Genomic DNA, 72089 nt, shown 5'->3' on the forward strand with positions numbered 1-72089 from the left:
GCAGAGAATCAGGCTTCACGTCAGCCACCACTGCAACAGTCCATTGTCATAAATTTAGGCCCAGCACCCAGGCAGAGGAGAGAGGTCCCGTAACAGACAATCTGGCTTCATGTCAGCAGAGAATTAGTCTGCATGTCATAGCAGAGAATCAGGCTTCATGTCAGCCACCACTGCAACAGTCCATTGGCATATATTTAGGCCCAGCACCCAGGCAGAGGAGGGAGGTCCCGTAACAGAGAATCTGTCTTCATGTCAGCAGAGAATCAGTCTGCATGTCATAGCAGAGAATGAGGCTTCACGTCACCCACCACTGCAACAGTCCATTGGCATATATTTAGGCCTAGCACACAGGCAGAGCAGAGAGGTCCCGTAACAGACAATCTGGCTTCATGTCAGCAGAGAATCAGTCTGCATGTCATAGCAGAGAATCAGGCTTCACGTCAGCCACCACTGCAACAGTCCATTGGCATATATTTAGGCCTAGCACACAGGCAGAGCAGAGAGGTCCCGTAACAGACAATCTGGCTTCATGTCAGCAGAGAATCAGTCTGCATGTCATAGCAGAGAATGAGGCTTCACGTCAGCCACCACTGCAACAGTCCATTGGCATATATTTAGGCCTAGCACACAGGCAGAGCAGAGAGGTCCCGTAACAGAGAATCTGGCTTCATGTCAGCAGAGAATCAGTCTGCATGTCATAGCAGAGAATCAGGCTTCACGTCAGCCACCACTGCAACAGTCCATTGTCATAAATTTAGGCCCAGCACCCAGGCAGAGGAGAGAGGTCCCGTAACAGACAATCTGGCTTCATGTCAGCAGAGAATTAGTCTGCATGTCATAGCAGAGAATCAGGCTTCATGTCAGCCACCACTGCAACAGTCCATTGGCATATATTTAGGCCCAGCACCCAGGCAGAGGAGGGAGGTCCCGTAACAGAGAATCTGTCTTCATGTCAGCAGAGAATCAGTCTGCATGTCATAGCAGAGAATGAGGCTTCACGTCACCCACCACTGCAACAGTCCATTGGCATATATTTAGGCCTAGCACACAGGCAGAGCAGAGAGGTCCCGTAACAGACAATCTGGCTTCATGTCAGCAGAGAATCAGTCTGCATGTCATAGCAGAGAATCAGGCTTCACGTCAGCCACCACTGCAACAGTCCATTGGCATATATTTAGGCCTAGCACACAGGCAGAGCAGAGAGGTCCCGTAACAGACAATCTGGCTTCATGTCAGCAGAGAATCAGTCTGCATGTCATAGCAGAGAATGAGGCTTCACGTCAGCCACCACTGCAACAGTCCATTGGCATATATTTAGGCCCAGCACCCAGGCAGAGGAGGGAGGTCCCGTAACAGAGAATCTGTCTTCATGTCAGCAGAGAATCAGTCTGCATGTCATAGCAGAGAATGAGGCTTCACGTCACCCACCACTGCAACAGTCCATTGGCATATATTTAGGCCTAGCACACAGGCAGAGCAGAGAGGTCCCGTAACAGACAATCTGGCTTCATGTCAGCAGAGAATCAGTCTGCATGTCATAGCAGAGAATCAGGCTTCACGTCAGCCACCACTGCAACAGTCCATTGGCATATATTTAGGCCTAGCACACAGGCAGAGCAGAGAGGTCCCGTAACAGACAATCTGGCTTCATGTCAGCAGAGAATCAGTCTGCATGTCATAGCAGAGAATGAGGCTTCACGTCAGCCACCACTGCAACAGTCCATTGGCATATATTTAGGCCCAGCACCCAGGCAGAGGAGGGAGGTCCCGTAACAGAGAATCTGTCTTCATGTCAGCAGAGAATCAGTCTGCATGTCATAGCAGAGAATGAGGCTTCACGTCACCCACCACTGCAACAGTCCATTGGCATATATTTAGGCCTAGCACACAGGCAGAGCAGAGAGGTCCCGTAACAGACAATCTGGCTTCATGTCAGCAGAGAATCAGTCTGCATGTCATAGCAGAGAATCAGGCTTCACGTCAGCCACCACTGCAACAGTCCATTGTCATAAATTTAGGCCCAGCACCCAGGCAGAGGAGAGAGGTCCCGTAACAGACAATCTGGCTTCATGTCAGCAGAGAATTAGTCTGCATGTCATAGCAGAGAATCAGGCTTCATGTCAGCCACCACTGCAACAGTCCATTGGCATATATTTAGGCCCAGCACCCAGGCAGAGGAGGGAGGTCCCGTAACAGAGAATCTGTCTTCATGTCAGCAGAGAATCAGTCTGCATGTCATAGCAGAGAATGAGGCTTCACGTCAGCCACCACTGCAACAGTCCATTGGCATATATTTAGGCCTAGCACACAGGCAGAGGAGAGGTTCATTCAACTTTGGGTAGCCTTGCAATATAATGGTAAAATGAAAATAAAAATAGGATTGAATGAGGAAGTGCCCTGGAGTCCAATAATATATGGTTATGGGGAGGTAGTTAATGTCTAATCTGGACAAGGGACGGACAGGTCCTGTGGGATCCATGCCTGGTTCATTTTTATGAACGTCAGCTTGTCCACATTGGCTGTAGACAGGCGGCTGCGTTTGTCTGTAATGACGCCCCCTGCCGTGCTGAATACACGTTCAGACAAAACGCTGGCTGCCGGGCAGGCCAGCACCTCCAAGGCATAAAAGGCTAGCTCTGGCCACGTGGACAATTTAGAGACCCAGAAGTTGAATGGGGCCGAACCATCAGTCAGTACGTGGAGGGGTGTGCACACGTACTGTTCCACCATGTTAGTGAAATGTTGCCTCCTGCTAACACGTTGCGTATCAGGTGGTGGTGCAGTTAGCTGTGGCGTGTTGACAAAAGTTTTCCACATCTCTGCCATGCTAACCCTGCCCTCAGAGGAGCTGGCCGTGACACAGCTGCCTTGGCGACCTCTTGCTCCTCCTCTGCCTTGGCCTTGGGCTTCCACTTGTTCCCCTGTGACATTTGGGAATGTTCTCAGTAGCGCGTCTACCAACGTGCGCTTGTACTCGCGCATCTTCCTATCACGCTCCAGTGCAGGAAGTAAGGTGGGCACATTGTCTTTGTAGCGTGGATCCAGCAGGGTGGCAACCCAGTAGTCCGCACAGGTTAAAATGTGGGCAACTCTGCTGTCGTTGCGCAGGCACTGCAGCATGTAGTCGCTCATGTGTGCCAGGCTGCCCAGGGGTAAGGACAAGCTGTCCTCTGTGGGAGGCGTATCGTCATCGTCCTGCCTTTCCCCCCAGCCACGCACCAGTGATGGACCCGAGCTGCGTTGGGTGCCACCCCGCTGTGACCATGCTTCATCCTCATCCTCCTCCACCTCCTCCTCATCCTCGTCCTCCTCGTCCTCCAGTAGTGGGCCCTGGCTGGCCACATTTGTACCTGGCCTCTGCTGTTGCCAAAAACCTCCCTCTGAGTCACTTCGAAGAGACTGGCCTGAAAGTGCTAAAAATGACCCCTCTTCCTCCTCCTCCTCCTCCTCCTCCTGGGCCACCTCCTCTTCCATCATCGCCCTAAGTGTTTTCTCAAGGAGACATAGAAGTGGTATTGTAACGCTGATAACGGTGTCATCGCCACTGGCCATGTTGGTGGAGTACTCGAAACAGCGCAACAGGGCACACAGGTCTCGCATGGAGGCCCAGTCATTGGTGGTGAAGTGGTGCTGTTCTGTAGTGCGACTGACCCGTGCGTGCTGCAGCTGAAACTCCACTATGGCCTGCTGCTGCTCGCACAGTCTGTCCAGCATGTGCAAGGTGGAGTTCCACCTGGTGGGCACGTCGCATATGAGGCGGTGAGCGGGAAGGCCGAAGTTACGCTGTAGCGCAGACAGGCGAGCAGCAGCAGGATGTGAACGCCGGAAGCGCGAACAGACGGCCCGCACTTTATGCAGCAGCTCTGACATGTCGGGGTAGTTGTGAATGAACTTCTGCACCACCAAATTCAGCACATGCGCCAAGCAAGGGATGTGCGTCAAATTGGCTAGTCCCAGAGCTGCAACGAGATTTCGCCCATTATCACACACCACCAGGCCGGGCTTGAGGCTCACCGGCAGCAACCACTCGTCGGTCTGTTGTTCTATACCCCGCCACAACTCCTGTGCGGTGTGGGGCCTGTCCCCCAAACATATGAGTTTCAGAATGGCCTGCTGACGTTTACCCCGGGCTGTGCTGAAGTTGGTGGTGAAGGTGTGTGGCTGACTGGATGAGCAGGTGGAAGAAGAGGAGGAGGAAGCCGAGAAGGAGGAGGTGGCAACAGGAGGCAAAGAATGTTGCCCTGCGATCCTTGGCGGCGGAAGGACGTGCGCCAAACAGCTCTCCGCCTGGGGCCCAGCTGCCACTACATTTACCCAGTGTGCAGTTAGGGAGATATAGCGTCCCTGGCCGTGCTTACTGGTCCACGTATCTGTGGTTAGGTGGACCTTGCCACAGATGGCGTTGCGCAGTGCACACTTGATTTTATCGGATACTTGGTTGTGCAGGGAAGGCACGGCTCTCTTGGAGAAGTAGTGCCGGCTGGGAACAACATACTGTGGGACAGCAAGCGACATGAGCTGTTTGAAGCTGTCTGTGTCCACCAGCCTAAATGACAGCATTTCATAGGCCAGTAGTTTAGAAATGCTGGCATTCAGGGCCAGGGATCGAGGGTGGCTAGGTGGGAATTTACGCTTTCTATCAAATGTTTGTGAGATGGAGAGCTGAACGCTGGCGTGTGACATGGTTGAGACGCTTGGTGACGGAGGTGGTGGTGGTGGTGTTGGTGGTACATCCCCTGTTTGCTGGGCGGCAGGTGCCAACGTTCCTCCAGAGGCGGAGGAAGAGGCCGAGGCGGCAGCAGCAGAATAGGCCGAGGCGGCAGCAGCAGAAGAGGTAGCAGGGGGAGCCTGAGTGACTTCCTTGGTTTTAAGGTGTTTACTCCACTGCAGTTCATGCTTTGCATGCAGGTGCCTGGTCATGCAGGTTGTGCTCAGGTTCAGAACGTTAATGCCTCGCTTCAGGCTCTGATGGCACAGCGTGCAAACCACTCGGGTCTTGTCGTCAGCACATTGTTTGAAGAAGTGCCATGCCAGGGAACTCCTTGAAGCTGCCTTTGGGGTGCTCGGTCCCAGATGGCGGCGGTCAGTAGCAGGCGGAGTCTCTTGGCGGCGGGTGTTCTGCTTTTGCCCACTGCTCCCTCTTTTGCTACGCTGTTGGCTCGGTCTCACCACTGCCTCTTCCTCCGAACTGTGAAAGTCAGTGGCACGACCTTCATTCCATGTGGGGTCTAGGACCTCATCGTCCCCTGCATCGTCTTCCACCCAGTCTTGATCCCTGACCTCCTGTTCAGTCTGCACACTGCAGAAAGACGCAGCAGTTGGCACCTGTGTTTCGTCATCATCAGAGACATGCTGAGGTGGTATTCCCATGTCCTCATCATCAGGAAACATAAGTGGTTGTGCGTCAGTGCATTCTATGTCTTTCACCGCTGGGGAAGGGCTAGGTGGATGCCCTTGGGAAACCCTGCCAGCGGAGTCTTCAAACAGCATAAGAGACTGCTGCATAACTTGAGGCTGAGACAGTTTCCCTGGTATGCATGGGGGTGATGTGACAGACTGATGGGGTTGGTTTTCAGGCGCCATCTGTGCGCTTTCTGCAGAAGACTGGGTGGGAGATAATGTGAACGTGCTGGATCCACTGTCGGCCACCCAATTGACTAATGCCTGTACCTGCTCAGGCCTTACCATCCTTAGAACGGCATTGGGCCCCACCATATATCGCTGTAAATTCTGGCGGCTACTGGGACCTGAGGTAGTTGGTACACTAGGACGTGTGGATGTGGCAGAACGTCCACGTCCTCTCCCAGCACCAGAGGGTCCACTAACACCACCACGACCATGTCCACGTCCGCGTCCCTTACTAGATGTTTTTCTCATTGTTATGGTTCACCACAACAACAAATATATTATTTGGCCCAATGTATTGTATTCAAATTCAGCGGGATATAAATTTGAGGCCTAGTATTTAGGCGCTGGGTGACCGGTATGGATTTAGTGACAGAATTAGACTTGGAAATGCACAGAAGCGTGTGTGTGAAGTTATTCTGAATGACCCTATGTGCACCTTCAATATGATCTACCCTTTTAGGGATAGATTTCAAATAGCTCTGATATAGCAGAAACGACTAAATTATGAAATTGCTAAATTGGGAATTGTATTTCAACCCAGAACAAAAAATGTGCTTTGACGGACACTAAATAACTTTCCCAGCCACAACAGGACAGCGGTAACGAGAGATTTAGCGGGATATAAATTTGAGGCCTAGTATTTAGGCGCTGGGTGACAGGTATGGGTTTAGTGACAGAATTAGATTTGGAAATGCACAGTAGCGGGTGTGTGAAGTTATTCTGAATGACCCTATGTGCACCTTGAATATTATATACCCTTTTAGGGATAGATTTCAAATAGCTCTGATATAGCAGAAACCACTAAATTATGAAATTGCTAAATTGGGAATTGTATTTCAACCCAGAACAAGAAATGTGCTTGAACGGACACTAAATAACTCGCCCAGCTACAGCACTAGGGACAGATTTAGCGGGATATAAATTTGAGGCCTAGTATTTAGGCGCTGGGTGACAGGTATGGGTTTAGTGCCAGAATTAGACTTGGAAATACACAGTAGCGGGTGTGTGTGAAGTTATTCTGAATGACCCAATGTGCACCTTGAATATTATATACCCTTTTAGGGATAGATTTCAAATAGCTCTGATATAGCAGAAACCACTAAATTATGAAATTGCTAAATTGGGAATTGTATTTCAACCCAGAACAAGAAATGTGCTTGAACGGACACTAAATAACTCGCCCAGCTACAGCACTAGGGACAGATTTAGCGGGATATAAATTTGAGGCCTAGTATTTAGGCGCTGGGTGACAGGTATGGGTTTAGTGCCAGAATTAGACTTGGAAATACACAGTAGCGGGTGTGTGTGAAGTTATTCTGAATGACCCAATGTGCACCTTGAATATTATATACCCTTTTAGGGATAGATTTCAAATAGCTCTGATATAGCAGAAACCACTAAATTATGAAATTGCTAAATTGGGAATTGTATTTCAACCCAGAACAAGAAATGTGCTTGAACGGACACTAAATAACTCGCCCAGCTACAGCACTAGGGACAGATTTAGCGGGATATAAATTTGAGGCCTAGTATTTAGGCGCTGGGTGACAGGTATGGGTTTAGTGCCAGAATTAGACTTGGAAATACACAGTAGCGGGTGTGTGTGAAGTTATTCTGAATGACCCAATGTGCACCTTGAATATTATATACCCTTTTAGGGATAGATTTCAAATAGCTCTGATATAGCAGAAACCACTAAATTATGAAATTGCTAAATTGGGAATTGTATTTCAACCCAGAACAAGAAATGTGCTTGAACGGACACTAAATAACTCGCCCAGCTACAGCACTAAGGACAGATTTAGCGGGATATAAATTTGAGGCCTAGTATTTAGGCGCTGGGTGACAGGTATGGGTTTAGTGACAGAATTAGATTTGGAAATGCACAGTAGCGGGTGTGTGAAGTTATTCTGAATGACCCTATGTGCACCTTGAATATTATATACCCTTTTAGGGATAGATTTCAAATAGCTCTGATATAGCAGAAACCACTAAATTATGAAATTGCTAAATTGGGAATTGTATTTCAACCCAGAACAAGAAATGTGCTTGAACGGACACTAAATAACTCGCCCAGCTACAGCACTAGGGACAGATTTAGCGGGATATAAATTTGAGGCCTAGTATTTAGGCGCTGGGTGACAGGTATGGGTTTAGTGCCAGAATTAGACTTGGAAATACACAGTAGCGGGTGTGTGTGAAGTTATTCTGAATGACCCAATGTGCACCTTGAATATTATATACCCTTTTAGGGATAGATTTCAAATAGCTCTGATATAGCAGAAACCACTAAATTATGAAATTGCTAAATTGGGAATTGTATTTCAACCCAGAACAAGAAATGTGCTTGAACGGACACTAAATAACTCGCCCAGCTACAGCACTAGGGACAGATTTAGCGGGATATAAATTTGAGGCCTAGTATTTAGGCGCTGGGTGACAGGTATGGGTTTAGTGCCAGAATTAGACTTGGAAATACACAGTAGCGGGTGTGTGTGAAGTTATTCTGAATGACCCAATGTGCACCTTGAATATTATATACCCTTTTAGGGATAGATTTCAAATAGCTCTGATATAGCAGAAACCACTAAATTATGAAATTGCTAAATTGGGAATTGTATTTCAACCCAGAACAAGAAATGTGCTTGAACGGACACTAAATAACTCGCCCAGCTACAGCACTAGGGACAGATTTAGCGGGATATAAATTTGAGGCCTAGTATTTAGGCGCTGGGTGACAGGTATGGGTTTAGTGCCAGAATTAGACTTGGAAATACACAGTAGCGGGTGTGTGTGAAGTTATTCTGAATGACCCAATGTGCACCTTGAATATTATATACCCTTTTAGGGATAGATTTCAAATAGCTCTGATATAGCAGAAACCACTAAATTATGAAATTGCTAAATTGGGAATTGTATTTCAACCCAGAACAAGAAATGTGCTTGAACGGACACTAAATAACTCGCCCAGCTACAGCACTAGGGACAGATTTAGCGGGATATAAATTTGAGGCCTAGTATTTAGGCGCTGGGTGACAGGTATGGGTTTAGTGCCAGAATTAGACTTGGAAATACACAGTAGCGGGTGTGTGTGAAGTTATTCTGAATGACCCAATGTGCACCTTGAATATTATATACCCTTTTAGGGATAGATTTCAAATAGCTCTGATATAGCAGAAACCACTAAATTATGAAATTGCTAAATTGGGAATTGTATTTCAACCCAGAACAAGAAATGTGCTTGAACGGACACTAAATAACTCGCCCAGCTACAGCACTAGGGACAGATTTAGCGGGATATAAATTTGAGGCCTAGTATTTAGGCGCTGGGTGACAGGTATGGGTTTAGTGCCAGAATTAGACTTGGAAATACACAGTAGCGGGTGTGTGTGAAGTTATTCTGAATGACCCAATGTGCACCTTGAATATTATATACCCTTTTAGGGATAGATTTCAAATAGCTCTGATATAGCAGAAACCACTAAATTATGAAATTGCTAAATTGGGAATTGTATTTCAACCCAGAACAAGAAATGTGCTTGAACGGACACTAAATAACTCGCCCAGCTACAGCACTAGGGACAGATTTAGCGGGATATAAATTTGAGGCCTAGTATTTAGGCGCTGGGTGACAGGTATGGGTTTAGTGCCAGAATTAGACTTGGAAATACACAGTAGCGGGTGTGTGTGAAGTTATTCTGAATGACCCAATGTGCACCTTGAATATTATATACCCTTTTAGGGATAGATTTCAAATAGCTCTGATATAGCAGAAACCACTAAATTATGAAATTGCTAAATTGGGAATTGTATTTCAACCCAGAACAAGAAATGTGCTTGAACGGACACTAAATAACTCGCCCAGCTACAGCACTAAGGACAGATTTAGCGGGATATAAATTTGAGGCCTAGTATTTAGGCGCTGGGTGACAGGTATGGGTTTAGTGCCAGAATTAGACTTGGAAATACACAGTAGCGGGTGTGTGTGAAGTTATTCTGAATGACCCAATGTGCACCTTGAATATTATATACCCTTTTAGGGATAGATTTCAAATAGCTCTGATATAGCAGAAACCACTAAATTATGAAATTGCTAAATTGGGAATTGTTTTTCAACCCAGAACAAGAAATGTGCTTGAACGGACACTAAATAACTCGCCCAGCTACAGCACTAGGGACAGATTTAGCTGGATATAAATTTGAGGCCTAGTATTTAGGCGCTGGGTGACAGGTATGGGTTTAGTGCCAGAATTAGACTTGGAAATACACAGTAGCGGGTGTGTGTGAAGTTATTCTGAATGACCCAATGTGCACCTTGAATATTATATACCCTTTTAGGGATAGATTTCAAATAGCTCTGATATAGCAGAAACCACTAAATTATGAAATTGCTAAATTGGGAATTGTATTTCAACCCAGAACAAGAAATGTGCTTGAACGGACACTAAATAACTCGCCCAGCTACAGCACTAAGGACAGATTTAGCGGGATATAAATTTGAGGCCTAGTATTTAGGCGCTGGGTGACCGGTATGGATTTAGTGACAGAATTAGACTGGGATATGGCCAAAAAATAAACAGACTATTGCTGGTTAAATGCACTTGGTGTGACAGCTTCACCCTGATGTAGGCTTTAGCCAAAAAACAACCACACCATTGAGGGTTAAATGCACTTGGTGACAGGCGCAGCTTGCCCCTGATTTAGTATATGGCCAAAAAATGAACAGACTATTGCTGGTTAAATGCACTTGGTGTGACAGCTTCACCCTGATGTAGGCTTTAGCCAAAAAACAACCACACCATTGAGGGTTAAATGCACTTGGTGACAGGCGCAGCTTGCCCCTGATTTTGTATATGGCCAAAAAATGAACAGACTATTGCTGGTTAAATGCACTTGGTGTGACAGCTTCACCCTGATGTAGGCTTTAGCCAAAAAACAACCACACCATTGAGGGTTAAATGCACTTGGTCGCAGCTTGTGCTGGCGCACCACAAGACACAAAATGGCCGCCGATCACCCCAGAAAAATGTGACTGACAAACGGTCTGGGCAGCCTAAAAACAGTGAGCAATTGAGGATCAGCAGCTCAATGATCCACAGCTGCAGATCGATCAGTTAATCAAGTCCTTTGGAGGAGTTAATCTGCCTAATCTCGCCCTACTGTCGCAGCCGCAACCTCTCCCTACGCTAATCAGAGCAGAGTGACGGGCGGCGCTATGTGACTCCAGCTTAAATAGAGGCTGGGTCACATGGTGCTCTGGCCAATCACAGCCATGCCAATAGTAGGCATGGCTGTGATGGCCTCTTGGGGCAAGTAGTATGACGCTTGTTGATTGGCTGCTTTGCAGCCTTTCAAAAAGCGCCAAGAAAGCGTCACAAAAGCGCGAAGAAAGCGACGAACACCGAACCCGAACCCGGACTTTTACGAAAATGTCCGGGTTCGGGTCCGTGTCACGGACACCCCAAAATTCGGTACGAACCCGAACTATACAGTTCGAGTTCGCTCATCCCTAGTGCCAACTGCTGTGAATTTCTGCAGTCTGCAGACCGACAAGGAGGGCAGGGGTAAAGATTGGGTGGAAGATGATGTAGAGGACGATGAGGTATTAGACCCCACATGGAATTAAGGTCATGCGAGTGACGTGTGCAGTTTGGAGGAAGAGGCGGTGGTCGCACAGAGGCACCAGCATAGCAAAAGAGGGAGCAGGATGCAAAAGCGTCTGTTACATTCTTGGGTGACATTTAGCAATTTGTATCTTAAATAAACCCCTGCTCTGCATAGGTGACAGGGACCTAAATTTAAAAAAATTGTCTGTTACATTCTCAGGTGACATTTTACAATTTTTGCCGTATACAAAACCCTAATTTTTGTAAAATCGTCTGTTCAATTGGTGGGGGACATGAACCCAGTTTTGCCGTGAATATACCCCTGCTCTGCATAGTTGACAGGGACCGATTTTTTTTTTTTAAATCGTCTGTTCCATTGGTGGGTGACATTAACCCATTTTTTGCCGTTGAAAAACCCCTGCTCTGCATAGGTAAAAGTGACTTTCTAAAATTCGTCTTTAATTGATGCCCCCTCCTTTCATTCAATCCTTTCACTTTAATAACTTGTCCCACATTTCAGCCATTGATCTCCCTTGGATGTGTTATCCGTTTCTCACACTCCCTCTCCGGCATGGAACCCTGATTCCCTGATTCCCCAATACCTGTGATCACCATGCTAGGTGCATAAAAGAAAGTGGCAGCAGGCCTCTCCTGTCTAACGTTTCCTAATCTAAAATACTGCAGTGACATTCCCTGTAATCTTTTATTAATCATTCCAATAACAGGGCATCTTAAGTCCTGTATTGTTATTTATCATCACTACCTCCCTGAGTCAGGAGTGGGTAATTGCCGCGTGCCCCTTCCTTTACTTGGATGCTTCTGCTTTAACAACTTGTCCCACATTTCCGCTCTATCACATTTTATCCATTGACCTCCCTTGGATGTGGTATCCCTTTCTCAGGTTCCCTCTCCGGCATGGAACCCTGATTCCCTGTTACCTGTGATCACCATGGTAGGCGCATAAAAGAACATTAAAAGTTGAAAGGGAAGATATCCAATTGGATAGTGGACATCACGGGCACGTGTGACATGGTGGAGCAGTATGTGTGCACATGTCTACACATACTGACTGATGGGTCTGCCACCTTCAACTTCTGGGTCTCCAAACTGGGCACATGGCCTGAGATTGCCCTTTACGCCTTAGAGGTTTTGGCCTGCCCTGCAGCCAATGTATTGTCTGAATGTTTGTTTAGCACGGCAGGAGGGGGTTATCAAAGAAGCGCAGCTGCCTGTCCACAGCCAATGTGGACAAGCCCACGTTCATTAAAATAAACCAGGCAGGGATCCCACAAGACTTGTCCGTACCTTGTGCAGAATAGACATGTATACTGGCCTCACCCAGCCATTATTGTACTCCAGTGCACTTTCTCTTTGTTTTATTTTTTATATTTCCCAATGTTTTGGGTTCTACCCAATTTTGAACAAAAAAATTATAATAAAATAAAATAAAAATCAAAAACAAAAAACCTCCTACTCCATATGGACCTTCTCCTCCTAGATCAAGATTATAACTTTTTATTTTTATGTATTTTATGTTATTTTAAGTTATTTCCCTATCCACATTTGTTTGCAGAGCACTTGCCATGCTCTTAACCACATGTTGCTGCCTTTTGCAGCCATCTAGCCCTTTCCATGACTTTTTTAGAGCCATTTTAGTGCTCCAAAGTTCGGGTCTCCATTGACTTCAATGGAGTTCGGCTCCCGAACTCGAACTTTTTTGTGAAGTTCGGCCGAACCGGTCGAACCCGAACATCCAGGTGTCCCCTCAACTCTATTCAAAAGTGAACATCCATCTGTATAGTATCTTTTTTGGAGCACAAAGCATCCGTGAGGAGTTTCAAGAGCCTGCACTTATTAAGAGTGAGGGAAGCTAAGCAATTTGATGACTCTGATACTGTATTCACAAGATCTGGATTCACTAACATTTTTTAGAATGTACTCCTTCATCCTAAAATCAAAAAAATCAGGAAATAACGTCTCTTGGAGGATTAGATGGGTCTGGACAGATGCCAAGGGACCTATGCGCTCCTTTGATTTTTAATAGGTTGGGAGTAATGGTCTCCTGACAAAGTAATGGTAAACTGTTTATGCTGCTGAAAATTTTAACTAATTATGACTACTGAAATAAACAGGTGAAGAAACATTTACAGAGCTCACTGCATTTAATAATATAAGTTTATCTTTTAATTCTGTTTATGCAGAGAATTTGAAGTTCAATAAAAGAAAAGGGACGGGTGTATGATTGCAATAAATATCAATTTTGAAATTATTACTTAATGTTCACCCTTGATTTTCAACAATGAATATTAAAGTAGTAGTATAACATGAGGATTTTAAACAGCATCTGTCATCATAATCAACCCTAGTGAACCAGACATATTGCCTGGTAAGGTTGAGTGGAAGGACCCCTGTCTTGCACCAATCTGATCTATCTTTATTGAGAAAGTCCTACTTTTTATTTTTGTGCTTATAAGTTGCTCCGAGCCCCGAGGAGCATGCATAGCCTAGCCCAAAACAATAACTTATGAACTAACCCTAAACACAATCCTAAAAGAAGCCTTGGTTTGATTAACAAAGCAAATTTGTCACATTGAAAATACATTTCAATCCACAGGCATCATGGTATCGAGCATGAACAACTCAGTAGACTAATATATAGTCTTGTACCAAAAGCTCCACTATGACTTCCTCATTTAAATCTCTGCTCATTCGGGGCTTAAGAGTTCAATCAGCAATCAGTCACTGACAGCCTTTACTGTAAGACTGTGCACAGGGGCGTAGCTAAAGGCTCATGGGCCCTGGTGCAAGAGTTCAGCTTGGGCCCTCCTTCCCTCAATGCTCTGTGGCCAGGGGCAGGGGAGCACAAATCTTTTGTGCTGCCTGAGGCAAAAATTTTAATGGCACCCCCCCAAGCTAAATTCTCAACCTAACCCCTTCCCTCCAGCCAGAGATGTGACAGTCAAGGACTTTCTATAATACTGGTGTCTTCTTATGTGACACAAGGGTCTTTGGGCCCCCTAAGTCTCCTGGGCCCGGTAGCGACTGCTACCTCTGCACCCCCTATAGCTACGCCCTAACTGTGCATATATATCAGTCTGCAGAAATGCTCCTGTTCTATAACATGCTGCCTGAAGATTGGATTGTATTTTCAATGTAACAGGTGGACATTCGAGTCTGTTTTAAAGCCTTACTTATAAATAGTTGACATACAGACCTTATTGAAAAGTTTCAACTCAGCCCTACTTGTTTTTGTGAGCTGCAATGAATATGACAGCTTTATAGTCACAAAGGTCACTCACAACTGTTCTCTTTTTAACCTTACAGCAATCAATGACAAACCCTTCTCCAGCTAAAGCATTTCTGACAAACTCCTCATTATATGTGAGATAATGGACCTTGTGTTTCCCGACAGTGATATATGTGGTGTCTAAATCTCCAATTAATATGAGGTGCCCTCCAGGTTTCAGTAACTTTGAGCATTTCTTGAGATATCTGATGTAATCATCTTTGTCTTTGCTGATAACATCTAGGAGCCAAAGACTGATGAGACAATCAGCTAGCGGTAATACTATCGGATCCGTCAGATTTTCTTTTTGCAGGTTACATTTCACAACATGTTGCATTGTTGCTCTCACTTTGTCTTCTTTGTCCTGTTCCGGGTGACTGACAGAAATGAGAAAATGAAGAAAGTGATTATCTTAAAATCGAAATCATTCTAAACTGATTGGATTCGAAGCAGACGTTTTGGCAATTTGATTTGACCAATGCACGCAAAATGGTGTTTATTGTTTTACTAAATCAAATTCAGTACACTTGTGAGGGTAACAGCAAAGGGAAGATGAAGGATCACATGACCCTGAGTGGGACCTTGGCTTGTGAGCTTGCAGTCAGCCTCAGTCATGTGTGAGGGAACATATTAAATGGTCTATTAAACACTATGTAAGGGTCCAACAGAAACAGCTTTTTGAACTCAGCCACTGATGTTATGAGACATGCCTTTCACAGACACAGCTATTAGACACACATACATTGTAGGGTCTTAAAGGGATGGTGTTAGGAAGTGAGAAAATATATAGTGGTAAAAAGAAAGAATTTATTGATGGAGTGGCTTTTAACACTATGGATAGGTTGAGTTAGTGTTGTGTGGGTCTCTTTTCTTCCAAAAACCTGTTTCAAAATTTCTACAGTTAATGTGTACAGATTAGAGATGAGCAAACCTTTTGAGATTCGGTTTGGTTCTGATTTTCTGATTTTTTTTTTTAAAAGTTCAGTTCGGACACGAATCCATTTGGTCTGAACCAAAGTGGCTACAATTTCCTTGGAAATTGGTATATACCACACTCTAGTCTCCTAGGACCTCAGAATTTATAGGAAAACATCTTGTATTTTTAAATTTATATGAATTTTAAGTTTTTCTCTCCTCCCTCCCTAAGCTCTTGAATGCAATGGCAGAGTGACACTAACATACAGGTGAAACTCTAAAAATTTGAATATTGTGCAAAAGTCCATTTATTTCAGTAATGCAAATTAAAAGGAATTGCATTGAAAATTGGAATTTTGTAAAAAGGTTCAATATTCTAGACTCAAAGTGTCACACTCTAGTCAGCTAATTAATCCCTACCCCCTGAGCAAAGGGTACCTCAAAATTGTGACTTTGTGAGCCATAATCATCCAAATTATAACAAATAAAGGCTTGAAATATCTCGCTTTGCCTGTAATAAGTCTATCTCATATGTTAGTTTCACCTTTTAAGTTGCATTACTGAAATAAATGAACTTTGCACGATATTCTAATTTTTCGAGTTTCACCTGTACAGAGCTGTGGGTAAATGCATGTTTTACAGCATTAACAAACAATGTGTTTAAAAACATACTGTGACACCGTATGTGTTATGCTTTTTCATATTCCAAAGCTTCCACAAAGTGTCCCCCTTGGGGACGGATGGTGTTATAGGATTAAAAATCCCCAAATTATGCATTTATAGGGTTTGTAATCTTTGGAGTGCTAATTGTCTGAAGAAAAAGTGTCTTCCTTTAGAATGGGAGCAACTGTACAGTGTGGATGTGGAAAGGGTTGGGTATTATAGGCACGTGGATCCAATAGTAGCAACAGCAGAAGAAACTTTAAATGGAACATCCAAGGCAGTCTGTGGGGATCAGTAGTAGTGATAGTAGTGGTAGTAGTAGTAGTATTATTAGTGACAGATACTTAACGTTAATAATAGTGGCAGTAGCAGATTTGCATAGAGGAATAGCAGATGTGGTGGTGGTGACATCAGCCATATGGTACATGTTTTCAGAAAGGCCGACAGAGGCAGTTGCATGATGGAGGTAGCAGCAGCAGTACATAACAAGATGGTATGAAGGCAACATAATGGTAGGCAGGAAGGCAGCGAGACAGCAGCAGCGGTAAGATAGGGCACCATCAGCAAGGCTAGAACTATTCATCGACTTGAGCCAAAGGAGTGTGGAAATCCTCCTAAATCCAGGCTTGGTTCTTTCTGACAAAATCAAAGTTTTGGATACTGGCGGAGGAAAACTTGCTCCATTTGGGTGTTAATAAACCCCCTGCAGAGCTGAAAACCCTCTCCAAGATAACACTGGAGGCTAGGCAAAAAAGAAGAACTGTGCCAGTTTGGGCCACTGTTCTAGTCTAGCCTACCCAGAAGTGCATGGGGTCAGGGAAAGGCCAAACTATATGTAGGCCTGAACCTGAGCATTGCGGCAGGAGGTCTTGGCTTGTTAATTTGCCTCTGCCTGGCATGGCACGTGAAAAAACTGCTCCATCATGTGGAAGAGATTGAAATGGCTGCTGCTGCTTGTGGCTGAGGGAGGTGAGTGATTCCTAGGGGGGAAGGAGTGGCAGAGAGGGGCTCCCTTTTAGATGCACTGATGGCAGGAGTCTGCTTGTGAAAATCTGTGGTAAGCTACATACACTGTTCCTGGCAATACCATAATTTGGACTCTCTTTCAGAGGGAGAAAAACATTCCCTCATTTTGCTTTGATAGTGAGAATATAAATGAATAACTATCCAGTAATTATCAGACTGCTTGATGTCAATGATATGCCTGTCAGGATAGGGGTCAGTATTGGGCCCTATTCCCTTCAATTATTAATAATCTTGTAGAAGGCTTGCACAGTAAAATATAAATTTTTGAAGTTGACACTAAACTGTACAAAGTAATTAACAGTAGGACAGTATACTACTACAGAGGGATCTGAATAGATTGGAGGCTTGAGCAGAGAAGTGGCTGATGAGGTTTAATTCTGACAAATGTAAGGTTATGTAAGGTTATGCACATGGGAAGGAATAATGCAAGTCACCAGTACATACTAAATGGTAAAACACTGGGTAACACTGATATGGAAAATGACCTAGGAATTTTAGTGAACAGCAAACTAAGCTGTAGAAACTAGTGTCGGGCAGCTGCTGCCAAGGCCAATAAGATAATGGGTTGCATCAAAAGGGGCATAGATGTCGTGATGAGAACATAGTTCTAGTCACTAGTCAGACCACACATGGAGTACTGTTTACAGTTCTGGGCTCCTGTGAACAAGGCAGACATAGCAGAGCTGGAGAGGGTTCAGAGGAGGGCAACTAAAATAACTGGAATGGGGCAACTACAGTACCCTGAAAGATTATCAAAATTAAGGTTATTCACTTAAAAAAAAAAGATGACTCAGGGGAGAACTAATAACTATGTATAAATATATCAGGGGTCAACACAGAGATCTCTCCAATCATCTATTTATCCCCAGGACTTTGACTGTGACGAGGGGACATCCTTTGCGTCTGGAGGAAAGAAGGTTTGTACACAAACATAGAAGAGGATTCTTTACGGTAAGAGCAGTGAGACTATGGAACTCTCTGCCTGAGGAGGTAGTGATGGTGAGTTCACTAAAAGAGTTCAAGAGGGGCCTGGATGTATTTCTGGAGTGTAATAATATTACAGGCTATAGCTACTAGAGAGGGGTCGTTGATCTAGGGAGTTATTCTGATTGCGTGATTGGAGTTGGGAAGGATTATTTTTCCCCCTAAATTGGGGAAAATTGGCTTCTACACAGTATTTTTTTTTGCCTTCCTCTGGTACAACTTGCAGGATAACAGGTTGAACTGGATGGACAGATGTCTTTTTTTTAGCCTTATAAACTGTGTTACTATGTTACTATGTCAGCATGTAAGCAACCGAGCATACAGGTCACCAATCTGGTCAGTGTGCCCGAGGAGCCTGTGGCTGGGGGGGAAGTGAGGTTGTTCATTCCACTGTTGCCCTACTGGCAAATTTTGTGGCCTCTTCGAAGGGCTTCAGCACCCAACAGTCGTCTCAGATGACCTGCCACTTACTGACCTTCGAAACAACACATACCCCTTGCTGAGGTGGTTGTCTGGTGCATGACAAAATCATTCATAGCTTCCTGCTGCTTGTACAGATGCTCCGGCATGTGCAATGTTGAATTCCAGCCATTTGGAATGCTGTAGATTAACTAGCACCTTGCACAAATCAGTCTACCTTATTAAAAAGCATTGCACAACTAGATGTCATAAGCCATGCAGGGTGCATGTTTTATTTCCCCCAGGTTCAGCGGAGCCACGATGTTGTGGCTATTGTCACTAATTACTTTGCCCAGTTGGAGTTGGTGATGTAAGAGCCAGTAGGATGTTGGGATAAATAACAGGGGAATGGGAGCAACGCTGTTTCCTGCTGCAGTTCCTGCCCGTAACAGCGGCTCCATGTGTCCATTGTGGCTTGAACCTTGCCACATAACGAGAATCATAAAGAGGGGCCCAGGTTCTCTGCCTTGTGACAGCAGACTCTACTAAATGGTATGGCAGTGAGTGCACCATCAGCAGCTTGGCAAGGTTGGGGTTTAGCTCATAGACAAACTAATTGCTGGTCCAGGATAGTTTTATCCTGGCCACACATTCCATTATGAATGTTTAACGATAGAGCGTAGGACATAGATGAGGAGTCTGAGAAGGAGAAGAAAAAGCTGATGATGATGACAAGGACACTGCATTCCTTGGGAATGTAGGATGGCTGCCAAAAAGAAGACCAGGAGAAGGAGGACAGACTTATTCTGATCGTGAATGCTGGCCAGTGGTATTTTTACAAAGTAGATGGTCATACCACCTCATGTGCTGCCATAAAGCTCTGGTACCTATGCTTGTGTTTGAACTGCCGATTTTAATCTTGCAGATCTTATACATGGCTGAGGTTTTGGAAGTTGCTCGCACAGAGCTAGTGGAAGCCGAACTTGGCTTAGGCCTATCATATTTTGCTCTTAAACCAAAAGTATTAGCAGCCTCACTAGTTTCAGAACAGATAAAAAAAACAGTTCTTTCGGAGGTTTTGGCTGTACATTGCCTGCACTCTATAGAGACCCAGGGTGATGGAGCTGCAATTCTTATTTTGGCTACCAGGCCAAAATAAGAAATGAGCAATTCAGCTATCATCATGGTTCTTTATGAAACATGATAATATTGAATAATAAAAATTGGCTACAAAAACATAAAGTAAAAAAAATTAAAAATATAAAAATTTTAATCACCCCCCTTTCCATGGAATAAAAAATAAATACATAAATAACAAAAAATCTAAATATCATCAGGGTGAATGGAGCAATGGAAAAAAGGGTCAAAATTAAATGAATAAAAACGACAGATCATCCCACAAAAAATGAGGCCCACACAGCTCAGTAGACATAGCTATAAAAAAAGGTATGGGGGTCAGAATATGGTGATATAAAGAAAAAAAAATTCAACGTTTTAATTTATTTTTACACTGTTTAGACATAAAAACCGATACATATGTGGTATCGTTGTAATCATACTGACCCAGAGAATTGTGGTATCGTTGTAATCATACTGACCCAGAGAATTAAGGGCACAGGTCAGTTTTGCCACAAAGGGAACAACGTAAGGACAAAACTTGTAAAACAGTGAAGGAATTGCTTTTTTTTCCAATTCCCCCCAATTTAAATTTTTTCCCACTTAAGTTTCCATTAGAAAAATTAGAAATTACAACTTATCCCGCAAAAAAAAGCCCTCATATGGATATGTGAACGGGAAAAATAAAAAAGGTACGGCTCCAGGAAGATAGCTCCAGGGAAGAAAAATGAAAAAGCAAAAACGAAAAAACCCTCTGGTATCCAAGGGGTTAAAACATGCGTTGCACATTTGTTTTGCTATTTTTCGCAAAAGAAAAATAACCTTTGAGCGGTCTGGAGATGCTCTGTCCCATAATTTGTACTTTTATTTCATGTGTTGTCACTGAGAGTTAAAGCACTACCCTCTGGATTATAAAACACGTGTTAAACATGTATATTGCTATTCCCCCCCAAAGAAAAAAAAAATGTCTGGAGATGCTTTGTCCCAGATTTCAGGCTATTATTTCATGTGTTCTCACTGAGAGAACACTATCTCCTGTTGTACAATTGTGCTGAGCTTATTCCTCCTCACCAACACTTGGAAAAAAATGCTGTAATTCTGTTCAAATGGGAAAAAAATAAAATGTTCTGGTATGCAGCTCCTTTTGAGATTCTTCAGCAGCTGCCGCTGTGCTAGAAGGCTCTGCCTAGCACACCCAGCCTCAGCCCCTCACTCCTAACTTCCTGGCTGAAAGCTTTCCCTGCCTTTCCCTATTTTACACAATTATTCATCTTTCTAGCCTTTCCATAAACAGTCCCCGACACTACAATAGAAGCTTGATTGTGACTGTATACTGTTCTTATGATCATTTTCTGTCAGACACTGCATAGACCCATCCACCCTCATTCAGAGACTAATGTTCAGCTTGTTCCTCAAGGGCACCTCCCAGCCTTCTGCAGCATTGATTGGATTATCTAGGCTGTCTGTTAGCCTGCGAGCCAATGAGGGCAAATGCCCCTCCACTTCCTCTTAGGGTCATGTGAGTACCCTTCTTCTTCCTCCTTTGTTTTTTTTCCCATCGACGTGCAGCAAGATGGCACTGTGTGCTGTTTTTACTGGATTTGCTCAAAACAAAGCTGAAAAGCTTTGGGTTCATTTGGAAACTTTAGGAAGTTTGTAATGACCCGATTCATTACAAATGGAATCACTTATCTCTAGTACAAATGAATATATTTTCTACATGGATTATGTCCTAGACGTTACACAGTTACTCCATTTTCATTCCAAACACCTGTTGCAAATTTTCTAGAGTTAATTTTAAAATCAAGTCTTTTGAACATTTCAGACCTTGAACAAATTTCAAGAGAATTGCTGATTTCTAGTCAGCACGAAAGCTCAATAATTACATAGCTCTGGATTATTGGTTTCCATTACTGGAGGAAAAGTTTGAATTCAATCAAAGCTGGTGTACTAAGTATCCAGTTTATTGTTCCAACAGAAGGAACTATATGGATGAAAATATTTATTGGAGTAGGCAAATATAGATGATTCAGAATAGATGCGAATTTTGATTTGAATATAATATAGGTAGAAGTATACAGCCTAAACATTTCCTAGATATGCTACATAACTTTAGTACAGTAGCTACAATAACAATGATAGTGGGTTTCCCCTATATTTGCATAAATTCTTCACCTTTTTCCTTCAATGTCTGCATGAAGTTTCACAGCATGACTCCAATCAAATGCTCCTGTACGTGTGTCGACCCATCTTTTCAGCTCCATGATGCATCGATCACTGACCTTCAGCACTATGATATATTTGAAAAACTCACAGGCTGTATACAGATGATGAACCAGTGAACCCATGGTGAGGTCAATCAAGATATCTCCTTTAATATGACCTGAAAAAAAAAATTGCATTAACAAATCTAATATTTTAAACATATAAAGAAGTTGTGGATGAACAGTGACTCACATTCCGTCTATATGTGGCAAAATGTTTTTACCGTTTAAAAGTAGTAAACCATAATAAACAGTTTTTGTTTAAATGAAATAAAAAAACAACCCCCCCTCCAAATGTACATTTATTTTTATTTTTTACCCCTCCCACCCCCCCCCAAAAAACAATGTTGGAAATTTTTTCAGTTCATTATTTGCATTTTAAAACGGTTTTATTAGAAATAAGATTGCTTATTAACATACAAAGATTATTACTACATGGAACATTACTCAGAAACAACTACTTCATTACTACTAACTACTAAACCATGCTGTATTTTCCATCCTATTCATAGTCAATTATTTAAAATCCAAAAAGATACTGTGATGTTAATAATGAAATGTTCTTAAAATGGTTTTCCTATCTCAGACAATGGGAGCATATAGCTAGGATATGCCCTATTGTTTTATAGATGCGGGACCTGCACCTACACCGAGAACGGAGTCCTGAAAGTTGTGGAGGGCGCACTGCTCATGCGCAGCCACCTTCCATTCATTTCTATGGGGCTGCTGAAAATAGTGCTGGCTCAGCTATTTCTGTCAGCCCTATAGAAATGTATGGGAGCAGTGGCCACGCAAGTGCATTCGCACCCATTCATATTGCGTAGAGAGCGCTTGGTGGTGGCCTGCCCCGGGGAAACCCGGGGTCCTCCAGCCACCACCTTCCCTGCTCCATTCTCGGTGTAGGTGCAGGTCCCAGAGGTGGGATCCACACCTATCAGACAATGGGGGCATATCCTAGTGATATGCCCCATTGTCTTATATGGGAATATCCCTTTAATGTTGCAGGACTTGAAAATGTTCAACAATAAAACTAATAAAAAAGGAATAAAACTCTGGGACCTGCACCTATCAAACAATGGGTGCATATCCTAGCGATATGTCTCAGACGTTCCTTTAATGTTGCAGGAATTACAAATGTTCTACAATAAAATTAAAAAAAGAAATACAACTTATTAAGTATGGAAAAACACTTACCTGATGCAAAGGTTTTTGTAAGATTTTCAATTGGAAATAACAAGGAATCCTCTGCAAAGACCATGTCGTGTTTATTTGAAACATAATTTTCCAGATATTGTCTCGAATCAAAATCATGTAAATGATAGAACTTGTGGGTACTGGAATCCATTGTTAAATCTTTTGTCACAGATGGTTTCACACCCTCTACACTGACTTTCTAGGTTTTAAATTTACTGGCTTAGATTCGCAGTTTATATAACCAAGAATTACTTGTCAGGTCATAAATTTTTCATGAGACAGTCATGGGAATATTTGCAATATTTGCAATAATAAATTAGAAAAATTATATAACTAAGGATTACTTATCACATCATGAGTTGTTATTTTGACTAGACAGGAATATGTGGTATAATAGAGTCACATTAGAGATGAGCAAACCTTTTAAGATTCGCTTGGTTTCAGGTTAGCTGAATTTTTTTGTTTGGACACGAAACTATTTTGAGAGAGAGAGAGAGAGAGACAAGGATACTGTATATAAATCAACATGCTAAAGATAAGCAAATCAATTTGATCAATTTAACCCCTTAAGGACCTTGCCATTTTTAGCAAATCTGACATGTGAAACATAGAAACATAGAAACATAGAATGTGTTGGCAGATAAGAACCATTTGGCCCATCTAGTCTGCCCAATATACTGAATACTATGAATAGCCGCTGGCCCTATCTTATATGAAGGATTGCCTTATGCATATCCCATGCATGCTTAAACTCCTCCACTGTATTTGCAGCTACCACTTCTGCAGGAAGGCTATTCCATGCATCCACTACTCTCTCAGTAAAGTAATACTTCCTTTAAGTAATACTTAAAGTAATGTGTCAATTTATGTGGTAATAACGTGAAAATGCTTTTACTTATCCAAGCCATTCTGAGACTGTTTTCTAGTCACATATTGGAATTCATGACAGTGGTAAATTTGAGTAAAAATATTTTATTTTTATTTATAAAAAAAATACCAAATTTACAAAAAAAATTGAATAATTAGCAATTTTCAAAATTTCTTTTTCTCTGCTTTTAAAACAGATGGTGATACCTCTTAAAATAGTTATTACTTTAGATTTCCCATATGTCTACATTTTATAAATGCCATTTTTGCAGGGGATGTTAGAAGGCTTAGAAGTTTAGAAGCAAAACCCACTTTTTTAAAGACCAGTACAGATCTGAAGTAACTTTGTGAGGCTTACATAATAGAAACCACCCAAATTGCCCTTTTTAGAAACTACACCCCTCTAGGTATTCAAAACTGATTTTACAAACTTTGTTAACCCCTTTAGGTGTTCCAGAAGAACCAAAGGAAACTGTAGATGAAATTTTTAAATTTCACTTTTTTGGCAGGGTTAACAGCCAAACAAAACTCAATAGTTAGTGCTCTGATCCTGTAGTGTACAGAAACACCACATATGTGGTCGTAAACTGCTGTACGGGCACATGGCAGGGCGCAGAAGGAAAGGAACGCAATATGGTTTTTGGAGGGCAGATATCACTGGGATAATCGTTAATTTCTAACGATAATTTGTTTTCCCTTAGTCCTAACAGCAGCACAGATGGGGTTAACTGCCCCCTGTGGACTGGTAGAACCGGCTAAATTTTTAATGAGCCCAAGAACCAATAATAAAGTTCCCACTCCCTCAAAAGGAGGGAACTACCCCCCAGACAGCGTGTTTTCAGCAAGCATACATACTTAGGGTGGGAAATTTGTGTGCTGCTGTTAGGACTAAGGGAAAACCTTAGATGCTTTGCCGCCTTTAGATTTACCGGCAAAGAGGATGAAGAGATTCTCATCAATCCTGAACTCCCTGGACCTATCCACATAGGTCTGGAGGCATCTCAAAATGTCCAGAGGATGTCTGACAGGGACATCGGAGGAGGCGGAAGAAAAAAAAAATGGTATACAAATTACCTGGTTAACATTCTGAAAAGATAACACCTTAGGTCTGAAGTAGGGTAAGAATTTAAGGAGAACCGGTCCTGCAAAAAGGTGATATATGGATGCAGAGCCGAGAAGGCTTGTAACTCCAAAACCCTCTTAGCTGAAGTCACAGCTAGCAGAAAGACAGTTTTTAAGGTGACAAACTTGAACCCGACCTCCTCGGGGAGGAGATGCTAACCCATTGAGCACTACTGAAAGATCCCACTGAGGAATGGGTCTCAGTATTATAGGCTTCAATCACTCGGCTCCTTTGAGGAAGCGTTTGATGAGCGGATCCCGAGAATATAGCCTGTTTAAACAGGCCGAGATGGCAAAAACCTGCACCTTCAAAGTAGCCGGAGCAAGGCCCTTGTCTAGTCCATCCTGAAGAAACTGTAATATGGCGGAAAGGGGCGGGTCTGCAGACGCCACCTGGTTAGAATCACACCAAGAGGTGAAGATTCTCATCACTCTGGAGTAGGCCCTCTTAGTGGGTTCCGCTCTTGAATGTGATAACGTTCTCAGGACCACCTCAGAGAGCCCTTCTACTCTGGGAAGGGACTGATCAACCTCCAGGCTGTCAGGTTGAATCTGTGCAGATCTGGGCAGAGATGTGTGTCCCACGACACCAGGGTCTGCTCCGGGGGGAGTCTCCAGTATTGTCCTCGACTCATCTGAATGAGCTGGGTAAACCAGGATCTCTTGGGCCAGAACGGAATGATGGCTATTACCGAGGCCTGATCCTGACGGATCTTCATCAATACCCTCGGTATCATGGAAAAGGGAGGGAAGATGTAAGCCAGCCTAAACCTCCACGGTATCGACAGAGCATATATCGCCAGGGGGTTGTCCTCCCTGTATAGAGAGCAGAACCTCTGTACCATGGCGTTGAACCTGGTTGCCATGAGATCCACCTCCGGTAATCCCCATTTTAGGACTATCTGCTTGAAGATCTCCAGGTGCAGAGACCACTCCATGGTCGGTAATCCGCGACTTAAACGATCTGCAATCTTGTTGAGCGACCCCCGAATGTGGGTGGCAGATAGATGGGATAGGTTCAACTCTGCCCACCGTAGAATTACCCCGATCTCTGAAAGAAGTGGTAGGGATCTCGTACCTCCCTGTTTGTTTATGTAAAGAACTGCAGTCATATTGTCTGACTGTACTTTCACCGCTCTGCCCCGGATCTGAGGGGCGAAGTGAAGGAGGGCTAGCCGGATAGCTCGCATCTCTCGGAGATTGGAGGAGAGACGCTGCTCCATGAGAGACCAAGTTCCCCGAACTGTGGAACCATCTAGATGAGTGCCCCAGCCTACTAGGGACGTGTCTGTAGTCAATATGAGCCAAGATGGTTGGGTCATAGACTTCCCTGCAGGGAGATGGAACCACCATCTCAGGGCATTTCGAGTTTGGGAGGAAAGAGAGTATAAGGAATCTGGTCCCGTAGGGCTGCCGTCCCACCTGTTCAAAACTTCTGTTTGAAGAGGGCGGAGGTGCCATAATGCCCAAGGGACTGCATCTGCAGCCGCTGACATGAGCCCCAGCATCTTCATGAGAGTCTGAATGGATACTCGTCGTGGTACCGATAAGAACCTTTAAAACAGATGGTGATACCTCTTAAAATAGTTATTACTTTAGATTTCCCATATGTCTACTTCATGTTAGGATCATTTTATAAATGCCATTTTTGCAGGGGATGTTAGAAGGCTTAGAAGTTTAGAAGCAAAACCCACTTTTTTAAAGACCAGTACAGATCTGAAGTAACTTTGTGAGGCTTACATAATAGAAACCACCCAAATTGCCCTTTTTAGAAACTACACCCCTCTAGGTATTCAAAACTGATTTTACAAACTTTGTTAACCCCTTTAGGTGTTCCAGAAGAACCAAAGGAAACTGTAGATGAAATTTTTAAATTTCACTTTTTTGGCAGGGTTAACAGCCAAACAAAACTCAATAGTTAGTGCTCTGATCCTGTAGTGTACAGAAACACCACATATGTGGTCGTAAACTGCTGTACGGGCACATGGCAGGGCGCAGAAGGAAAGGAACGCAATATGGTTTTTGGAGGGCAGATATCACTGGGATAATCGTTAATTTCTAACGATAATTTGTTTTCCCTTAGTCCTAACAGCAGCACAGATGGGGTTAACTGCCCCCTGTGGACTGGTAGAACCGGCTAAATTTTTAATGAGCCCAAGAACCAATAATAAAGTTCCCACTCCCTCAAAAGGAGGGAACTACCCCCCAGACAGCGTGTTTTCAGCAAGCATACATACTTAGGGTGGGAAATTTGTGTGCTGCTGTTAGGACTAAGGGAAAACCTTAGATGCTTTGCCGCCTTTAGATTTACCGGCAAAGAGGATGAAGAGATTCTCATCAATCCTGAACTCCCTGGACCTATCCACATAGGTCTGGAGGCATCTCAAAATGTCCAGAGGATGTCTGACAGGGACATCGGAGGAGGCGGAAGAAAAAAAAAAATGGTATAGAAATTACCTGGTTAACATTCTGAAAAGATAACACCTTAGGTCTGAAGTAGGGTAAGAATTTAAGGAGAACCGGTCCTGCAAAAAGGTGATATATGGATGCAGAGCCGAGAAGGCTTGTAACTCCAAAACCCTCTTAGCTGAAGTCACAGCTAGCAGAAAGACAGTTTTTAAGGTGACAAACTTGAACCCGACCTCCTCGGGGAGGAGATGCTAACCCATTGAGCACTACTGAAAGATCCCACTGAGGAATGGGTCTCAGTATTATAGGCTTCAATCACTCGGCTCCTTTGAGGAAGCGTTTGATGAGCGGATCCCGAGAATATAGCCTGTTTAAACAGGCCGAGATGGCAAAAACCTGCACCTTCAAAGTAGCCGGAGCAAGGCCCTTGTCTAGTCCATCCTGAAGAAACTGTAATATGGCGGAAAGGGGCGGGTCTGCAGACGCCACCTGGTTAGAATCACACCAAGAGGTGAAGATTCTCATCACTCTGGAGTAGGCCCTCTTAGTGGGTTCCGCTCTTGAATGTGATAACGTTCTCAGGACCACCTCAGAGAGCCCTTCTACTCTGGGAAGGGACTGATCAACCTCCAGGCTGTCAGGTTGAATCTGTGCAGATCTGGGCAGAGATGTGTGTCCCACGACACCAGGGTCTGCTCCGGGGGGAGTCTCCAGTATTGTCCTCGACTCATCTGAATGAGCTGGGTAAACCAGGATCTCTTGGGCCAGAACGGAATGATGGCTATTACCGAGGCCTGATCCTGACGGATCTTCATCAATACCCTCGGTATCATGGAAAAGGGAGGGAAGATGTAAGCCAGCCTAAACCTCCACGGTATCGACAGAGCATATATCGCCAGGGGGTTGTCCTCCCTGTATAGAGAGCAGAACCTCTGTACCATGGCGTTGAACCTGGTTGCCATGAGATCCACCTCCGGTAATCCCCATTTTAGGACTATCTGCTTGAAGATCTCCAGGTGCAGAGACCACTCCATGGTCGGTAATCCGCGACTTAAACGATCTGCAATCTTGTTGAGCGACCCCCGAATGTGGGTGGCAGATAGATGGGATAGGTTCAACTCTGCCCACCGTAGAATTACCCCGATCTCTGAAAGAAGTGGTAGGGATCTCGTACCTCCCTGTTTGTTTATGTAAAGAACTGCAGTCATATTGTCTGACTGTACTTTCACCGCTCTGCCCCGGATCTGAGGGGCGAAGTGAAGGAGGGCTAGCCGGATAGCTCGCATCTCTCGGAGATTGGAGGAGAGACGCTGCTCCATGAGAGACCAAGTTCCCCGAACTGTGGAACCATCTAGATGAGTGCCCCAGCCTACTAGGGATGTGTCTGTAGTCAATATGAGCCAAGATGGTTGGGTCATAGACTTCCCTGCAGGGAGATGGAACCACCATCTCAGGGAATTTCGAGCTTGGGAGGAAAGAGAGTATAGGCAATCTAGCCCCGTAGGGCTGCCGTCCCACCTGTTCAAAACTTCTGTTTGAAGAGGGCGGAGGTGCCATAATGCCCAAGGGACTGCATCTGCAGCCGCTGACATGAGCCCCAGCATCTTCATGAGAGTCCTGAATGGATACTCGTCGTGGTACCGATAAGAACCTTGCCAGGTCTTGTACCCGGGACTTCCTCTCTGGTGTCAACTGAAGAGACATCTCCACAGAGTCGATTATGAAACCTAGATATTGTATTGAAGTCGAAGGGCTCACACTCGATTTCTGCCAGTTGATGATCCACCCTAGGCCGAGCAGAAAGGAAATTGCCAGATGAAGATGGTGGGTCAGAACTGGTACGGTGGCCGCCAAAAGGAGCAGTCATCCAGGTAAGGGACAATGGTCAGTCCTTGAAGTCTCAGTGCTGCCACCACCGCTACCACCACCTTGGTGAAGATAAGGGGGGTGGATGAGATTCCAAAGGGGAGGGCGGCAAACTGAAAATGCCTGAGAACCCCGGAAATCTGGACCGCGATCCTGAGATATTTCCGAGACGCGGGATAGATCGGGATATGCAGGTAAGCATCCCTGAGATCCAGAGTGGCCATCAAATCTCCGAGCTTGAGGATGTGGCTGACTGACCTTATGGTTTCCATGCAAAACCTTGGCCTTCTTATGAATCGATTGAGATATCTCAAATCGATTATCATCCGGAGATCGCCCGTCTTTTTGGGAACCAGAAACACTGGAGAATAGATCCCTAGGCCCTGCTTCCCTGCCGCAACTTCCTCCAGAGCCCCCTTTGAAACATAGTCCTGGATGTAGGATTCTAAAATCCTCTGTTTGGCAGGCTGAAAGCCTCGATTGATGATGAATCTTTCTTGGTGGAGAGAGGCGAGATCTATAAGGTACCCGGAGGAAATTATGCTTAGAACCCAGGGGTCTGCAATCTCCTGGGACCAAATCTCCTTGAAATGGGCAAGACACCCCCCCACGGCGATCTGGGGAGAGGGTACGGGGAAAGCCAGAGGCCTAACGGCAGGGACAGCAGGGGGAAACCAAGAGCCCCTGGGAGGCCCGCAGTCAGGGGGGATTGGCCTCCTTAATGGGTCTGCAGGGGCGCCTCGAAGATCTTCACTGCCCCCCCCAGTTTCTACGGGAAGTAGCCTGCTGGCCCTGTCTGCGCCCTCGATGCTGACTGGAGCGTCTTTGAAAGGGCTGTTGAGGAAGACTCTTGCCCTTCTTGTCGGAGAGGCCCTCCATAATTTTGTCTAGCTCGGATCCGAAAAGCCGATCGGGCTCAAACGGAAGCCCACATAAATTATATTTTGAGGCATTATCTGCCTTCCATGGTATTAGCCATAAAGGTCTACGGGCCGCAGAGACTAGGCCCATGGTCTTGGCTGCTAGTTTTAACTGCACTTGCGACGTATCGCATAGAAAGTCCATGGCCAGATTCACCGTCTTGAAGGCAACCAGGATGTCATCACAGGATACACTTTGGTCCACGTCGATCTGGATCTGATTTAGCTTTCTCCTCAGGAAGGACGACACTTCAGGTGCTGCTATAGCAGTAGATGCTGAAGCTGCAGCGGCTGAATAGCCTCTTCTTAATGTGCACTCCGCCCTCCTATCAAGAGGGTCTTGCAGACTCGACCCATCATCTGCAGGTACTAGAGTGCATCTAGACAACTTGGCTATCACCATGTCAACCCTGGAAATGGAACCCCACGATTCCATCAAGGGTTTCGCCATTGGAAACATAATTTTGAATTTGCGAGTCAGGACTGGTCCTTTCTCGTTTTTTTTCCATTCAGTATGCATGACTGAACGGAGGGTCTCATCCACCTTGAAGACATGCTGTGCCCGACCGGCGGGATCGGAGGACTCCCCAACATCAACATCCTGGTCCCCCGACCGGATGGACTTCAAAAGCTTTTGAGTTTTTTCTGGAGGGAAAAAACATGAGGTTAATTCCTCCTCTTCCGAGGATGATGAGCCCACCGAAAAAACTGTGATTCTCTCGCTTGGTGCGGTGACCTCCAGAGGAGTCTGGGAGGGTCCTGGCAATCTCTCATTCAAAAGCTTAACTACCCCCTTGATTGAATCATCCACATAGCACCTAGCCCACTGATACATTTCCTGCATCGTGGGTTCAGTAGTGGTACGGGAACGGCAGCTGTCACATCTTGAGTACGAGCAGTCGTCGTCTAAGGGGGTATTGCAGTCAAAGCAGGCCAAATGCCTGCGTTTGGCGGTGGATTTCCGCTGGTCAGAGTCTCGTGGAGAAGACATGACTGCGAAAAGGAGAAAAGAGGATTAAAATCTTAATCAGCAATAAGAAGAGAAAAAAACACCACCTTAAGAATAAGCCCACCAACAGGAACGAAGCTTTGGTCTCAGTATCACAAGAAAAAGCTAGAGAAGTTCTCTCACAGTGCAATAGGGCTCTGGAGGCTTGCTAAAATAGCTGCACAACCAGAGACTGAGTGAAGGCAACTGAGGGCTGATAAGGAGGTGAGAGGGACCGCCCTAGGGCGGAACTATTGCAGGCAGTTAATCAGAGCTGATGCCGCCGCCCTCTGCCCACCTACTTTCTGTCCTCTCTCTTTTTCGGAGAAGCTATTCCCCCTAGAGATTAGGGAATTAATTATTCCCCTGCTAATAAACAAACTGTACCCTAAAAGGGTCATTCAATTCCCCCCCCCCTCCCTGCAAGGAGCGAGCGCCGTCAGTGCATAGCCGCCTGCGAGGAGGAGCCGCAGAGAAGTGACGTCGCTGGTGACGTCATTCCAGGGGAGATAGTGGCGAGCGCCTGCGGACGCGCCGCCGCCGGAATCATACACCCCGAGCCCACACCAGCGCGAGGAGAGGACCGGAACTCAGAGATCCCCTGTTAGGAAAAGATACAACAGGTTAGAGAGGGGAGGAGGGGACACAAGAAAAAAAGGGCAATCGCAAAGCCCTGAGATAAGGAAAATATAAGGGGAAAGACAAATGCCATATCCCCTATCTTATGCTCCCCTCAACTAAAGAAAAAAGGAGGGGGGAGCTGCACGCCAGTCCACCTGTCCAAAGGACAGAAAAAAACACGGTGTCTGGGGGGTAGTTCCCTCCTTTTGAGGGAGTGGGAAATGTATTATTGGTTCTTGGGCTCATTAAAAATTCTGCCGGTCCTACCAGTCCACAGGGGGCAGTTAACCCCATCTGTGCTGCTGGTAGGACGTAAGGGAATTTTAAGTTGCCATGTCAAATTTGAAGACCCCCCAGATGCACCCCTTGAATAGAAACTTAAAAAAAAGACCCTATTTTGGAAAATATGGGATAAGGTATCAGTTTTGTTGGCACGATTTTAGGGCACATATGATTTCTGGTTGCTCTATATTACACTTTTTGTGAGGCAAAGTAACAAAGTAAATAGCTGTTTTGGCACCATTGAAATTTTTTGTTATTTACAATGTTCTTCTGACAGGTTAGATCATGTGGTATTTTTATAGAGCAGGTTTTTACAGATGCAACATTACCATATATGACAACTTTTTATTTTTTTTTGTTTCAGTTTTACATAATAAAGCATTTTTGAAAAAAAATAAATTTTTGTGTCTCCAAATTCTGAAAGCCATAGTTTATTATGTAGGGGCTCATTTTTTTTTGTATGAGATGACGGTTTAATTGGTACTATTTTAGATGAATATGACTTGGTACTATTTTAGATGCACATGACTTTTGGATCGCTTGGTATTACACTTTTTGTGATGTAAAGTGACAAAAAATAGTTTTTTGGGCACACTTTTTTTTTTTTTTTTTTTTTACGGTGTTTATTTGAGAGTTTAGGTCATGTGATATTTTTATACAGCAGGTTCTTACGGACGTGGCAATACCTAATATATATACTTATTTTAATTTATTAAAGTTTTACACAATAACAGCATTTTTGAAAAAAAATATCATGTTTTAATGTCTCCATATTCTGAGAGCCGTATTTAATTTTTTATTTTTTAGTTGATTGTCTTAGGCAGGGTCTCATTTTTTGCGGGATGAGATGACGGGTTGATTCGCACTCTTTTAAGGTGCATATGACTTAGGGCTTTTCATATACAGGTCCTTCTCAAAAAATTAGCATATTGTGATAAAGTTCATTATTTTCTGTAATGTACTGATAAACATAAGACTTTCATATATTTTAGATTCATTACACACAACTGAAGTAGCTCAAGCCTTTTATTGTTTTAATATTGATGATTTTGGCATACAGCTCATGAAAACCCAAATTTCCTATCTAAAAAAATTAGCATATTTAATCCGACCAATAAAAGAAAAGTGTTTTTAATACAAAAAAAGTCAACCTTCAAATAATTATGTTCAGTTCTGCACTCAGTACTTGGTCGGGAATCCTTTTGCAGAAATGACTGCTTCAATGCGGCGTGGCATGGAGGCAATCAGCCTGTGGCACTGCTGAGGTCCAGGATGCTTCGATAGCGGCCTTAAGCTCATCCAGAGTGTTGGGTCTTGCGTCTCTCAACTTTCTCTTCCCAATATCCCACAGATTCTCTATGGGGTTCAGGTCAGGAGAGTTGGCAGGCCAATTGAGTACAGTAATACCATGGTCAGTAAACCATTTACCAGTGGTTTTGGCACTGTGAGCAGGTGCCAGGTCGTGCTGAAAAATGAAATCTTCATCTCCATGAAGCTTTTCAGCAGATGGAAGCATGAAGTGCTCCAAATTCTCCTGATAGCTAGCTGCATTGACCCTGCCCTTGATAAAACACAGTGGACCAACACCAGCAGCTGACATGGCACCCCAGACCATCACTGACTGTGGGTACTTGACACTCGACTTCAGGCATTTTGGCATTTCCCTCTCCCCAGTCTTCCTCCAGACTCTGGCACCTTGATTTCCGAATGACATGAAACAGTCCAGTGCTGCTTCTCTGTAGCCCAGGTCAGGCGCTTCTGCCACTGTTTCTGGTTCAAAAGTGGCTTGACCTGGGGAATGCGGCACCTGTAGCCCATTTCCTGCACACGCCTGTACACGGTGGCTCTGGATGTTTCTACTCCAGACTCAGTCCACTGCTTAAGCAGGTCCCCCAAGGTCTGGAATCGGTCCTTCTCCACAATCTTCCTCAGGGTCCGGTCACCTCTTCTCGTTGTGTAGCGTTTTCTGCCACACTTTTTCCTTCCCACAGACTTCCCACTGAGGTGCCTTGATACAGCACTCTGGGAACAGCCTATTCGTTCAGAAATTTCTTTCTGTGTCTTACCCTCTTGCTTGAGGGTGTCCATGATGGCCTTCTGGACAGCAGTCAGGTCGGCAGTCTAAGGCTACTTTCACACTAGCGTTCGATCAGATCCGTTCTGAACGGATCCGATCATAATAATGCAGACGGAGGCTCCGTTCAGAACGGATCCGTCTGCATTATTTTAGCATATAAAAGCTAAGTGTGAAAATAGCCTCGTACGGATCCGTCCAGACTTTCAATGTAAAGTCAATGGGGGACGGATCCGCCTGAAGATTGAGCCATATTGTGGCATCTTCAAACGGATCCGTCCCCATTGACTTACATTGTAAGTCTGGACGGATCCGCACGCCTCCGCACGGCCAGGCGGACACCCGAACGCTGCAAGCAGCGTTCAGCTGTTTTTTCGTTGTAGTAATAAAAGCTAATATTTGCTTATAGTACCTGGTCTCTGTTATCCTTGAGTGCCCTGTTTATTCATTTTAAATAATTTACTGTATTGAGAGAGTGGTCTCAATTCACAGGAGCACCTGGTGTGGTTTCAGTGCCTTAGTGCGACATTCCTTAATTTATTGAGCCACATTTTGTCCACTCACTATGTCTGCACAGGACACGGTAAACACCATGGATATCTGGGACCATGTAGAAACTAAAAGATTGAAGGTTGAAAATTTTGTGTTTAACAATGAAGAGTCAAATGTGGAAAATGATAGGATGATGAAAAACACATTCAGAGAATTGGAGAACTTACTGGTGAAGCAGCTCAGACAGAGATGGGAGATTAAGACACTGTGCAGGTTTGTGGATTGTGGTAAAACCCCAAAGGGTTTAACATTAACTAAATCCCCTGCACAGGATCTCCATAGTCCCACATTTAATACTGAATGGGACAAGCTGCTCCATCAGCATTCCCTTTCCCTGGTGGAATTAATCCTGAAAAGGAGGAAAGAAATATTGAATGAAGTGACAGATAGGATTAATGAGATGAAAATCAATATGGGAAAATTGCCAAAAAATGATGAATTTAACTATTGGCAATCTAAATTGTGTAATAATCTTGATAAAGTAGAGCAAGATATAATGGAAAAGAAAATTAAGAAATTACATTTTATACCTAAAATTGGGCATAATCAAATCACCAACATAGGTAATACCACCATAGACACTGAAACTATAGAAATTTTAACAGAAGAAAGACAAAATGTGACGGACAGAGAAAGGCCCCACAACACAATTAAATACACAATACCAACACAAAACCGTTTTGAGGCACTTGAAGATAGGCAGGTTTTTTTAGACAGGACCCCACCACATCACAGGACACGGTTAAGACACATACCATCTCAGGAGGAACCACAAATACACAATACCACTCACCAGGGGGATCACCAATACAATTTGAGGAACAGGCCCCAAGTAATGTACACTCCATATCACCAACAAGGAGGCAAATCACAAAGACATTATGTCCCTTACCAAGAGCACTACACTGCACAATCAAATCACCATCAGGAACATCATTACCCAAAAAGGATAAAATCATACGAGGGAGACAGACACAAATACGTAGAGGAGGCAGGAAGAAAAAGGGGACAACGCAGATAAGTTTAGATCCAATAGAAAATGACTCTATTATTAATCTGAGTTCTATAACCCTTACAGATCCCCAAAAACAACTATTAAATAAAGGCCTCAAATTTGCTCCCACAGTTGCCTTAAATAAATTTGACACCTTTATAGGGGTGGAAAAATTTATAAGACGTCTGTGTCTCAAAAAGTACTTTCTTAAAAATCCAACTACTAGAGAAATTGATAGAAATGATCAATACATCCATACAACATGCAAAAATAGATCTAAAAAATATCCCAAAAATGAAATTAGCCACGAAATGGCAAGTTTCAAAAAATGTGTAGAATGTGATATACGAAAAATAAAAAACACCACCAAATATAAACGGAAAAATTTGTCCAATGATGAAATAAAAGCTCTCAAGACCTTGCAGAAAGATAATAGTATAGTGATACGACCAGCAGATAAGGGAGGATCCATTGTGATCCAGGACATTTCAAAATATAATATGGAATGTCTAAGACAATTGCAAGATACCAATACCTACCGCAAATTACCTAATGATCCCACCAACCATTTTTATGCAGAACTTGTGGCCTTCTGTGATAGAGGCCACAAGAAAGGTATTTTAACAGATGAGGAGCACAAATTTTTATTGAATAAAACTCCACGAATACCCATGTTCTACTGCGTACCAAAAGTTCACAAAGATCAAGAAAATCCCCCAGGTAGACCTATAGTGTCAGGCATTGGATCCCTTACGTCAAATTTGTCACAGTATATAGACCAAATGTTGCAACCTAGGGTCCAAAAAACAGAGTCATATACAAAGGACACTACACAAATTATTCAAATAGTGGAGAAATTGAAATTTAAGGATACCTGGATTTTGGGATCCTTAGATGTACAATCCCTATACACAGTAATAGATCATGATAAGGGTAAGCAGGCAGTAAGATCTCAATTAATATTAGAGGGTAGGTTGGAAACTGAACAAATAGATTTTATTATAGAAGGAATAGACTTCATTTTAAATCATAATTATTTTAATTTTGAGGGAGTTTTTTATTTGCAAACACAGGGTACTGCCATGGGCACCAGGTTCGCCCCCAGCTACGCTAATTTATTTATGGCGGAATGGGAAAGACAGACCATACGGCCAAGGCTGGGGACGGACCTGGTGCTCTGGCAACGTTATATAGATGATATTTTATTTATCTGGCAAAGTGGAGAAGAGAGTCTACAAACTTTTATAAAGGACATCAATTCTAACGATATTAATCTCAGATTTACAGGAGTGACAAGTCAGGAGAAGGTAGAATATCTGGATTTGAATATTAATATAGTAAATCAAGACGTAATCTGCAGTACATTCATTAAGCCTACCGCCAAGAATAGCTATATTCTGTTTAATAGCTGCCACCTCCCTAGCTGGCTATTAAATATCCCACAAGGACAATTCCGAAGAATAAAAAGAAACTGTACATTGGAAACACAATATAAGTTGGAGGCCAATAAAATGAGGGAAAGTTTTTTGGAGAAAAAATACCCCATAGAGGTCCTGGAAAAAGCATTACATCAAGTAGAAATCATGGATCGAAAGTCCTTTTTTGAGGATAAAATACATAATTCAGAGTCTCCTCAGGAAATGTTACAGATAATCTTGCCCTTTAGCGATGATCATAAAAAAATACGCCAGATCATAACCAAACACTGGCATCTGTTACAAAAGGACAAAACTATAGGCACTGCAATACCAGTAAACCCACGAATTGTTTTTACGAAGGCACCCAATTTAGGCCTAAAAGTGGCACCCACTGTGAAAAAACAACCAAATAGGGAACCCACTATTCCAAGTTGGATAGGCCTACAGGGGTTCTTTAGGTGTGGTAGTTGTAAAAATTGTAAAGTTACATCTTTTCCGAAAAAAACCAGCGAATTGGTATCTAACCACAATAAACATTGCCATTTAATAAAAGATTGTTTAACCTGCAATACGGATAATGTAATCTATGCCATAGAATGTCCGTGTAAACGATTATACATAGGCAGAACCAAAAGGGTTTTAAAAAAACGCATTTCGGAACATATAAATAATATACGGAAGGGAGTGGAAAACCATTCACTATCTTACCACTTTAAAATTACACATAATCAGGACCCTTCAGGTCTAAAATTTTTCGCTATTGACAAAGTGGAGAAAGAATGGAGAGGAGGCAATCACATAGAAAAGATGTCTAGATTGGAAACTAAAAGAATTTTTGAACTTGATACCCTGATGCCCAGGGGGCTCAATGCAGAATTCGAGCTCTTTGGATTTCTATGAGAAGGTGGTGGTCACCGGTGTTTCGACGATTAACCGACCGTTTTCAATACGGTCGGTTTTTCCTCTAGACATGGGTGCCCACCACAGCACATCCCTCATCTTAACTTTTTATATAGTATTTGGAGTCTTTTTATCTCATATTTGGAGTCTTTTTATTTCATTTTAAAATGTTGTATTTGTGCTCATAATATGTCTGAATCGAAAATCTGATTTTTTATAGGTTGTACAAGTGATGTCATTTGTTATATGTATGTGGTATGGTGCAAACAGCCACTGGGCTACAAAGTATCCTCTGGAAGTGGAATTTGTCTCAATTTTTCACTAAATTTGAAGTTGTATATGAGTAAGATGTGTTTGGCAGAACTAGTTCTGCTCTTATTCACCCAAAAAAACTGTAAAAACAAAAAACGCATCAAAACCGCATTAAAAACGCATGAGGTGTAGATGCGCTTTTTTGGACCATAACATGCGGCAGTCAGAGTAATACAATTGGATGAAACTGCAGAACTATACTCAATTGCTAAAGGCGCTAAAAAAGATGATTTTTTGGTGCCTCCCTACTTGTGACAAATCTTCTTTATATGACATTATGCCCACCACAGGACATCCCCTATCTTAACTTTTTTTATATAGTATTTGGAGTTTTATTATTTTATTTTAAAATGCTCTATTTGTGTTCATAATATGTTTTAATCGAAAATCTGATCTATATATGGTTGTATAAGTGATGTCATTTGTTATATGCGTGTGATATGTTGCAAACAGCTACTGGGTTACAAAGTATCCCCTGAAAGTGGAATTTAATTCTAATTTTGAAGTTGTATACGAGTAATACGTCTTTGGTAGAACTAGTTCTGCTCTTATTCACCCAAAAAAAAAAAAAAAAAAAAACTGCAAAAAAAAAAAACGCATCAAAAACGCATCAAAAACGCACAAGGTGTAGATGCGTTTTTTGTACCATAACATGCGGCAGTCAGAGATATATAATTGGATGAAATTGCAGAACTACAGTCAATTGCTAAAGACGTTAAAAAAGACTTTTTTTGGTGCCTTGCTACTTTTGACAAATCTCCTTTAAAAGACATTATGCTCATGTCAGAGCTGCAAGGGTGAACACCTGAGCTGATTGACAAACAGGAAGTTACGACCAAAATGGGACCAATTAAAGCAAGGAATACTCAGTATAAAAGAGGGGTGTGTAATGGGGTGAAGCATGCCACTGAGGAAGGGGTTGAACCCCGAAACGCGTCTGGTGCTACACCCCATTGCTGTACTGAAACATTGAATTTACCAACCAACCGACCGCAACCGAAAAAACGAGCCGACCCCAATATCCTGATGGAATAGTGCTAAAAACAACTAAAGGCATATTCTGGGAGTAAAAACACCTGAAGGCTCAAAGTAATATCATCGGATGAACAACAGGTCGAAGGAAAGGTAACGGATTATCTCTCTTTGCAAGCTATTCAGGAGCGGGACGCCGCTACCTAGATTGCTTTGGCGTGACGTCGCCATATTTATTTGAAATACTGCAGTTAATGAAATACTGACATTATTTTCGGAGTCATTCCCATTGGACTAAGAGGCCTATTTAGATCGCATTTTTGAACATTTATCAGCTGGTCATCAAACACAATTTACTCTGTCCACAGCTTACCCATGTTACAATCCTTATGATACATAGTTTTATCTGTTATATTTGTGATACATTGTGCTACATTGTTTTATCAACTTTTTTCGTTGTAGTAATAAAAGCTAATATTTGCATTATGGCAAACGCCCGACTGTATAGGGAGGGTGCTCAGGGACTGATGGTCCTCCCCCTCCACCCTTTTACCCTTAGGGGCGTTTATGGAATCTGGCCCCGTCACGGTAATGGTTAAGTAGGTTGCAGATTAATTAGGGCCATTAAGGATTAATTCACAGGGGATCCTCCTTAGACAGGATGGGGGCGGTGCAGGAAATCCTGAAGGTCACGTATACCTCCTCTCTGTTCTTGCAAGTGAAAGCAGATTAGTGTGGTATGTACCTCTTTTCTCTATCCACACCAAGATGACGCAGGAGATGCTGCCTTAAGGAAGCCTCCTGGCAAGTTTTATGAGGAGGGTAAGGGTTAGCTGCACTCAGTTTTGAGCAGCCTCGGCTCTCCCCTGACATCCTCCTCCCCTGTGTCTGCTTTTGTGCTGCTCCAGCGCTTCAGTGGGGGGACGGCGGTCTGCTCGGCATACCCGCCCCCCCCACGCGACTCGGTCATAATTCCCCAGCTGCCCGCTCTCCCCGACATGTATAGAGTGGAGTGCGCGCCATTTTTCCGACCCAGCCTCGGGAAGTTTTTTGCGGCGCTATGCCGTGGCTCCACCCCTCCCCTGCAGCGCTTCTGGTATGTGGGTGTTGGGCAGCACATGCCAGGCAGGATTGTTAGACATGGGGGGCGTGAGACAGCTCCTCACTCCCTGAAGAAATCCACCCCCCCACACCCCCCTCCATTGTATTCTATTGTGCCCCTCTGCTTGCTAATGTAGGGCCCCCTTCCCCTGCAGCGCTTACAGGGCGCTCTTAACGGGCGATGCTTGGCAGGCGAGTTCGTTTGTTACTCTGAGGCCCTGGGAGAGCTCTTTGCCTGCCCCAGGCATCCCCCTACCTCCCCTTTCTCCATCCCGGATTACAATGTTACCGCTAATATAATATTGCCACTCTGGGACTTCAACTTTTGGGGGTCTGATCCCCTTTACAATGCATTATGGCAAACGCCCGACTGTATAGGGAGGGTGCTCAGGGACTGATGGTCCTCCCCCTCCACCCTTTTACCCTTAGGGGCGTTTATGGAATCTGGCCCTGTCACGGTAATGGTTAAGTAGGTTTCAGATTAATTAGGGCCATTAAGGATTAATTCACTGGGGATCCTCCTTAGACAGGATGGGGGTGGTACAGTTTTGAGCAGCCTCGGCTCTCCCCTGACATCCTCCTCCCCTGTGCCTGCTTTTGTCCCGAGGTGGAGCTACCACGGCATGCGTGCATCTTTAGTGGGTCAGTGGGGGGGGGGGGCAGCGGTCTGCTCGGCGTACCCCCCCCCCCAACCGGACTCGATCATAATCCCCCAGCTGCCCGCTCTCCCCGGCATGTCTAGAGCGGAGTGCACACCATTTTTCCAGCCCAGCCTAGGGAAGTTTTGCGGCGCTGTTCCATGGCTCCGCCCCTCAACTGCAGCACTTCTGGTACGTGGGTGTTGGGCAGCGCATGCCAGGCAGGATTGTTAGACATGGGGGGGCGCGAGACAGCTCCTCACTCCCTGAAGTAATCCACCCCCCCCACACCCCCCTCCATTGTATTCTATTGTGCCCCTCTGCTTGCTAATGTAGGGCCTCCTTCCCCTGCAGCGCTTACAGGGCGCTCGTAACGGGCGACGCTTGGCAGGCGAGTTCGTTTGTTACTCTGAGGCCCTGGGAGAGCTCTTCGTCTGCCCCTGGCATTCCCCTACCTCCCCTTTCTCCATCCCGGATTACAATGTTACCGCTAATATAATATTGCCTCAAAGGGGAGCTTCTTGGGAGGCGGGTTGAGGTGCACAGTTATGATCAGTTATGGATACTTGGTTATTCTGCTTTGTTTTTCTATTCTTAAGAGCCCCTGCTGGGAGTCCAGCGGTTTGGATATCGCTCCGATTGCAGCTTTTGAGAGCTGCGAATTCTGGTCGAGTTTATGAAGTCACAGCTGGCAGCATTTGAGTACAGCGGAGATATGGTGGTAGCAGATGGCATACCTGCCCGCTGGGAGTCCAGTGGTTGGCAGACCGCTCTGATGATTACGGTTTAACTTTCCCGCTGGGAGTCCAGCGTTTGGCATACCTCTCCGATAGTTTACCTCTCCGATGGTTTATTAAGGTTTGCTGCTTTAATAAAGAAGCTGTGGCCGATCACCAACCAGCAATAAAGTGATTCAGTTGTTGGTGTCTTTTGTTATGGGTCAAGGTTGGGTAAAGGGACGAAGGGTGAGTTAAAGGTGGTACCCTCCCCTGTTTCCCTGGATACCAGCAGTCCAATACTTCTGTATTGTAATGCATTGGCTCTAAGTGTATTAAACAGTGTAATACACTTACAGCCTTCCTGCCTGTGAGATCCAGGGGGGCATGGGGCTGCCTTCCCTGCCATCAGGTCCCCGTCACAGCAGCGCGGGGACCCGATGGCCACCCCGCACCCGGCAGGATCCCGCACGTGCCGCATTTAGCACTGACCGCGGCAGTGCGAGGGTTAATGTGCCAGCATCGGTGTTTTCACCGATGCCGGCACATACAGCAGGGGTCAGGCTATCAATGACTGCCAAACTTGTCTTCCGTGTATGTTGCTTGTTTGTCTTTTGCCTGCTGGCTGCAGTGTTTTGTGACTTCGGGTGAACTTTTGACTGATTTCTATATGCAATATTTGTTCTTTAACCATATGGAGTTAATATTCCCTGGTCTGGGCAGGTGGTCAGGTGCTCTTACTTCCCAGCTATTTATACCTGTGATCTGTGGGCCTGAGTAGTCTGTCTCCAGCTTTCCTGGGTGCAGGATCTTTGCTCCTGACCTGGGGTTTTGCCCTCTGCCCTTTCTGTAGGGTCACCTGGTAAAACATTGATGTCACCCTCTAAGGGTCCATTCAAACGTCCGCAATTTTGTTTTGCATTTTATGGAATGGAATTGCGGACCCATTCATTTCTATGGGGACCCGCACTTCCGGGTCCGCAATTCCGTTCCCTAAAAAAATAGAACATGTCCTATTCTTGTTCGCAACTGCATATACTATTAGTGCCGGCAACGTGCGGATCCGCACGGACAGGCGGACAGCTGAACGCTGCTCAATCTTCAAGCGGATCCGTCCCCCATTGACTTTACATTGAAAGTCTGGACGGATCCGTACTAGGCTATTTTCACACTTAGCTTTTTTTTGCTAAAATAATGCAGACGGATCCGTACTGAACGGAGCCTCCGTCTGCATTATTATGATCGGATCCGTTCAGAACGGATCCGATCGAACGCTAGCCGAACGCTAGTGTGAAAGTAGCCTTAAACACCCTTAATGACCAGACCACTTTTTACAATTCTGCACTACACTATTTTCACTGTTTATTGCTCGGTCATGCAACTTACCACCCAAATGAATTTTACCTCCTTTTCTTCTCACTAATAGAGCTTTCATTTGGTGGTATTTCATTGCTGTTGACATTTTAACTTTTTTTTGTCAAAAAAATTACATTTTTCATTTTCAGTTGTAATTTTTTTTTTTTAAAAACCGACATCCATATATAAATTTTTCGCTAAATTTATTGTTCTACATGTATATGATAAAAAAAAATGTTTGGGTAAAAAAAATGGTTTGGGTAAAAGTTATAGCGTTTACAATTTAAGGTACAAAAATGTGAATTTCCGCTTTTTGAAGCAGCTCTGACTTTCTGAGCACCTGTCATGTTTCCTGAGGTTCAACAATGCCCAGACAGTAGAAAACCCCCACAAATGACCCCATTTAGGAAAGTAGACACCCTAAGGTACTCGCTGATGGGAATAGTGAGTTCATAGAACTTTTTATTTTTTGTCACAAGTTAGCGGAAAATGGTGATTTTTGTTTTTTTTTCTTACAAAGTCTCATATTCCACTAACTTGTGACAAAAAATAGAAACTTCCATGAACTCACTATGCCCATCATGAAATACCTTGGGGTGTCTTCTTTCCAAAATGGGGTCACTTGTGGGGTAGTTATACTGCCCTGGCATTTTAGGGGCCCAAATGCGTGCAAAGTAGTTTGAAATCAAAATCTGTAAAAAATGGCCTGTGAAATCCGAAAGGTGCTCTTTGGAATGTGGGCCCCTTTGCCCACCTAGGCTGCAAAAAAGTGTCACACATGTGGTATCGCCGTACTCAGAAGAAGTTGGGCAATGTGTTTTGGGGTGTCATTTTACATATACCCATGCTGGGTGAGATAAATATCTCGGCAAAAGACAACTTTTCCCATTTTTTTATACAAAGTTGGCATTTGACCAAGATATTTATCTTTTTCGGGGTGATGGTTGGGTCGAGGTACCAGCAACGACATTGGGGAAATGTCGCTCGTGTAGACGGCTCACTACACTGGTGGATGGGGCCACGGAACCTCCTGGATACAGGAGGTTCTCGATGATCTCTTCCTGAAATTTGAGGAAGGATCCTGTTCTCCCAGCCTTACTGTAGAGAACAAAACTATTATATGCAGCCAATTGAATTAAATATTCAGACACCTTCTTATACCAGCGCCTGGTGCGTCGGGAAACTAAATACAACATCTGGTCATTGAAATCCACCCCTCCCATGAGCAAATTATAGTTGTGGACACAGAGAGGCTTTTCAATGACACTGGTTGCTCGTTCAATTTGTATTGTCGTGTCTGCGTGAATGGAGGAGAGCATGTAAACGTCACGCTTGTCTCTCCATTTCACCGTGAGCAGTTCTTCATTACACAAGGCAGCCCTCTCCCCCCCTTGCAAGACGGATGGTAACGAGCCGTTGGGGGAAGCCCCTGCGACCAGGTCGCGCGGTGCCACAGCAGCCAATCTGTTCTAGGAACAAATGCCTGAAGAGGGGCACACTTGTGTAGAAATTGTCCACATAGAGATGGTACCCCTTGCCAAATAAGAGTGACACCAAGTCCCAGACTGTCTTCCCACTGCTCCCCAGGTAGTCAGGGCAACCGACCGGCTCCAGGGTCTGATCTTTACCCTCATAGATCCAAAATTTGTGGGTATAGCCTGTGGCCCTTTCACAGAGCTTATACAATTTGACCCCATACCGGGTGCGCTTGCTTGGGATGTATTGTTTGAAGCCAAGGCGCCTGGTAAAATGTTTAAGGGACTCGTCTACGCAGATGTTTTGCTCAGGGGTATACAAATCTGCAAATTTGTTGTTGAAGTGGTCTATGAGGGGCCGAATTTTGTGGAGGCGGTCAAAAGCTGGGTGGCCTCTGGGACGGGAAGTGGTGTTGTCGCTAAAGTGCAGGAAACGCAGGATGGCCTCAAATCGTGCCCTGGGCATGGCAGCAGAGAACATGGGCATGTGATGAATTGGGTTCGAGGACCAATATGACCACAATTCATGCTTTTTGGTTAGACCCATGTTGAGGAGAAGGCCCAGAATTTTTTTTTTATTCGGAAACTTGGACTGGTTTCCACCGGAAAGGCTGGGCATAATAGCTTCCCGGGTTGGCGGCTATAAATTGAGTGGCATACCGATTTGTTTCTGCCACGACTATGTCCAAGAGCTCCACAGTCAAGAACAGCTCAAAAAATCCCAGGGCCGAACCGATCTGAGCTGTCTCAACCCGAACTCCAGACTGGGCGGCGAAAGGGGGAACTAATGGTGTGGCTGAAGTTGGGGACTGCCAATCAGGGTTTGCCAGCACCTCAGGGACTCTAGGGGGTCTAAGGGCCTGTCTGTGCGGTGGCTGCGACGGGGTTACTATTGCACGTGCCACCGTACCAGCTTCAACTGCCCTTCTGGTGCTCGCCACTTCACCATGTTTTACGGCAGTGCTGGAACTAGATCCAGGGTGGGCTGCGCTGCTGGTGTATGCCTCACCACGTAATCCTACAGCGCCAGCCCCACTCTGCTGCCCTTGAAGCGGATCCTGCGCAACCTGTGGTGTAGCAACACGGGGCCCGGGTACGCCTAGTGCTATCAGGGACCTCAACCTCCTCGTCCGAACTTTGGGTCAGACTGCCACTGCTTTCTACAGGTTCATATTCTGACCCGCTAGATTCGTCAGATGAGGGTTCCCATTCCTCATCCGACTGGGTCAGAATCCTGTAGGCCTCTTCAGAAGAATACCCCTTGTTTGACATTTGGACTACTAAATTTAGGGGGTATTCCCTGAGACTTCCCAAGAAAAAAAGCAAGTCTGTCTTACAAATGGGAGGCTAGCGAAGTACCGGAGGCCGCTGCGGTTGATAAAAAATATCAAAACTGATTTTTTTTATCGCCGCAGCGCTTGGAAAGTGATTGTGCAGTGATCAAAAATAAATAATTTTTTGGTCACTGCGGCGGGGCGGGCGTGGGTGAACGCACGTGTGGGCGACCGATCAGGCCTGATCGGGCAAACACTGCGTTTTGGGTGGAGGGCGAGCTAAGGTGACACTAATACTATTATAGATCTGACTGTGATCAGTTTTGATCACTTACAGATACTATAAAAGTACAAATGCTGATTAGCGATACTCTAATCAGCGAATCAGTGACTGCGGTGCGGTGGGCTGGGCGCTAACCGATTGCTAACTACCTAATCAAGGGGCCTATACTATCCTAAAACCTATCAGTCAATACCAGTGAAAAAAAAAAGTGACAGTTTACACTGATCACTTTTTTCCCTTTCACTAGGTGATTGATCAAGGGGTTAATTGGGGTGATGGAGGGTGATCTGGGGGCTAAGTGAAGTGTTTGGTGTACTCTGTGTGTACTGTGCTCCTCTGCTGGGACCAACCGACGAAAATAATCAGCAGTACAGTGTTCATTTTAGGACATGGTCAGATATCATAGTCAAGTATCAAAATAATGCCAATGTGACACCTGACACCTGACCCTGACACCTGACCCTGACACCTGACCCTGACACCTGACCCTGACACCTGACCAAGGATTTTAGGTTTACTGTGGCTCTGTATGCTACAACACATAGATGAACAAAATCCCCAGCTCATACAGGGCAAGATGGTAGCTCAGTGGTAATGCTGTTGCTCCATGTTCAGGCTTTCTGCTTTCAAAGTTCCATTCAGCCTAAAAAAAATGTTTACATTTTATTATGCCCTAGATAAGAGGCAAATTTAAATGATGTGTGACGCTGATATCTCACGTCCTTCAGTTGTCAGTGTCACAAAGGATCTTAGGTTTACTGTGTTTTTTGCTATACTACATCTCATAGATCGAAAAAATCTCCTTTGGTGTCTAAAGCTGTAGCTCAGTGGTAAGACACTTGCTTTGCATGTAGTGTTCATGGGTTCAAAACCCCTTTACTGGCTTTTAATAAAATTAATATTTTATATTTTATTGAGCTCTAGATCAGAGACAAATTCCAGTGCTGTGTGATGTAAGTAGTCCTTTTTTATTTTTTTCAGAGCACATGGGCAGCACTATAGTAATGGGGGCCCTGTATGCAGAGCTGTATGCTGGATTTTACATATCTACTGTATATATGTGTATAATAAACACCCAGTGTGCTATAGCTTCACCACCCTGAGATTTGCTCAGAAAGCTGATATACATATTACTGCTTTATCCACGGACACAATATATGGTCATACAGATGGCAGTACTATGTGATAGCTTCTAAGTATAGAAAAACCATGTGGTAATGTCATAGCTCGGAGGTTACATTAATGGCTTTGCTTGTTGAAGTCCCCAGAAAGACATATGTTTTTTTCTTTAATAGGATATACTATAAAAAATATGTCATTAACCCATAGGATACCAGCGCTGTACATGTATGTCGCTGGAAACACGGTCACAAATCCCAGCGCATACAGGTACAGCGCTCTGATCGGGCGGCACAGGAGCTACTCCTTCCCGATCAGCTGCAGGGGTCCGGCAGGCACTAATAGTTGGACCCCTGCTGTATGCACCGGCATCGGTGAAAACCCTGATGCCGGCTCATTAACCCTTGCACTGCCGCGGTCAGCGCTGACGGCTGCATGTGCGGTATCCCCGTGGTGCTGTGACGTCAGCCTGCTGTCTAGCCCTGTCAGTCAATGGGGGGAGGGGTGTGTGTGCAGAGCACAGGGGGTGTTATAGAGCTTTGCTCAGATCGCCATGCGCAAAACCCGAGCATGGTACAAAGAAGTTGCAGGTCTACTTGGTACAGGTTGCCTTGTACAACTCTTTTGTGCTGTCCCGGAGCACTGGCAGTTCTATGAGGCAGTCCTCAAGGCCATGATCTTTTCTGACCGGGAAAGAGCAGGCCGGAGTACCTCGGGAACTAGAGGCGCCCGGATCGTCCCTGGCCAACACTTTCCAGGTGTTGTACCCCCATACTGGAAAGAAGAGGTCCCCAAAAAAAGTGCAGCGTGTTTAACAGGAGGGGGTAACAGAAGGACACCACCACTCAGTGTGACACGTGCCCCTGTAACGGTCAGCAGAGGAAGAGACCGTAGAGCAGGACTCAAGTACAGTGCAGCAGACAAGGAGGCTGAAGTAGAAACCGGCTTTATTAAAAGAGAACTCTAACTGCCGGAGAAGCAGATTTACAATATGAACAGCTTGAGAATTCACAATAAAGATAATGGAAATTTGCATAAAGAACACAAATGAATCACAAACACAAGTACAGACAATAGCAGGCTACTCTCTTCTAGGTAGTCCTATCTGTCCCCGCTACCCGGGGTGCACCTCTACGGTGCACTAAACTAAATCCTATTCCACTATGCCCTAGCTCAGGTTAGCATCAGTGCACTCACAGTTCGGTGTCCGCACATGCAGGCAGGTACAGTCTGGGTCCCGATCTGGTTGCTTGCTTGCTTGCTTGCTTGCTTCAGCGTGGCTCAGCTCTGGCCTCTCTTTGTAGTCTCTGTAACTCTGTAACTCTGTCTAACATGACAGTCTGCTATATATATATGTGTTGGAAATGTTGCTGGATGATCAGGGCTGCCTCTTACATGCCTCCCCACTTAAAGGTGGCCGTCCTCGGCCTTGCTATATAGTCCATAGAAATAATGGTTAATGTAACTTTTTATACAGCAGTACAACATTGTCCACAATACATACAGGTGGACCAAATGAACTCATCAGCAGCGTACCTGTTTGGTGGAACCCCTGCAGTAAGCCTACTGGATCTCCGGAAGTCCTGGCTATCTGTTACGACCTGACTCTCTCCACTAGGAACTGCCAGTCTGGATTCATCCACCACAATAGGAGGTTCGGGTGTGTCCGAGGGCCCCTCTCCATTACGGGCTGGCAATGGTTCTGTGACAGTGCCTTCATCACCTGTAACCTGGGAGGCTTCTTCAGTGTTGGGAGCAGTCCACCAGTCTTCACCATAATCTCCATCAGAGATAACAAGTTCTGAGTATGGGGCAGGAGGAGGTGTCCTCTGAACAGGTGCGGGATCTTTGGACCGGCATGGCCGTAACATATTCCTATGTAGAGTCCGTGAAGCAAATTCCTTATTCTCAACCTGCACTTCGTAGACCGGACCATTAGGGTACACCCTCTTGATCACTTTATACGGCTGTACTTCCCAACGCTCACTCAACTTGCCTCTGGGACGTTTCTCTCGTACCAGTACCCGATCCCCAGGCTGCAATGGAACCTCCTGAACTGGAGGACGGTCTGTATGAGCTCTCTCCTGTAACCGCTGACCTGCCAACCGGCGAATGGTCTGGAGACGCCGACGGTGTTCTTTCACCCATGAGGTGGTCGATCGCTCTATTAGGTCTTCTGGCTGTTCTAGGTTTAATTCCACGATCTCTCGACCAGCCCTACCGAACAGTAACATGTATGGGGTGTAACCGGTGGTGGTGTGGACACGATTATTGTAAGCCCAGACTAATTCTGGCAGGTAGTCAGGCCAGTGTGCCCTCTTGTCTTCCTCTAGCGTCCTCAGCATTTGCAGCAATGTGCGGTTAAAGCGCTCACAGGCTCCGTTTCCTTGGGGATGATAAGGAGTTGTCCTGGATTTTTCAATGCCGTACAGTCGATGTAGCTCTTCCATCACTTTTCCTTGAAAGCACGCCCCTTGATCTGAATGGATCCGCTTTGGACACCCATAGACCCGAATGAAGTCTTGACAAATGGCTCGTGCAGCGGACTCGGCCGTCTGGTCCCGAGTTGGGGTGACTACTGCAAACTTGGAGAAGTGGTCGATCATGACCAGGCAATACTGTGGACATCTTGACGATTGTCCCACAAGAAGATAGTCTATCATCAACACTTCCAGCGGTTCTGTGGTCTGGATGGACTGTAGGGGTGCTCTCTGTTCTGTACTCTTCGTGAGTTCACACACTCGACACTGTCGGCAAACTTCTTCAACTGTGGCCTCCAGTCGCGGACAATACACATAACGCTGCAGCCACTGGTATGTCTTGACTGGCCCGAAGTGAGCTCCAAACTCATGAGCCTCTTTGGCTATCTCCCGTGCCATTCTTCTGGGTATCACTACCTGCCACCTCGCCTCTAGGTCGGCAGGCTGTTGCCACTTGCGGAACAAAACAGCTCCATGCACTTCCAGTCTGTCCCATTGATGTAGAACGGACTTCATCTCGGCATCCAGATCAGTCCTTTCTTCTTTGTTGGGTTTCCTGCACTGGGTTACCCAGCTTTTCATTTGCTGCAGTCCAATGTCTTCATCTTGCAATCTGCCCCATTCTTCATTAGTTCTCCCCAATGCTTTGGGTAGCTTACGGGCCTCCCCACTTGTCTGGGCCGCGACTGTTGGGGGAGCGAACTTGCGGAAGTCAGGAGTTTCATCTTCTTCCTTTTGTTCATCCATATCCCCTACTGGAGTTTCAAAAGTAACCCTCGAGAGACCATCAGCATTAGTGTTCTCTGTAGCGGAGCGGTAGCGAATTGAGAAGTCATACTTTGCGAGGCGAGCCGCCCAGCGTTGCTCCAGGGCTCCCAACTTGGCAGTACCCAGATGGGCCAGGGGATTGTTATCCGTCCGTACGAAGATCTTAGCTCCTGTCAGATATCCTGCAAATTTCTCCGTCATAGCCCACACCAGGGCAAGGAGTTCCAGCCGGAAGGAACTGTAGTTATGGGGGTTTCGCTCCGTATCTCGCAAGGATCTACTGGCATAAGCGATCACCCTCTCATGTCCATCTTGTACCTGCGACAGGACTGCCCCAAGTCCGTAGAGGCTGCCATCAGTAGCTAAGATGAATGGTTTATCAAAATCGGCATAAGCCAAGATGGGGGCCGATGTCAGGGCTTCTTTCAGGGCCTGGAAGGCCTCTTCCTGCTTCTGTCCCCAGGGGATACTTTGGCCCTTGGGCTGCCCAGCCGTCCCTCTCAACAACTCATTCAGAGGGCCCGCTATTTTTGCGTAGTCTTTGATGAACCGCCGGTAGTACCCAGTCAGTCCCAGGAAGGCCTTCAACTCACGCAGTGTTCTCGGCACTAGCCATTGTCGTATTGCAGCCACTTTGTCTTGGGACGGTAGCACTCCGTCTTGGGACACCCTATGGCCCAGGTACTCGATCTCCCTCTTGAAGAGATGACACTTCTTTGGCTTTACCTTCAGGCCATGGGATCGCAGTCGCTCGAGTACCTGCCCTAGCCGATTCAAGTGTTCTTGAAAAGTAGCAGAGTATACGATGATATCGTCTAGGTATATCAGAGTGGCTTCAAAATTCAGGTCTCCCAGGCATCTCTCCATCAGCCGCTGGAAGGTTCCAGGGGCATTAGTCAGTCCGAATGGCATCCTGTTGAATTCAAATAACCCCATGGGGAGTATGAATGCTGTCTTTGCCTTGTCCTGCTCAGCCACTGGTACTTGCCAGTACCCACTTGCTAGATCCAGGGTGGAGAAGTATTTGGCTCGTCCTAGAGCCGTCAGAGACTCCTCGATGCGTGGCAGAGGATATGAGTCTCGCGCAGTGCAAGCATTCAACCGCCGGTAATTCACACAAAATCGAATAGTGCCGTCCTTCTTCTTGACAAGCACCACTGGGGCTGCCCAAGGGCTCTGGCTTCCCCGCACCACTCCGGAATCTATCATCTGTTTTAATAGCGTCTTCACTTCCTGGTACAACTTGGGCGGAATCTGTCGATATCTCTCCTGAATTGGTGGAGTGTCCCCCGTCGGTATATCATGTGTGATAGCATTCGTGCAGCCAAAGTCATCGGCGTGGCGGGCAAACGCAGCCTGATTCTCCCACAGCATGGTTTCAACTGCTCGCTGTTGGTCTAAACTGAGAGCCTTAACATCTATCTCCATTTGATCCAAGATGGTTCCCCCATTCCATTCTGGGGTCGGTGCCTCTTCTGCACTGGCAGTAACTGCCAGGGTCCAACCAGCATCCCCTACCGGAGCTAGAGTCACTTCTCTCTGACTCAGGATTTCTCCCTGATGTAGGTACACACGAGCCAGTTCCACCCCTGGCGTCAAGGGAACTTCTAGATATCCCACATTCACAGCTCTTATGGGTACTCGTCCATTCTGGACCACTCCCAGTGTCCGGGCCACCAGGACGTCCTGACCCAGCTCTCCTAGGCCTGTTGGTTCAACGAACACCTCCATGCCTTCAAGATTACGGAAAGTTCCCACGGTTAACGTCAGCACAGTCTCCCGACCAGGGGGAAGGGTGAAGGTAGCCTTTCCTGGCGCTCGGATCGTTCCCACCGCCTGGTGTGCTGGTACACTTTTCTGTGTTCCACAAAAACGGATTAGCTGTTGAAATGCTTTCTGGGTAGGTTTGTGCGGGGTGGCTTGTTTCCAGTAACCCGGCCCCCGTTTGGTGAATATGATCTGATCCAATTCTCGCAGGATATTCATGCCCATTATCACCGGCACATCTTCTTTGAACGTTTCGGGGACCAACAAGATACCTTTCCGCCCCACTTCCTGTCCACATAGCCGTACATTCATCCACACGACCCCGGTGACAGGAATCTGTTGTTGGTTAGCCGCTGTAACCCGGACCAGTGTCTCTCGTTCTGGCTTGGCCAGCGCTTGAAAGTAACGGTAGAAGAATGACTCGGGCATAGTTGTCACCTGAGACCCAGTATCCACTAAGCAGTCGACAGGAACACCTTCGAACTCAGCTCGTATAGTGGGGCACCCTGCGACCAGGTGTTCGGAGCTTTGCTGGGTAACTTGGCTCTCCACCTCCCCTGCAGTATGCCCCACTACTGCAGGGGTCGGTAGTTTAACGGCGGCTCTTGGCGTCCAGCTGGATTATTCCGCCACTCTCTGGCGAAATGTCCTAGATCTCCACACCGCCAACACTGTGCCCCTTGACGGCCCACTTTTTGCCTGCGAGTGGGAGGTGCCCTCAGAGCTTGGCTGGATGGCCCCACTGAAGGGTAATGAGGGGCTTGATGGTATGGTAAACTAGCATAAGGGCATTCGGGTGTAGGAACCCACGGAGTCGCCTGATAGGTTTGTTGTCGGGCTGGATCGGCAGCCTCAGTAGTATGGCACGACTCTATCCGTTTCTCCAGGTGTGTCAACTTTTCGTGCATGGCACTCAGGGAGCTCTGCAAGTCTTGTACCACTCTGACCAGGGCTTCCTCATTTCTTGTAACCCCGGGGGGTGTAACGGTCTGGGTCCGTATTACTCCAGAAGCATAGCCGTCTTCTTTGTTTCGCGTCACGGCCTCTGCCAAAATTTGTCGAAAGGTTAGGGTAGGGTCTACTCTGACTCGTTCCCGCAGAGCCTGTTTCAGGGGATTGCTGTAGAGCCCCAGAATAAATTGTTCCCGCAGTATCCGGTCTATGGGTCCCATGCCAGTAACCCCATCTGCCTCTTTTTTTTGTACCTCGGCCAACACTTCCTGTAGGGCTGTAGCGTACTGAGAGACACCTTCGTCTTCCCGTTGAATCCGGTAAAAAAACTTCGCCCGGAGGTGCCCTGCACTGGCTGTTTCCCCATATATTTCTTCCAGGAATCTCACCATCTCTTGCAATGTATTGCGCGTGGCTTCTGGTTGTAGGAGAACATTTCTTCGGGCCTCACCCTCGAGAGCGGCCAAAGCAATTTCTACTTGTAGTTCTGGGCTGACATTGTAAATCCTAACAGCACTCTGTAACCTTGTCACCCAGTCTGACAGTGTCATGTTCTGGCCATCAAATTTGGGTAGCAAGTTGAACAACGTGCCAATAGGAAGGGCCCTTGCAAGGGTTCCACCATTGCCTGAGGTACTCACATTAACATCATGCACATTGCCTTCAGCCGCCTCCATCTCTGTGACTGTACCCTGCTCGCAGCGCCACTTGTAACGGTCAGCAGAGGAAGAGACCGTAGAGCAGGACTCAAGTACAGTGCAGCAGACAAGGAGGCTGAAGTAGAAACCGGCTTTATTAAAAGAGAACTCTAACTGCCGGAGAAGCAGATTTACAATATGAACAGCTTGAGAATTCACAATAAAGATAATGGAAATTTGCATAAAGAACACAAATGAATCACAAACACAAGTACAGACAATAGCAGGCTACTCTCTTCTAGGTAGTCCTATCTGTCCCCGCTACCCGGGGTGCACCTCTACGGTGCACTAAACTAAATCCTATTCCACTATGCCCTAGCTCAGGTTAGCATCAGTGCACTCACAGTTCGGTGTCCGCACATGCAGGCAGGTACAGTCTGGGTCCCGATCTGGTTGCTTGCTTGCTTGCTTGCTTGCTTCAGCGTGGCTCAGCTCTGGCCTCTCTTTGTAGTCTCTGTAACTCTGGTTAGAGATAATCAGCAGCTCTGGACGTGTAATCAGGCAGGGCCTGGAATTCACTCACAGTTCCTCTGGTAAGTGCCTCACACTACAGCAGTCTCTCTTCTACACCAGGACACATCAGCTCAGTCAGAGAGCAAACACACTCTAATGTCCCAGATACTGTGTCAGCAGGCAGGGAGCAATCACTCTAATCTTCCCTGTGGATCTCCCTCTCAGTGCACAGCGTCCTTCTTCCTGTGTACTCAGACACCTTCAGCCCAGGCTCTCTGCTCAGCCCGGGAAAAACACTTAACTCCTTGTCCTCTGGAAACAACTCCTCTCACTGTCCTACTCAGCCACAGTGGCCTCTGGTGGCTGGAGGGAAACATGACAGTCTGCTATATATATATATGTGTTGGAAATGTTGCTGGATGATCAGGGCTGCCTCTTACACCCCGATCATCCGGCCCTCTGTATTGACAGTTGCTTCAGGGAGTACCACACTTCCATGGAGTACTACATTTATAATCCCCTTCCCCCATTTTAATTTATTTCTCCACAGTCTTCACAGCAAAGTGGAGGAGAAAATTAAAAATCTCCTTTTATTACACTAACATGTTCTTGTAGCCCCTTTTATTTCATTTTTACAAGGGGTAATAGGAGAAAAAGCGCCCCAAAATTTATAGCCCAATTTCTCCCGAGTAAGGACATACCCCATATGTGGACGTAAAGTGCTCTGTGGGTGAACTACATGGCTCAGAAGAGAAGGAGCGCCATTGGGATTTTGGTTGTCCAAAATCCCAATAGCGCTCTTTCTCTTCTGAGCCGTGTAGTTCACCCGCAGATCACTCTACATCCACATCTGAGGTATTTTCTGAGTCAGGAGAAATTGGGCTATAAACTGTTGGGCGAACAAGTTCGTTTGCTCCCCCATCAGATTCACAAATTGTTCACTGAAAAAAAAAAAAAAAAATGTCATATTCAGTGAAGCCCACTGTGCGAATCTGGATTCCTGGTTGGCCAACAAAGTCAGGAACCGCGGCAGTGCAAGGGTTAATGAGCCGGCATCAGGGTTTTCACCGATGCCAGTGCATACAGCAGGGGTCCAACTATTAGTGCCTGCCGGACCCCTGCAGCTGATCAGGTGGGAGTAGCTCCTGTGGCCGCCCGATCAGAGCGCTGTACCTGTATGGCGCTGGGATTTGTGACCGTGTTTCCACCGACATATATGTACAGCGCTGGTATCCTATGGGTTAATGACATATTATTTATTATAGTATATGCTATTAAAGAAAAAAAAACATATGTCTTTCTGGGGACTTCAACATACAAAGCCATTAATGTAACCTCCGAGCTATGACATTACCACATGGTTTTTCTATACTTAGAAGCTATCACATAGTACTGCCATCTGTATGACCATATATTGTGTCCGTGGATAAAGCAGTAATATGCATATCAGCTTTCTGAGCAAATCTCAGTCTGGTGAAGCTATAGCACACTGGGTGTGTATTATACACATATATACAGTAGATATGTAAAATCAAGGATACAGCTCTGTATACAGGGCCCCCTTTACTATAGTGCTGCCCATGTACTCTAAATAAAATAAAAAAGGACTACTTACATTACACACCACAGAGAATTTGTCTCTGATCTAGAGCTCAATAAAATTAATTTTATTAAAAACCAGAAGGAGGTTTTGAACCCATGAACACAACATTCAAAGCAAGTGTCTTACCTTCGCTACAGCTTTAGACACCAAAGAAGGTGATTTTTTCGATCTATGAGATGTAGTATAGCAAAAAACACAGTAAACCTAAGATCCTTTGTGACACTGACAACTGAAGGAAGTGAGATATCAGCGTCACACATCATTTAAATTTGCCTCTTATCTAGCGCATAATAAAATATAAACATTTTTTTTAGGCTGAAAGGAGCTTTGAATGCAGAAAGCCTGAACATGGAGCAACAGCATTACCACTGAGCTACCAGCTTGCCCTGTATGAGCTTGGGAATTTTGTTCATCTATGTGATGTAGCATACAGAGCCACAGTAAACCTAAAATCCTTGGTCAGAGTCAGGTGTCAGAGTCAGGGCCAGGTGTCAGAGTCAGGTGTCAGGGTTAGGTGTCAGGTGTCAGAGTCAGGTGTCAGGGTTAGGTGTCAGGTGTCAGAGTCAGGTGTCAGGGTTAGGTGTCAGGTGTCAGGGTCAGGTGTCAGGGTCATGTGTCACATTGGCATTATTTTGATACTTGACTATGATATCTGACCATGTCCTAAAATGAACACTGTACAGCAGAGGAGCACAGCAGCCATTTAACACCTTATATTTATAAATATAAGGTGTTAAATGGCCTGTGATTCATTTTTTTAAAAATCATCAGCCTGCCAGCGATGATCATTGGCTGGCAGGCTGATGATGCAACCCCCATCGAACTTTTGCCGGCCAGCGATGCGCATGCGCGGGCCGACTGTGAGCGTCATCTGACGTGATGACGCATCTCTGCGTGACTCTGCCTGAGACTGCCGCCTCCAGACCGCGATCCTGCGTTAGGCGGTCCGGAGGCGGTTAAAGGGATTTGGTCACTTCTTTTTGCCCTATAGAGATGCGGACATGCACGCCTAGATCGCTGCTAGTATGTCCGCAATATACCTGTCCCAGTGGTTTTATCGAGTGTAAAAGATGATTTTAATGGTTAGTGCAGCCCCTTGGGCTCCTTAACAGGCTCATTTACATATATATATAATGTAACAGCAGAACCCAAAGTTCTTTGCTGTCAGGTGAATACCTATTGGCTAATTTTTGGGGCCTGTACTGGCCGACAGTTAAATTTTTTTATCTCTAGCCACATAATCACACCCCTGTCTCACTCCTCTGTCTCTTATTATGGTGGCGTATGAACCGCATTTACCATAAGGACCTTGTAATGTCACAGGGTCATGTGACTGTGCCCCCTTATACCCTGCATTTTGCCCTCTTACCACACCCTGTGCAGTGCCCCTAGTCATTCCCTCTACTGTGCCCTCTTATACTCTTTTATCCCGTCACGGTATGGCAGTGTTATCCGGTCAATGTATGGCGTTGGTATTTAATATGTGGATGGCCATAACTGTATCCCTTTCCCTGCCCATGCCATCCTATTTTAAACCTGGCATGAGAGGGAAAAATATGCAGATTGCGGTGTTAAGGACCTTTGCGCCACAATCTGTGTCAGAAATATGCCTAATATAGACGTATTTCTATATAATAAATGTTCACCTAATTGTATTATGATTCGGGGTAGGGCTAATATATTTTTATTATTTCCCAGTAGAAAATCATCCCTGACCACCAGTACCAGGTAGCGCTCTGTCAGTACATGGCAGCCTCCCCTCTCCGCCACACTGCTCCGCTGTGTACTGGTGCTTATTCTGACACTAGGGCTGGGTTCACATCCTATTTTTGCCATCCATTTAATGCATACCAAAAATTGTATGCGTTAACAGATGTCTCAGACTGATGTTTTACAGTGGCGTCCGTTCACCATACAGTTCCATGGTAGAAACATTTTTTACGTTATGCATTTTCTTAATAGTCTCTGCAGGATACAAAAACCTGGAGTGCTGCACATTTGTATACATCAAACCGATAGGAAATAGAAAAAATTCTTGGCTCCAGCAGGGCACATTTTTGAGAGTTTCCCTTTAAGATGCATAAAAATGGCCCCTGATTAAAATAAATATTTTTTTGTGGGAATTTTTCCCAATGATCCCCCTCTGGTATATCACTGTCCATGTTTGTGTACTTCTAGTAAGTGTTTGCTGGCTGCAAATATGAGCTGAAAGTTTTTCAGTTTCTCCTGCCATCAAAGTGAATGGGGCCCGCAGCAAACTTGCGGTTTGTGAACATTTGACTATCCCGGCCGATGTTCGTCCATCACTATTTGTCGGTGTCTGCCAAAGTGCATGGACAATATATGTCCTTTATGGCCCACTGGGTAAATGTGGTTCCTGCCCAGCCACTCCAGCAACGTGGCCAGGTGACGCCGCTTCCGCCTCTACGTTCTCATGCCGTGTCCTTAGTCTCCACTGCAGGGACAATTCACAGTGCTCCTTCAGCATACCACATGTGCTCCTGTCACAGCGGTGTCACGCTGTTCTTCACCTAGTTTGCCTGGGTGAAAGGAGTCACACAGGGGAGGAACTGCTCCATGTCCTTTATCAAGAAATTGAATCCTGGCTTTCTCCTTGACAACTCAAAATCAGAAACCATGGTGACCGACAACGGGAAGAACATGGTGTTGGCGCTGCATCAAGGAGTGCTGAGCCATACACCCTGCATGGCGCACGTGTTTAATCTGGTTGTCAAGCGATTCCTGAAGTCTTCCACCCATCTGCAAGACTTCCTAAAAATGGCCAGTAAACTTTGCATGCACTTCAGCCACTTGTACACTGCCAAGCACTCCCTCCTTGAGCTGCAGCGGCAGAACGGGGTCACCAACATAGGCTGATGTGCAACGTTTCCAACCATTGGAATTCCACCCTCCATATGTTGGACCGACTATATGAACAGAGAAAGGCCATATACGATTTATTTATGATCCAAGCAGACAGGAGTACTCCCCTGTGTAACTTTGATGTCAGCCAGTGGCAGTTCATGCGTGACACCTGCAGTTTGCTCAGGCCCTTTGAGAATGCCACATAGTTGTCAGTCACCAGGACTACGGGATGAACAATGTCATTCCACTGCTTCATATCCTGGAACAGATGCTGGTACATCTGGCTGGTCAGGGGACTGGGGATGTGGCACCTACATCTCACGGCCACATGAGCCCTGTTGGGGCTGAACTGGAGGAGGACATTTAAGCACAAACAATGTGTAGCGAAATGGGTGGTTTTTCTACACAGGTAACAAGATAGGAGGAGCAGGAGCAGCTGGAGGAGCAAGAAGGAGGTGAGGAAGACGAGGCAGATGACCCAAGCACACCGTGCCAGTATGCAGTGGAGATGGAGGCAGGGAGTCCCTCTGGGTCACTTGCGCAAATGGCCTACTGCATGCTCACTTGCTTGGGTAGTGACAGCTGATTTGTTTCACCATTCGGCAGAGGGATGACTTCTGGCTCTGCACCTTGTTGGACCCTTGCTACCGGTCCAAAATGGGTGCCTTTTTTTTACACCCGCTGAGAGGGAGGAGAAACTTAACTACTACAAAGATATCCTATGTAGTCAGTTGGCAGCTGCCTATCTGCGCCATTGTACATCCTCTAGCAGGTCTAACAGGGGGGTCCTCTGCGCTCTCGTTTGACTGCAATGGCTACTGTGGCGGGGTTGGGGGTAGGAGCAGTACCAGCTCCATCAGCAGCAGCTTGAATCTAAAGTCGATGATGAGGAGCTTTCTTAACCCGCCTAGTGAAGAAACTACTCACCACCAGCAGCAGCTAGACCTGAAACAGAACCTGAACCAGCAGGTGGTGGCATACTTGGACAGCACCCTGCCACCCCACATTGAAGATATGCTGGACTACTGGTCAGCCAAACTGGATTTGTGGCCGCAACTGGCCGAGTTTGCCCTGGAAAAGCTGTCCTGCCAAGACAGTAGTGTGGCATCAGAGCAGGTGTTTAGTGTGGCGGGGGCAATAGTTACCCCAAGGAGAACTCGCCTGTCCACCTAAAATGTGGAGAGACTGACCTTTGTCAAGATGAATAAGGCGTAGATCAGCCAGGAATGCCACCCACCAATGTCTGATGCATCAGATTAGATCATCCATGCTGACTCACCCAAACATTAACAAGAGATCGATTTCTTCTGGCTACCTGCCTCAGCTACTATTCTGATGCTGCCACCCACCTGATACCACACATCTGATGCCAAGTGCTGCTTCTTACACCCACCATCATTAGCGGGTGCTTTTATTGCCACCCACCTCCCCACTCTGTCACAGGGTCACTCTGTGGTCTCCTGATACTGCTGCCACCTCACCACTCAGGTCTCCTCATGCTGCTGCTGCCACCTCCACATTATGTCACCTTGCCACTCTGTGGTATCCTCAGGCTGATGCTAAATCAAACAATGTCACTGGGTCACTCTGTGGCATCTTCATACTGCTGCTGCTGCCACCTCCACACTATAATCGACCTCAACCCACAAAAATAAAAAATGTAGAAGAGGAAGTAGGGGGGGCCAAGCCCAAAAGAAGAATCTGAAGCCATCAAATAACCAGACAAAAGAGATGAAGATTTTTAATCTCTCCAGCTACCAATTAAACCAAGATGACACCAGTGTTTTATCTAAGGGCCTCTCATTTTGCCCTTCTGCGAAAGTCGATGAATTTAATCTTTTTCTCGACCTACATAATTTTATTAGAAATCTTACCTTGAAGAGGCATTTGAATATTGTAGCGAATCATAAAAAAGAGGCGGATATATTAGAAGATTTGGCTGACTCTACACAGAAAGGACAATTTATTAGTACTGATCTGAGACGACGATCAAATTTTTACCCCCTACATCATAGGGGGAACTTTATAGAAACCTTCTATGATCTAGTTTTTGGATTTTAGATCCATCCACAAAATACCAATTGATAAATACAATCTCAACCAAAAAGAAAAAACAGCTATCAAACAACTACAGGATAACCCGGATATAATAATCCGCAATGCGGATAAAGGGTGTGGCATCATACTACAGGATAGAGATGTTGCGAACATAAAATTTTCCGTTCGCGAACAGCGAACGCGAATTTTCGCAAATGTTCGTGAACGGGCGAACCGCCATTGACTTCAATGGGCAGGCGAATTTTAAAACCCACTGGGACTCTTTCTGGCCACAATAGTGATGGAAAAGTTGTTTCAAGGGGACTAACACCTGGACTGTGGCATGCCGGAGGGGGATCCATGGCAAAACTCCCATGGAAAATTACATAGTTGACGCAGAGTTGGATTTTAATCCATAAAGGGCATAAATCACCTAACAATCCAATTTTTTTTTGAACAACGTGGTTTAAAACATCCAGTGTGTGTATACGATCAGGTATGATGTTGTATCGATCAGGTAGTGTAAGGGTTACGCCCGCTTCACAGACATTGAAAGATCAAACTCCCCTTTTAATGCACAGCAAACCACCGCAAACAGTCCATTTGCCAGACCGCAAAATTCCCATTTGCACAAGGTTGGATACCAAGCTAGTCATGTCCCGTTGATGTCATTGAAGGTTTCTTCCTCCACCCAGCCACGTACAACACCAAGGGTCCCGGAAAGGTGAATTGAATTGATTTTTCGAATGGGTAGATGGTTAAAAAAACGCTGGCTCCCTCCCCTTTGTTTGAATCCACGGTCACTGCGTCTGTGCCGTGCAATTTACTGTCCCACCCGATATGAGTGCTATTTTCTATAGTTCTCTCTTCTCATCAGTTTAATCCCTGTTACGTCCCCAATCTGGGGTCCATTTATTAAATAGATTTTTCGAACGGGGAGATGGTTAAAAAATTGCTGGCTACCTCCCCTTTGTTTGAATCCACGCCACGGTCACTGCGTCTGCGCTGTGCAATTTACTGTCACACCCGATATGAGTGGTATTTTCTGTAGTACTATTCTCATCAGTTTAATCCCTCTTACGTTCCATATCAGGGTGGGATTGCCTTTTGTGAAAAAAAATTTAGGCCGGGTATCTTCGACTGCCTTCACAGTGACAAACCAAACTCTGATACACCAAACGGAATTGATTTTAGGAACCGGGAGATGGAAAAAGCAGCTTGGTCGGTCCTCTTACTCCCAAGTTGGGGCACTGCGCGTGCACGGAGCAATGTCCTGTGACACCCTATATGAGTGGTGTCTTAACTAGTACTATTCCTATCACTTTAATCCCTGTTACGTCCCCTATCCGGGGACGTGTGTCAAATTGATTAACCATTGTCGAATTAACAAACCATTACGACATCCTGGAATAATTTAGTTCTGAGCTTTGTACTTGATTTGTATTGGAATTGTTGGGGATTTTTTAAATAGTCTGCATTATTTCTAATAAACTATTAAGAGACTTTATTCAGATTTTTTTATTTTATGTATAAAAAAACCACCCATACAACTTAAAAAAAGATAAATAAATAAATTTTCTATGAAAAAACATCCAGCCGTCCCGATCGCTTTTGGTCTGATCATAATAAAGCAACGGTCTTATCATCTGGGGTGTGGCAACATTGCCAACACACTCATAGAGGTGATGATCGCTTCATTGTGATACGCAAGCCCCTTCACCACAACAAGGTAACGATCACGAAAGGGGAATTGACACTTGTATGTGCCTTTTTTTTGTTTTGTTTTTGCAGCCACAGTGCAGCACCAGAGGCCAAAAAAACTAGGCATGTACATATGCCTGAAAAACAATGTTATTGTTGCAGCCGCTGTTGTAGCAGCGGCCGGAAAAATTGATGTTTTCAAGGCAGAAAGGTGACTAAAACATTGCGGCTTGAACCCTAGTTGGTGGCGGAGAATTCACGAAAGTCATCCGGTATGCAGACATTAAATACATCAGCGTGGGGACCATTTTGAGGCCAAGGCATGTCAAGCCTTTTGTTAGTTAAACGTATCCCCTACTGTCAGTCCCTTCGGGATCCATGCCTCATTCATCTTAATGAAGGTGAGGTAATCAACACTTTTTTGACCAAGGCAACTTCTTTTGTCAGTGACAATGCCTCCTGCTGCACTGAAGGTCCTTTCTGACAGGACACTTGAAGCGGGGCAGGCCAGAAGTTCTATCGCAAACTGGGATAGCTCAGGCCACAGGTCAAGCCTGCACACCCAGTAGTCAAGGGGTTCATCGCTCCTCAGAGTGTATCTGCAGTTAAGGCAAGGTAGTCTGCCACCTGTCGGTCGAGTCGTTCTCTAAGGCTGGATCCCGAAGGGCTGTGGCGATGTGTAGGACTGAAAAAGCTCTGCATGTCCTCCATCAACAACACATCTGTAAAGCGTCCTGTCCTTGCCGCCGTGGTCGTGGTAGGAGGAGGATTACTTTGACCTCTTCCCCAGTTAGATTCCCGTTGTGCTGTGACATCCCCCTTATAAGCTGTGTAAAGCATATTTTTTAGTTTGGTTTTGAACTGCTGCATCCTTTCTGACTTCCGGTAATTTGGTAACATTTCCGCCACTTTCTGCTTATACCGGGGGTCTAGTAGCGTGGCCACCCAGTACAGGTCGTTCTCCTTCATCCTTTTTATACGAGGGTCCCTCAACAGACATGACAGCATGAAAGACCCCATTTGCACAAGGTTGGATGCCGAGCTACTCATTTCCCGTTCCTCCTCCTCACTGATGTGATTGACGGTTTGTTCTTCCCCCCAGCCACGTACAAGACCACGGGTCCCAGATAGGTGACTACAATGAGCACCCTGGGATGCCTGCTGTGGTTGGTCTTCCTCCTCCTCAAAGCCACATTCCTCCTCTGACTCCTCTTCCTCATACTCCTCTTGCAGCATTGCCGCAGGTCCGGCAAGCGATGATAACAAGGCTGTTTCTGGTGGTGATGGTGAACACAACTCTTCCTCTTCCCGCTCATCTACAGCCTGATCCAGCACTCTTCGCAGGGCACGCTCCAGGAAGAAAACAAATGGGATGAGGTTGCTGATGGTGCCTTCGGTGCGACTGACTAGGTTTGTCACCTCCTCAAAAGGACGCATGAGCCTACAGGCATTGCGCATGAGCGTCCAGTAACGTGACAAAAAAAGTTCCAAGCTCCGCAGAGGCTGTCCTAGCACCCCGGTCATACAAATACTCGTTGACAGCTTTTTCTTGTTGGAGCAGGCGGTCGAACATTAGGAGTGTTGTATTCCAACGTGTCGGGCTGTCGCAAATCAAGCGCCTCACTGGCATGTTGTTTCGGCACTGAATGTCTGCAAAGTGCGCCATGGCCGTGTAGGAACGCCTGAAATGGCCACACACCTTCCTGGCCTGCTTGAGGACGTCCTGTAAGCCTGGGCACTTAGACACAAAGCGCTGTACGATGAGATTCAACACATGTGCCATGCACGGCACATGTGACAACTTGCCCAAATTCAATGCAGCCAACAAATTGCTTCCATTGTCGCACACCACTTTGCCGATCTCCAGTTGGTGCGGGGTCAGCCACTGATCCACCTGTGCGTTCAGGGCGTATAGGAGTGCTGGTCCGGTGTGGCTCTCTGCTTTCAGGCAAGTCAACCCCAAGACAGCGTGACACTGTCGTATCCGGGATGTGGAATAGCCCCTGGGGAGCTGGGGGGTTCAGTTGATGTGCAGCCAGACGCCGCAGCAGAAGAGGACTCAGCCGAGGAGGTTATGGAAGAGGATGGAGTAGGAGGAGTAGAGGAGGTGGCAGTAGGCCTGCCTGCAAGTCGTGGCGGTGTCACCAACTCCTCTGCAGAGCCACGCATTCCATGCTTGGCAGCCGTCAGCAGGTTGACCCAATGCGCAGTGTAGGTGATATACCTGCCCTGACCGTGCTTTACAGACCAGGTATCAGTGGTCAGATGGACCCTTGCCCCAACACTGTATGCCAGAGATGCCATGACTTCCTTTTCAATCACCGAGTAGAGGTTTGGGATTGCCTTATTAGAAAAAAAAATTAGTCCGGGTACCTTCCACTGTGGTGTCCCAATAGCGACACAGTTTTTGAAGGCCTCAGACTCCACCAGCTGGTATGGTAAAAGCTGGCGGGCTAAGAGTTCCGTCAAGCCAGCTGTCAGACGCCGGGCAAGGGGGTGACTCTGTGACATTGGCTTCTTACGCTCAAACATTTCCTTTACAGACACCTGACTGTGGGCAGATGAGATGGAAGTGCTCAAGGTGAGAGGCGGAGTGGCAGGTGGTTGAGAGGGGGCAAGGAGGACAGCAGTGGTTGACGTGGCTGAAGATGCTGGACCAGGAGGAGGACGGTGGCTTTGAGCTTGTGTGCTGCTTCTACTCGTCATCATGTGTTTATCCCATAGGCGTTTGTGATGTGCGATCATGTGCCTTCGCAAAGCAGTTGTACCTAGGTGGGTGTTGGATTTCCCACAACTCAGTTTATTTTGGCACAGGTTGCAAATGGCATCGCTGTTGTCAGAGGCAGACACACAAAAAAAATGCCACACTGCTGAGCTTTGCAATGACGGCATTCTGGTGGTGGCAACAGCATGCGTTGATTGGCGTGCTGTCTGGCTGACCCCGGGTGCCGATACATGCTGTCTGACTGTGCCACTAGCTCCTTGCGACGACCTCCCCCTGCTTCCAACTCGTCTCCTTCTTCTCGCTGTCTCCCCTTCTGAACTTTCCCCCTCTTCTTCTTCTCTTTGAGCAGGCACCCACGTGGCATCCACAGACACATCGTCATCATCAACCGCTTCACTTGCATCTGACACCTCAGCAAAGGAAGCAGCAGCAGGTACAACATCAACATCATCATCATCACACTGTACGTCCATGTGTGTAATGCTGCCTGACTGAGACATATCCCTGTTATCTACATACCCTGGCAATAATGGTTGTGCATCACTAATTTCATCCAACTGATGTGTAAATAACTCCTCTGAGGGATCAAGTGAAGCGGCTGTGGTGGCTGTGGTGGTAGTGGTGGTGGTGGTAGTGGGCGGGAGAGTGGTGACCAAAGCTGAGCTGGAGGAGGATGGTGTGTCAAGGTTCTTAGCGGAAGCTGCTGAAGATTGTGTGTCCTGTGTAAGCCAGTCAACTATTTTCTCAGAATTTCTTGGGTTCAGGGTACGTGGCCTCTGAACACTGGGCATTATTTCAGGGACAGTGGGAATCACAGCACCACGAACACGATGGCCCCTGCGGCGTGGCCTGCCTCTGCCTGTCATTTTTTATTAGATAAGTGCACTATGCATGCAAGGTACTGTGCCACTCTATATAAGTGGTGGGCAGTGGGCACAGTACAGTCTGTGTGGGCCTGACACACACGGGCTTGCAAATGTGATTAGATCACAGGTAAATTTTTTATTTTATTTGAATACTTTTATTTTATTTTTTTCCTTCATCATATATAAAAAGTTCAGAAACAAGACATGACAATAAACAATAATTCAACAGGACATAGACAAAGATAATTCCTGTATATACACGTACATTTGTTGCTCACTTATCCTTAGACATCAGGAGTATATCCCTGTCCTGTTTCTTTCCTCGTGTCATATACAAAAAAAAAAAAATATATATAGCCCCTCCCCTCCCCCCCCCCCCCCCCCATGGTTGTCTTGATGGGTACCGCAAATAGAGAAAAAAGGGAAAAAAATAATAAAATAAAATAAATAAATAAATAGCAGAGAAGAGATTATTCGTGATCTCACATCAGGGTTCTTTCCTTTTCTTTTTCTCTTTCCTCCCTCCCCTCCTTCCTTCCTCTTTCCTTCCCTCCCCACTCTCCCCTCTCTCTTTCCTTCCTTCTTCCACTTCCTCCATTTATTTGTGGGTACCGGCATATTCGTATCTACGTACCCTCCCACATAAGTTCTTCCATGCTTCGATGTTTGGTGGTGTGTCCGCCCCCCACTCTCTAGCCACTACAACCCGCGCCAGCATTAATCCTTTGGCCCATTTCATTTCTATTTCTGTGTCGAGACCTATTTTCCTAATATATCCAAGTACCGCTATAGCGATCTCCATTGGAGCTGAGCACCCAGTTGATCTGGTCAGCTCCCGAAAAACCTGGGTCCAATAATCCTGCATTAGAGGGCAGTGCCAGATCAAGTGGGTGAAATCCGCGTTATCCATCCTGCACTTCCAGCATCTAGCATCCCTTGTTTTATACATCCTACTCAGCACCCATGGGGTGATGTAGGTACGATGGACAATAAAGAACTGTATCAATCGAAAATTACTCGATACTGTACTTCTTTTTATACTTTTATAGATACATCTCCAATCTAACGCGTTAGGTTCCACTTCTAGTGCCCATTTTTGTTCACTATTAAACTTTATCACTCCCCCTAAACCCCTTTTAATTTTTTTATATATCTGTGATATTGATATTTTGGTCCCCTTATTGAGGCAACAAAATTCTGCAAATTCTGATTGTTTGGTGATTAAATACTGTTTATTCTCAGTGGTGTCAAATGCGTGTTTTAACCGAAAATATCTAAAACGTGTGAGGGTGTCTAGTTTTATACTAAGTCCTAATTCTTCTAATGTCCTAAGCTTTCCTTTTATCTCAATCTGTGAAATAAACTTAATACCATTTTTTTCCCAGAATACATAATCATCTAACTTCTGAAACTCGCCTAGGTTTATATTCCCCCATAGAGGGGTAATCTTTAGTGAGTAATTTATCCCCTATAATTTTTTGACATTCACCCATATCAAGTGCATCATATTACTAATAGGGCACTTCTTACCCTTTATTTTTAATATCCCGGCTTCCAAGACACTAAAAATATTATATTGGAGACCTACAAACTCACCCACTAGATACTGACGTAATCTATCATCCTCTGTCATTAACCATTGTAGCTGGGATGCATAATAGTAGCCTCTAAAGCAGGGCACGGACAAACCACCATCTTCTTCATCGAGCCATAAATATTTTTGTTTGAGCCTGACCCTTTTTTTCCCCCATATAAGATCATTTATCAATCCCTCCAATACGTTAAAAAGATGGTCACCTATCCAGACAGGGCATGAGGATATAACATAGAGGACCTGCGGCAACAAAATCATTTTAATAATGGCTATGCGATCTGCCTGTCTTATCAGTATTTTTTGCCAAATACTTATTTTATTTTTAACCCTTTTAAGCAGAGGGGCAAGATTCAATTCGATATATTCCTGGATCCTCGCACTAATTTTTATTCCAAGGTATTCCAGTGCATCTGTGGGTTTCAATACTTTAACATTAATATCCGTTCTCCTGGTTTCATAGCCTATTGGGAGTAACACTGATTTCATCCAATTCACCCTGAAGCCAGAGATTTGGCCAAATTGATTTACAGTTCGCATCAGGTATGGAACCGTCGTCGCCCCCCCTTTCAAGAAAAACAAGACATCATCCGCGTATAAACACATTTTGTCTGAGGCGCCCCTACTCCCAAATCCCCTGATGTTATCATCTGATCGCACCTTACATGCTAACGGTTCGACAAATATAGCAAACAGTAATGGTGAAAGGGGGCACCCCTGCCTAGTTCCTCTTTGCAATATTATCGATTCAGATGTCTCTCCGTTAATTTTAATCCTTACTTTCGGATGTTGGTACAGTAGTTGCACCCAACCAATGAATTTGTCCCCCAGATTTAGCTCACGCATTATGTTCCAGAGGTATGCCCACTCCACCCTGTCAAACGCTTTTTCTGCGTCCAGTGACAGGAGGGAGTGGGCACCCTCCCCACTCATCTGGATATTAAGGAGGGCCCGACGGATATTCATTTGAGCCTGACGTTTCGGTATAAACCCCGATTGATCTGGGTGTACTATCTTACCTATCACTTTTTTTAGACGGTTTGCCAACAATTTGGCACATATTTTAAAGTCCGTGTTGAGAAGAGAGATGGGGCGGTACGAGTCCACTTTACTCTCATCTTTCCCCTTTTTCCCTATCAGGGTTATTACAGCCTCTGACAGGGAGGCCGGGAGTTCACCCCTGTCCATAGATTCCTTAAGGACCCGCAGGAGTACTGGGAGGATAACCTCCCCATATCTTCTATATATCTCGAAGGGGAGACCATCCGGCCCAGGGCTAGAGTTACCCTTTATCGATTTCAGGGTGTCACGTAATTCCTCCAGTTCTATTGGGCCATTCAAATACTCCCTGTCCTCCTCGGAGAGAGTAGGGAGCGAGACCCCCTCCAAAAAGAGTTTTATGTCTCCACCATCCCCCACTCCCTCCGAGGAGTAGAGGTCCCTGTAATATTTAACAAATTCCTGCTCAATTTCTCCCGGGCTAGATGTTATCACCCCATCTCTCCTCTCAACACGCTTGATTCTGCCGTCCCCCCTCTGATTCTGTACAATAGTGGAAAGCAGTCTACCTGGTTTCCCAGATTCCCTGAAATATCGGGCCCCCTCAAAAAACACTCTTTGTTGTGCCTTATTCTCCAGATAATTATTTAGAGAGATTTTAGCCTCTTCTAGCTCCGCCGTCGTCTCAAGGGAATTATTAACCAGGAGTTTCTCCTCTAGTTTCTTTATTTTTTCGCCCAACTCCCTCTCCTCTTTGGCGAATTCAGTTTTTAAGCCCTGAATTCTACCAACGAGGATGCCTCGTAAATATGCTTTAAATGCGTCCCATACATAACCTATTTGTGCAGATCCAAGATTAATTTTCCAGTACTCCGCTATATCGGTGCTAATACTTTCATCTTTATTTATCAGGTTTAGCCAGTGTGGATTTAGCCGGAACACTCTACACTCTGGTTTAACCGTTGTTTTAAATGTCAGGCAGATTGGGGAGTGGTCTGAAATACTATTAACCTCATACCTCATTTTCGATATCTGCTCTACCAGTTCTGGGCTAGCTAATGCCATATCTATTCTTGACATGATTTTGCTCCCATGACCAAACCAGGAGTATGCTCGCTTGTCATCATACAGATACCTCCATACATCTATTAACAGCAGTTCTTGTGATATTCTTTTAAGAAGTGTTGGTTGACTTGTCCCATATTTATCATTTGGTATCACCGAGTATCTATCTAGAAAGCTATTCATAACGGAGTTAAAGTCTCCCATTACCAGTATGGGACATTTACCTCGCGACTCTGCAAACTCCACTAAGCTATTAATAACACATAGTGAAAATGGTGGGGGTATATACACAAAGGCTAGAACACACAATCTCCCATTCCACTGGCAGTGAAGGAAAACATATCTGCCCCTATCATCGATCTTCTGATCTAGTGGGAGGTAGTCCACTTTGTGGTGGATATATACACTAACTCCACATGAGTAGGTAGAAAAACATGAATGATACTGATACTTGGCCCATTTCCGCATTAATAAGTATGACTTATCCTTAGTGTTATGTGTCTCCGTTAGTCCCACAATTGCTGGGAGGTGTCTAGTAATTGTATCAAAAACCATAACCCTCTTAACCTTGTCCCCCAGACCTCGTACATTCCATGTTAAAATCCTACTCATGTGTGCCTTCCGCCTGTGTTTTCATTCTTATCTTCATTAGTAATCCCATCAAGACAACCATCCCACCCATAACCCCTCCTCCTTCCCCCCCTCCCCTACCCCCTCCCTCCCCCCCCTGCTGGTCGGCGAAATAAAACATTTCCCCCACCTCTTACTCTACGCCCCCTTCCCTCCCCCCCCGCACCCCCCTCACCCACTCCACAGGCCATCTTATGATCCTATTCCCTTGGAGTCCATCCATTCAGCGGCCTCCTTTGGTGATCCAAAAAAAGCTAACTTGATCGTGGTATATTACACGTAACTTAGTTGGATATATCAGGGAGTATTGTAACTGAGCGGCTGCTAACCTCCTCTTTACTTCTCTAAATTCACGTCTCTTTTCCTGCGTTGCTCTGGAGTAATCTGGGTATATTTCTATATTACGACCATTGTACTCTATTGTCTGCATCTTCCTTTTTGCCCTCATTATTACGTCTCTGTCTCTGGAACTTAAGATTTTAACTAAGATGGCCCTGGGAGGACTCCCTTTTAACGGTGGTCTTCCCGGGATTCTATGTGCTCTATCAACTAAAAACCATTTGGACAGGGTACTTTTATCAAAACTATCCTCCAGCCACTGCTGGATGAACCCCGTTATATCTTCTCCTTCCACTCCCTCTGGAAATCCTACTAATCTCATATTTGATCTCCGGGATCTATCCTCCATTATGGTAACTCTCTCTAGCAGGATTTTCTTTTCACCTTCTATAGCTTCTACTCTTTTTTTTGTCCCCTCAATATCTCTCCTCATTCCTCCTGAGGATATCTGCAGCTCCTTAACCTTTTCCCTCACCTTATTCATCTCTTCCTTGATCAGGGAAAGGTCAGCCTGAGCAGAAGCAATCTTAATAGTCAAATCTTCTAGACTATGATTAGACTGTTGTACCGCCCCTAAAATTTCTCCCAGTTTTTTATCAACTGAATTTATTCTTTCCTCCATCCCTTCTCCATTCCCTATCCTACTCTCAACCCCGGGGCATTCATCTGAGACGGATGGGTCACCTCCATCTTTCTGGGCCTCCTTATTCCCCCGTAGTGCACTCCTACTCTTTGGATTTGAAGGGGATTTAAGATATTTTTCTAGGCCAGTTGCTGTACTGCTCCCTTTTTTGGTGGCATCTTTTCATCTCTTCCCCTCGCTTTCCTCTCCCTCTTACAACCTCCCGCACACAGAAAGGAGAAAAAATAAAATCATGAGCCACACAAAAAAAAAAAAAAGTATCAGGTAGGTACTGCGCAGTCACACGGCAATATGGGCGAAACAAGGAAAAAACAGAGGAAAGGTATGTCCCCTCGACGGAGTCCAAAATTGGGCCAAGAACAACAGTTCTATTTACCAGTCCGCACCCAACAAAAAAGTGTCCGTTTTGTTCTTCCTAACAACCAACGGATAGTGTCCAGAGGCTGGGTTCAAACATATTTCAGGAGAGGGAAGGAAATAAACGGAAAGAGAGCAAAGAGTCGGTTCATGAGGTACAATTATCATACCATTTATGCTATTGTACCGTCAGGTACGCCGCTCGGAGATA

The 72089-nt window shown here is 45.4% G+C and overlaps 1 protein-coding gene across 1 annotated transcript; it reads right to left on the minus strand.

Annotated features, from left to right (window-relative positions):
• Positions 1-14304: 14304 nt before the first annotated feature.
• Positions 14305-23271, minus strand: LOC122926830 (nicotinamide N-methyltransferase-like). The gene is made up of 3 exons (XM_044278334.1): positions 23082-23271; positions 21799-22006; positions 14305-14897 (listed from the first exon to the last, which is right to left on the minus strand). The coding sequence occupies exons 1-3, from the start codon at positions 23230-23232 to the stop codon at positions 14474-14476; spliced, it is 783 nt and encodes a 260-aa protein (XP_044134269.1). The 5' UTR covers positions 23233-23271; the 3' UTR covers positions 14305-14473.
• Between the last annotated feature and the right edge of the window lie 48818 nt (positions 23272-72089).

Source organism: Bufo gargarizans, chromosome 2 (assembly GCF_014858855.1).
Source record: "Bufo gargarizans isolate SCDJY-AF-19 chromosome 2, ASM1485885v1, whole genome shotgun sequence".
Taxonomy (NCBI): domain Eukaryota; kingdom Metazoa; phylum Chordata; class Amphibia; order Anura; family Bufonidae; genus Bufo; species Bufo gargarizans.

Bases quoted from the DNA above. Each gene is read 5' to 3' on its own strand.
- LOC122926830 (XM_044278334.1), bottom strand. From the start codon at position 23,232: ATGGATTCCAGTACCCACAAGTTCTATCATTTACATGATTTTGATTCG. The intron at 22,007-23,081 runs GTAAGTGTTTTT...TTTTTTTTTCAG, and splicing joins TACAAAAACCTTTGCATCAG to GTCATATTAAAGGAGATATC. The intron at 14,898-21,798 runs GTGAAGAATTTA...CATTTCTGTCAG, and splicing joins GCAGACATTGAAGGAAAAAG to TCACCCGGAACAGGACAAAG.